We start from the raw sequence: 68,293 nt of genomic DNA, 5'->3' as shown, positions 1-68,293 counted from the left end.
GATGTGTTTTTTCTTCACCTACCTCTACATGTGTTGTTTCTTTCCTCTCTTTATACACATGTTTCTTTACCTCTATGCAATCTTTTATTTCTGTCTCACACTAAGATGCCTTGATGAGTTTTATTTAAAATGTTTCAGAAATACAGGTTGTCAAAGTCTTCTTGCCATGAACTCTCTTTTTGCAAAAAATTTCAAGAATTTGTATTAAAATAGATTTTACTGTACTTAACAAGTGAGTATGAGTTGAGTGATTTATGACTTCTCTCATATGTTAATTTGTTTGTTGTGGTTTTGTCACGGATTATCAAAGGGGGAGATTGTTAGGACATATGTGATTCATGTTAGGAACATATGTCAACATTTTATGTAATTGGCTAATCCTTTGACAAAACACATTTTACTTGTAATTTGGTAGATCTAGGATGGTTTAGTAATTCAAGAAACATGTTGTTCAAGTCTAGTATTAAAACCATGAAGATTGGACCAAGAAACAAGTGAAGAGAAGTTGTTCATTAAAGCTGGACAGATAGCTCGACAGCTGCCGATAGATAGCTATCTATCGAGGTTTAATGAGTCTCAACAGCTGTCAATAGATAGCTATCTATCGAGGTCTCAACAGCTGTAGACAAATAGCTATCTATCGAGAATTACAAAATTAGAATTTTCAGATCTGATTTCAGCCCATGCTGACATGTATGTGTAGGGTTTCTTTTCTCACAACCCTAGACATATATAAGATTTTTTTTAAAGGCTGTCACATAAAAGAATATAAGGAGAACACATGAAAAAGGTGACCAATGCCTTGTTCTCTCTGAAGAAGCTACTGCGTCTTTGCGCCTTAGGATTTTGTAACCAAGTGCTTCTTGATCTTCATTATTAATGAAGTAAAGAACTTTGCAGCCAACATTCTTCTTCCTCAAGTTGGTGAGTGAGTCACATACTAGGATTCGTGAAAAGAAGTTAGTCATGTACTAGGATCCATGCATCAAAGGGTAGCGTATTGAAGAGTTCAAAGGTTCTGAAGCGGTAAAAGGTTTCCGCTATAAGTTCATCTATGAAAATTATAGAGTCTCTAGGGACAAAGGTTTTGTACTAGATTTGAAACCTCTCTTTACTATAGTGAATTACTTTTCGGGAAGGTTTCCCCCCACGTTTTTTACTGTGAAACTAGTTTGTTTCATTGGTTTTCCTAGGTCATCATATCTTGTCTTATTTACTTTTCCGCTGCACTTATTTTTGACAATATTGATATTTGTTTGTTTTAACAAGTTTTATTCATAATAAATCTAATTAACAACTTGGGTTTAAAACTTGTTAATTCTATCAACTGGGGTCTAAATTCCCAACCCAACCTACTACATCCGCTTCTAATAATTATGTTCTTTATCATTAGACCAAGACAAATCAGTTTTTGGTATAGGCAAGGATTGAACCCCAAATCTCTTATTCAATTACCAAAGACTTTATCAAATGAGCTAACTGAAACCCACTATCTTTTACCTTTTATTTATAGTACTTTCCACAAAAGCTAGATAAATTGTTCTCAAATGGACACTATCATTTCCTTTACGTCATTGTGCTTAATAGGGTTTGGCCATGTGCTCTAACATACAAAATCACAATAGGTCTAACTAATCCATTTCCTTGATTAGCTAAGTATTTCAACAAAATGACAATATTTTTTACTTTCTTTGTGTACTTTTTTCTACTAATGGAAAACGACCATATCTCTTTTCAAGAATCAAGCATCACTCATATAAACATTAGATAAATTTCTTTTGAAAGTTATACATGAAGTAGTAATACTTTTTTGGCCAAAATGAAAAACTCACCTTTTAAGTTTCACAATTTTTCATTTCAGTCCTCTTATTTTGGGTTTTGTCATTTCAGTTCTCTAAATTTCATTCATTCCCAATTGATTCCTCTGTTAGTACTCTGTTAGTTGTTGCCATCAACTTACCAAAACAACGTCGTCTTGGACTTTAGTTAATATTTATTTTTTATTTATTTCTTAATTTTAGAAAAACAAAAACTAAATTAGAGGGGAACGACATCATTCCCTCCCCTATGCCTAAACAATAAAATTAATCCCCACCCACTGATACCCTAGCTCGATACTGATTACTGAGAGATTGAAGGAGAAAGAGGGGCAAAGAGAGAGAAAGAAAGATCAAAAAGGGCAACAGAGACTGAGAGGGGGAAAGAGGGAGAAGAGAGACAGAGAGACTGGTGTTTACGGCAGCTCTATATAGGGATACTCGATGGCTCTGCTCCGGTCCAGGAGGTGTACTAGGCAGCGTCGCTCCAGTAGGTGTACTCGACGGCTATGAAACCGTTTGGGTAATTTGAGATAGATTTTCAATTTCTATTCTTGTGGGTATTAGCTTAATTGTGGGAGCGTTTCTTATTTTCAAGCACATATTCTAAGAAAGATTTTTCTCTCTTAAAATGATTTAGACATAACCCACTGTATTGTATTGTACGTTTTTAGACCCCCTAAGAACCAGTTGTTTAACCTTGTTATTTAGTCAAATGATTACTTAGGTAAATTATTCAAATCTTGGTTAATACAAGTAAATCATATCAAGTAAACAATGCGGAAAATAAATAACACAACGATATAATAACCCAGGAAAACTAAATCGGTAAAAAACCTGGGGAGGATTTAACCTAACTATCCTTAAGATAAAACAAGATCCACTATAAAAGAATTGAAGTTTTACAATAGCGACTTAGACCACTAACATCCTATTGCTACCTCAAGCAAAAAACTTACTACCATGATCACGTGACAGCTCCGAGTCCACGGACTACTTCTTTCTCAGATCCACAGCATCCATAAGTACACCCACTTGTGTTTCTCTTTAAATTCTTGAAACAGCAACTAAAGCAATCATCAAGCTCTTGACATCAATCTTGATCTTGATAACTCTAAGTGTGTATGAAGGTAAACACCTCTAGATCTCACAAGAGATTCACACACACAACATATCAACAACATCTAGAACGTGGCTAGGGTTTTTCTATTTATATGAGACATAAAACATAAAACCCTACACATCAAACGAGCTTGGGCTGAGTTGGAAAATTCTACAGAAAAAACAATCTGCACGAGCTTCAATCGATCGAGTCTAATTTTCGATCGATCGAGCCTTGCAGAAATTGAATAGTAATTTCTGCAATTACTCGATTCCAACTTTACACAAACACATCCTTTGAGCAGCGTAAATCTAGACTAAACGTTTTGATCATGGTTTGCCAACATATACATATTGAAATTCTAATAAATTAGTTCCTAATTTCTTAGAACCCAACATATATGTCTTAGATGTCTTAGATCAGTGAGCCATTGATTACTGTCATTAATTTAGACATAACCCACTCTTGTTGTAGTACCTAGGCTAGATCTGCTTAACTCTGCATAGTCTTACCTTGGTGTATTGCTTACCAAAGTCCTATCTTACCATGCTTCTAACAATTTCTCTAGCTCTATATGCCTTGGACAAGGCAAGCTATACTTGTGCATCCCTCACCACTGCAACTAACAATTCTTTAGCTATGTAATCAATATTAGCCAGAAATTGGTCAACATACTTTTCTGCCATCCAATTTTCAGAAACCTGCTTGCTATAGAAAGACCTACTACATGTATGAGTATCATATATGCACTAATCCAAAAGTTTGCATCCTTATCAATACCTTCAGACACCTTCCAAGGACAACCTTCAACACATTTATACCTCACCCTAGACTTCTCATTTTTGGACAACAATTTGCCATATCCATGCTTTAACTTGTAAGCTCGCGTAAACTCTTTGAACTGCTTGTTGTGCCTAAAGGACATCCCCAACACAAATTCAAGATCATTTAAGTATTCAGACTTGAATTAAGGTAATTTTTTTTTTCTTTTGCTCACCATCAGAATTGTTAGGAGAATGCAACTAGTCTAAGGATGCATAGTCAGATCCACTTGATATTTCATCCAATGGCCAATTAAAAAGATTGGAACTAGATCTAGGTGTAATAATGACTGGTTTTCAATACTAGGTGGGTGTGACAATGGATGGTTGGCAATATTAGGAGTAGGTTCTTGTGAGCTTGACCATTATGTGGGTTGATAGGCTGTCCTTTATGTGGGCTAGTAGGCTAACTAGCATTGCCATCAATTTAATTCACAATAATTTCATATAAATTTTCATTGGCTAGGTCTAGACATGGCAAAATGGGTCAGAATTTGCTGACCCAACCCAACCCGAAAAATACCTAACCCAAACCTAGATTTTTGACCCGAAGCAAAAAAAGATTGACCCATGACTCAACCCATTTTTTCGACCCAACCCGTGACCCAAACCATTTTTTATAACATTTTTTGGTAAAAAAATAATAAAATTAAGACAATATTGGTTTAATTGTTTGTTGTGAGCTCTAAAGAAACAATTAAAACATTAACATAACTACATGCAAATGAATTGAAAGATGAATGGTTGAGGCATTCTGTAATGAGTAAAGATTGTTAGATATCAAATAACAAAGTACATGCCAAGATAATCTGATTACAATAGAGTTAAAAACATAAATTTAAAATTATAGACATGTATGAGAAATATTCATAAGTGTGAAAAAAGTAAAGTAAAGTAAAAATATCAATGAAATTAGCATAAATTATGAATGCTTAGGCCTATTTTTAATAATTCATGTCCAAAATAAACTGTTTTTCAAAATAAATTATGATAGTTTCTGAAGTGTGCGTTGCTTAATTAACAATGACATGATATTCATAAAAGAGACCATACATAAATAAGCAAACAATCAAACTTTAATGTATATTCTCAAATTAAAAGAGTGCCAACAACAATTGATAATAGATTATATAATTAGTTTTCAAGATTATAAATTTCTTATATGTTTTTATTCTTTGTCAAATTAGTTATCCAATAAGGCATTTGTAATTTTGTTTTATGTTTTGGGATGTTGATGTTGTGTAGAAATGAAACTTGTGTATTTATTTTACTTATCATTAGTGTTATTTTGTTTTGCTTAGTAATGCTAGGATTTGTATAAAAATTATTGAACAAGTATTAATTTTTTTAACTGAGCCCATTCTTGATATGTGTGGTAAATTCAAAGAAATACATTTTACATCAAGTAATTTGTTGCATGACTTTCTAAATGGCAAATACATGTTGTTTTCTTAAACATTTTTTTTTTATAATTCCATGTGAAAAATACGGGTCAACCCGACCTAAAACCCAATTAACCCAACCCATTTCTAACCGCTTAAAATGACCCATTTTTTACCTCGCAACACGATTGACCCGTAACCCAATTGACCCAACCCAACCCAACCCACTCTTCTGCCACGTCTAGCTGGATCATCATAGTCAGTGTTATACCAGTCATAAGTCACATCCCCCACGTCACCATTCCCATCATGACCCCCAACATCATTCCCTTCATCCACCAAATTACCACCCTCCTCAAACTCTTCATCAGCAAGAGCCTTATCCCCATCCTCTAAATCAACATCATTATCATCATCAAAGTCATTAACATCCACATCCACATCCTCCACACCAACACCATAACCAACAAATCAGAAGCATCAACAACACTGATATCCCTGATTAACAATTTTTTCTAAACAGGGGTTGCATGGTCAACATAAATGTCTATTCTAAGATCAATGGGGTCTAGACACTTAAATAGTTCCTAAGTATCAGCATCATTGGAAAAATATCTTAGGTCATTGTGAAGATCCAACCCAAGCACAACAAAATAAAACTGGCCATAAGCTGATACCCCCAATTTCGCACAATAATGCTTTACCTCTGGTACATAAAAGCAATTTGAATCCACATTATCATAAACTTTCACCTTACCACCTATATACTTCCTCTTACCCAAGTGGTGCAATACTCCATTGTAATGAATAAACAATGTAAAATTCTGACCAAGAATCTTTCCTGTGAAAGTTTTCAATTAAAAAGGAAACACACAACACAACACCAACATATTAGCGAACAAATACAGTGTTAAGTATCCCACACAAAGCAAACAACTCCGAGTGGGGACCAAGTTGTTCCAAAATAATAAAACAACATGTGAAAATGTTCAAAAAACAGACAAATAAAGTAGATCATCCACACAAAAAAACAAAACAAAACAACAAAAAACATACAAATAAAGTAGATTATCCACACACACACACACAAACAAAAGCCGCCGAGAACACGCACCTCCCTCTTGGTCCCTCCCTCTCTTTCTCCCTCACGATCTCCCTTTCTCCCTCTCAATCTCTCTCTTTCCCCCTTTCTCCCTCTCATTCTTGGTTTCTTAGATATCAGGTGGGTGGGGTGGGAATTAATTTTGTTCTTCAGGCATGGGGGAGGGAATGATGTCGTTCCCCTCAAATTTAGTTTTTTTTTTTTAATTAACATTTTTCTAAAATTAAGAAAGAAAGAAAAATAAATATTAACTAAAGTCCAAAACGGCGTCGTTTTGGTAAGTTGACGGCTACAACTAACAGAATACTAACGGAGGACTCTATTGTGAATGAATGAAAGTTAGAGTATTGAAATGACAAAACCCAAACTTAGAGGACTGAAATGAAAAATTGTGAAACTTAGAGGGTGAGTTTTGCATTTTGCCCTTCTTCTTTTTTTCTTTTTCTTCTTTCCCTTAGTAGGAATCAATCATAGCACTTGTCAATTTTGTTTAGAGAAAAGTAATTTAAATATTCACTACCAAATGTTTCTTTATTTACTGAAACAAAGAAAAGTTCTAGATGTCTTCTATTGTGTATACTGTATACAATTTTATTGTGACTGCACATATACTAGTAGAGAATAATCCATTAAATAAATTTTGAAGTGCTTGATTAAACTCCTCTAGCACTAAAAGGACGGGTGCAGATTCTTTTATGTCAAACTACTAATTTTTACAAAAACTTAAATCCTTAAAAAAATTGTGAATTTAATAATTATTTTAATATTCTCCCCCACATGGGTTCAGTTTCCTCCTTAATAAGTGAAACTTAATTAACGTGTGATATTTTTAAATGGAAGGTAGAAAGATAACGTCATAGATTATAAGAAAATTTCCCCCAATTCCCTCCTAGTTTTAGTTAGATTGTAGTGATACATGTCATTTATATAATTTTGTATGGTTTACATGGAGATTTTATGACCAATGAAGTTTATTTTATAAATTAAAAATAAATAAATTTAAAAAAAAAAAAAAAGATCATTGGATTTAATCTCTCGTTTGAGTTAAATTTGGAGGGAATGAGAGGATAGTCTCCCATAAGGTAGTAAAAGTACTACTTATTGTTCCAAATGTATAAATTGTTAAATTAGTAGTAAAAGTACTACTAATTTATTCATAATTCTAACATTTTCCAACGCCAAAAAAATTTATTTTATGCATGAATAGAAGGGATGAACTCTGATGTTTAGTCAATGAAAGCCATGTTGGCTCTCATGAAACAAAAGGAATGTTACAATGAGTCAAAAATATAAAGAGTCTGTAGCCAATTTCACCAATGGAAAAATACATAGCATAAGCTCCAAACAAAGGCCTCCTTTTTTATGTAGAAAATTCAAGTGAAAAGGTGGGAAATTTTGGGTAGCCATTGTTAGTAATACGATAAAAGATAAAATATGCATCTTTTTTAGCTTCTTTTTTTTCTAGGAAATGTAACAATATGAATAAGGTGACAATGCTTATCTCCAAGCCAATTCCAAGTGAAGGGTTTGCCATATTACTTTTAATCATTAAGCTGAACAATACTAGGTTATGGTTAAGATCCTTCTTCGTATAAGGTCTCATATATTGAAATGTGAAGTTTAAAAATCAACTCGTTTGAAGTAGTTTTATATATGTATATATTATTTTAAATTTTATAATTGGGAGAGAGGGTATGTAAACCCTGGAGCCTGGATGTCTCTTTTGGGAAACATCAGAAAGTATTAGTTTTAGCTACAAAGCTCTTGGCAATGAGTTTTAATATTTGATATAAACTTTTTATTTTTATCACCATATTCTAAGCAGCTTTGAATAATTTATAAAATCAAATAAAACTTGGGTTAATTGAGTTATTGCACATTTGACCTACTAATAAAACTAAGTAAATACTTTTTTTATTTTATAATTCATACAACTTACAAGAAGGGATTAAGAATTTGAACTCTTCATGTTTTCTTTGGAAATATCAGAAGATATCAATAAGTTGAGCTACAAGTCTGTAAGGCTCTTGGCATAAAAGAATTTTAAATAACAAAATTTGACATGTAATCTAGGTGTTGACATAAGAAAATTTGAAGGGCCCTATCGTAAAAAAAACATTATCATGTCTTCATTGTCTTGTCATTTCTTTTTTTTCTTTTTTTTTGAAATCAAAACCAAGCACGTCATTCATTCATTATATTGCAGCTGTCAACATACAAAGCTTCAAGAGCAGGAGGTGGGGATTCTTCCAACCATATCCTCTCACTAGTTAAATGTTTGGCGAATCTTGCCAAAGAGTGTGCCACCGAGTTGGCTGTCCTCTTAACATAACTGACAGAAAAATCTCTAAGTCCCTGCCCTATACAACAAATGTCTTCATAAACAAATCCCAATCTAGACCTGTTGGTGCTTGGAGCCATAATGGTTTTCATGACAGTAGCATTATCTCCTTCTAAGATTATCTCCATAAAGCCTGCTTCCATAGCAAACTCCACAGCTCTTCTACACGCCAAAACTTCTGCTTATTCGCTATCCTGTATAGAGGGTACCCTTGCCGACAAAGCCGCCATAACTTCTCCCTTATCATTACGAACCACAACACCAAATCCTGACACATTAAGCTCACTGAACACAGCTGCATCAACATTTCATATTTAAAACTTTGCTATTTTAATTTTTTTTTAAGTGAGTATTTTTTTATATAAAAAATTTAGAAAAAATTATCTTTTGTTAAATTATTATTTGTTTTGGGCGTTGGTTAAGTGTAGTTGATAAAGTTTAGTTTTATAAAGCAAAATTTTTAACAACCCGCATCATGCGTCAAGTGCAGCCGATGGCGTGACCCATGCAACTGAAATTCTGAATCTTCTAAATATCTCACTAGTTATTAGTTATTACTAATTATCGCTTTCAATGTTTCATAACAAAAATTAAGAATGGACTCCAAAACCTATTCCTTTTTTGTTAGCCAATTGAACTCTAGTTTATCATATTCAAATCCCATTTATTTTGAACACTGAACACTCTTTTAGCATTACTTAGATAGAAGAACCCCAAAAAAAATTAGAATAATCAGTCTTTGATTGTTTAAACTTCAAACTCTCCATGTCATATACATTCCATACCTTTGATGGTGGGCTCAATGGTCTTGATTTGAGTTATAAAGAATTCTTAATGGTGACACAGCAAGTGCCTCTGAAATGCTTGTGCCTCAAAGTGACAGACATGCAGCTAGCACATGCTTAATTTTGTCCATTTTTATAGAGTTGAATTATGTATGCAACAAAATTAATCATATAGTTTATGAATGAAAATTCCCAAACAAAGTTTAGGATAAGATTGACACGAAGGAACATATAATAGATTTATGAGTAGCTATGGTGTCAATTAGCCATTCCAGGAGGTTATACAGACATCAGCACAAGTTGACTGAAGAAAAGCATGATAACGAGCTATCTTGTTATATATTGATAATTTTCTAGTTTACTTCTACATCAAAATAATAATCTTTGGCTTTTAAAGGAAATAATTTTGACAAAGTAAACCATACTTTTTGCCGTTGCTTGCTAGACATATATTGACACATGCACTCCTGCATACACACACGCACGCTGTGTGTAATATTATATACACATACTTCCTTATTATAGAAATAAAAAAATAAAATAAAATTTTAAAAAAAGGTAATCTTCTTGGCTTGCCTTTATTTTATAGGATTAAGAAGAAAAACAATTTCCCTTAGTAAAGGTTTTAGCAACATAAAACGCCAAAAATGTAATAAAGAAAAAAAAACAAAAACAAAAAAATCTTTAAAAAAATTAAGTTAAAATGTGTTTTAAGAGGAGGATCACAAGCTATAGCCTAACTAACCATTTCAACCCAAAAAAAAAAATCTTTTTTAGACACATTGAGACTAACTGAATTTTTGAGGGACCAAATATAAAATATTCATTTAAATATAATTGTGGGGTCATGGATTTTAGGTTTTGGCCGAGAGCATGTGGTTTTGGCCGAGAAGCATGGGTGGTCTGAGTCCAAGGAGTACTATCTTCTCGGATAAAGCTAAACGCAAATCTGGTATAGATCTTAATGATCAAGGATGACCTTTCAAGAAGTTCTAATGATAGCAACGAGCATCATGAACGTTCAAGAGGGATAAGGACTCAAAAATATTTAAGGGAAAGCTGCTACCACCTCATTAATGAGGAAGTGACCTCTGAACAGTATTATGGCAACCTTATAGCCACCCCAGAAGACTTTTAGAGGGGGCTGATAGGACAAGTATCAGCATAAACCATCAACTATCCACATGTAGTCCACGTGTAGGGTAAGGATGAAGGGAGAGATGTAATATAAATAAGGGTAGAGATCCCAGAAAAAGGGGGGGTGAAAAAAGGAGAAGAGAAAGCACTATAGCAATCTCAATAACTCCTGTAACCATTCTCATCCAATATATACTAGAACAGAGCTCCTCGGACTGTGCCGAGGACAAACTTTCTCACACAAACCGAGTTCAATTCTTGTTGGCTCATCATCCACAACTATATTAACTGTTATCCATGCACTAAAGCCTAGCTCTTTGACCCACTTTCTACAAATTTATTGTTCTAGGTTCACTAGGCCAAGATCCCTTACATTTTGGGCTTAATCTGAAAATCGTGTCCCTACAATTGGCGCCGTCTGTGGGGAGAGCTTGTGTGATAGTGAGTGCAACGGTTAGATATGATAGGATTATGCCCCCATCAGTAAGAGTCCTTGGGGAAAGCCATTATGGTGGCCTGTTTACTATGTGAGCAAGTCACTACATGAGGCACACAATTGTTGTCCTAACTTAACTTTTGCTCTGGTCTATACTACAAAATGCGGATTATACGGGGAGGATTGCTGAATGGGGCACAGTTCTAGGGGCTTCTGACATCAAGTACATGTCTCGTACCTCTATCAAGGGCCAGGTCCTCGCAAATTTGGTGACCGAGTTTGCTGAACCTCCATTAGAGGAAGTGGCAGCAATATATGAGCAATTCAAAGGGGCCTTGCGGCGGGGCTAGTTCTTGAAGGTATATATTGATATCTTCTAATCTATTGAAGTGGTTAAACAGAACCTTAGCTATGCCGGGTCCTCGGACCTCCTGCTTTGGGAAAATTAACACACACTAGCATCTTTAGAAGTGGTTAAACATAACCTTAGCTATGCCAGGTCCTCGGACCTCCTGCTTTGGAAAAATTAACACACACTGGCATCTCTAGAAGTGGTTAAACAGAACCTTAGCTATACCAGGTCCTCGGACCTCCTACTTTGGAAAAATTAACACACACTGACATCTCTAGAAGTGGTTAAACAGAGCCTTAGCTATGCCGGGTCCTCGGACCTCCTGCTTTGGGAAAATTAACACACACTGGCATCTTTAGAAATGGTTAAACAAAACCTTAGCTATGCCGGGTCCTCAGACCTCCTGCTTTGGAAAAATTAACACACACTGACATCTCTAGAAGTGGTTAAACAGAACCTTAGCTATGCCGGGTCTTCAGACCTCCTGCTTTGGAAAAATTAACACACACTGGCATCTCTAGAAGTGGTTAAACAGGACCTTAGCTATGCCGGGTCCTCAGACCTCCTGCTTTGGGAAAATTAACACACACTAACATCTTTAGAAGTGGTTAAACAGAACCTTAGCTATGCCGGGTCCTCGGACCTCCTGCTTTGGGAAAATTAACACACACTGACATGTCTAGAAGTGGTTAAACAGAACCTTAGCTATGCCGGGTCTTCAGACCTCCTGCTTTGGGAAAATTAACACACACTGGCATCTCTAGAAGTGGTTAAACAGAACCTTAGCTATGCCGGGTCCTCAGACCTCCTGCTTTGGGAAAATTAACACACACTGGCATCTTTAGAAGTGGTTAAACAGAACCTTAGCTATGCCGGGTCCTCGGACCTCCTGCTTTGGGAAAATTAACACACACTAACATCTCTAGAAGTGGTTAAACAGAACCTTAGCTATGCCGGGTCCTCAGACCTCTTGCTTTGGGAAAATTAACACACACTGGCATCTTTAGAAGTGGTTAAATATAACCTTAGCTACGCCGGGTCCTCGGACCTCCTGCTTCGGGGAAATTAACACACACTGACATCTTTAGAAGTGATTAAAAAGAAACTTAGCTATGTCGAGTCCTCGGACCTCCTGCTTTGGGGAAATTAACACACACTGACATCTATTGAAGTGTTAAAAAGAGTCTTAGCTATGGCGGATCCTTGGACCTCCTGCTAAGAAAAATCTTAGCTATGCCGGGTCCTCGGACCTCCTGCTAAGAAGAGCCTTGGCTACGTCGGGTCCCACAGACCTCCTACTAAGTGTTAAAAAGAGTCTTAGCTATGCCAGGTCCTCGAACCTCCTGCTAAGTGTTAAGAAGAGCCTTAACTAAGTCGGGTCCCACAGACCTCCTGCTAAGTGTTAAAAAGAGTCTTAGCTATGCCGGGTCCTCGGACCTCCTGCTAAGAAGAACCTTAGCTTTGCCGGGTCCTCAGACCTCCTGCTTTGGGGAAATTAACACATAATGGCATCTCTCTTCAAAGTTTTTAAACTATAAACTTGATCATGCTTCAGTCCTCGGACTCAATCATGCCTCGGTCCTCGGACCAGATGATGTGAGAAAATTAACACTTTATGACATCTCTCTTCAAGTGTCAAGACAAGCCCAAGATTATAACCAAATCCTCAAATCGGTAGCTCTGAAAGGAGCAATTCACAATATAAATATAGGGCGCGTGAAATGACACTCCCACAGGTGTAAATAAAAGGATCAAATCAGAATCAACTCTTAAGAATTCAAAACCCCACTTTTCTCCTCGGATGCGAGGAGAAAACCGGAGTTTTAAGGGGCTATTGTGGGGTCATGGATTTTAGGTTTTGGCCGAGAGCATGTGGTTTTGGCCGAGAAGCATGGGTGGTCTGAGTCCGAGGAGTACTATCTCCTCGGATAAAGCTAAACGCAAATCTGGTATAGATCTTAATGATCAAGGATGACCTTTCAAGAAGTTCTAATGATAGCAACGAGCATCATGAACGTTCAAAAGGGATAAGAACTCAAAAATATCTAAGAGAAAGCTGCTACCACCGCATTAATGAGGAAGTGACCTCTGAACAGTATTATGGCAGCCTTACAGCCACCCCAGAAGACTTTTAGAGGGGCCTGATAGGACAAGTATCAGCATAAACCATCAACTATCCACATGTAGTCCACGTGTAGGGTAAGGATGAAGGGAGAGATGTAATATAAATAAGGGTAGAGATCCCAGAAAAAGGGGGGGTGAAAAAAGGAGAAGAGAAAGCACTATAGCAATCTCAATAACTCCTGTAACCATTCTCATCCAATATATACTAGAACAGAGCTCCTCGGACTGTGCCGAGGACAAACTTTCTCACACAAACCGAGTTCAATTCTTGTTGGCTCATCATCCACAACCATATTAACTGTTATCCATGCACTAAAGCCTAGCTCTTTGACCCACTCTCTACAAATTTATTGTTCTAGGTTCACTAGGCCAAGATTCCTTACATTTTGGGCTTAGTCTGAAAATCGTGTCCCTACAATAATTATTATAAAAAGAATAATTTTGGGAGAGAAAAGAGGGGTGGAGTTAGGGCCAGAGACTATCTCCCTTTGGTCTCAACATGAGTTTGTCTCTAACCTTAGAAAGGTATGCGTTGTCAACTTTATCCAATTTTTCTTAGTTTATGCAAATCATTTCTTGTTATTTTGGTTTCCTTCTCTTGTTTATGTTGTGGATGGGTGCGTATTTGGGTTTTAATTTCTTATTGGTAATCTACACATGCACTCAATAGAACCCAAGACCTCACCTCCATCCCATTATTATGGGAGAAGGAAGTGTTAATCGATTAATCTCATGCATATGCATGGACATACTTAAAAGATATACATTAAGGCTCTGTTTGGGTGTAGGGGTGGAAAAGTATGAGAATAGAAAATGGTGGAAAAATGGAAAAGTGGGAGGATAGAAAAGATTTTAATTTCCCTCATTTTTGTTTGGTTGGGAGTGGAAAAGTGGAGGAATGAAAAAAATGAGTTTGTATAAATTTACTCTTATACCCTTGTTAAAAAATGATGACTAATTAAAACCAACAAAGAGATTTAAAAAAAATAGTCACCTAAATTTATTAAAAAATAAAAATCATGTTAAAAAAAATCACATCTAAACAGAAAAGTACAAAAACAAAAACAAAACAAAACAAAAACACACACACACACAGGCACAAAAGAAAGCAAAAAAAGAATATGGGTAACGTACACCTGTCGAGTAAATCAAAAGAAGGAAAAAAAAAAAAAAGTGAAGAGCAACGTAAGGATGAAGCCCATGTGCAACTACACATGGGCATTTTCGTCCATTAAGCAACCTCATTTTCTCTCTTCAGTTTTCTCTCCATTTTTGGAAGAAAACTTTTTAGAGGGCCCGAGAAGAAAACACCTGGGCCTTACCATTTATTTTTCTTCCTTTCCACCCAACCAAACACACTCTAAAAAAGTTTTACTTCCCATCTTCTCTCCAAAGTTTTTCATCCACCCTATTTCACCTCTAAACAAACACACCCTAAGATACATAGCATAATTCTCACATATATAATTTAAATATTATCGATAGTCATTCTTATATTTTTTTAACTCTTTAAAAAGTCTTGTAAAAATATTATTAGGTAGATAATGTAAATTGTCCATTTTTTTAATTCTTATAATATTCATTAATTCTAGAATATTTGGTCTTTGTACGCAATAACTCATTTGAATGGATATTTATGATATGGTTCCAAATTTGACTCCAAAATTAAAAAAATAAAACTCTCTCTAAAAATAAATAATTTAGGACACATGACACAAAACTTGACTTTCATTGTAGAATCCAATTGAATTTTTTCTAAGCTTTGCCTCTATATGCATATAGATTGGTAAGCTATTCAATAGTTCTTGAATACATAATTACCTCACCCTCCATCTCATTGTTGTTGGAGAAAGAAGTATTGATTGAATAATAGTTGATTTACAGGTGTTTATCTACGTATTAACCTACATTTGCATAGAGGGATACAATTTTTATTACCAAAATCTTTAATTTGGGAATTTCCAACTCGGAAAATTTTAAGTACACACACTTTACTACAACTTGAACATATGTCCATCGGTGATTGGATTACATTTTTCATCAAGTACCTGTGGTGTGGTTCCATGTGTAAGTGATAATCCAATCATAAGTTGACATGTATGAATTGTGATAAAGTGTGTGGTCCTAGACTAATTCTAGACTAATGATAGTACATAAAAAAAAATTGACAACTTTTTTTCACACTTGTTGAATTGGCCAGCTTTTACTGATTTAATTTAAGCCCACCACTGACATCACTTCTTAAACTACCACTAACAACTTGTCACATCAGAAGACGTCAAATTCTTTTTGTCTCTAGACTTTCTCCTAATTATTTCCAACTCGCCATGAACAACTCAAAGTTGATCAAACCTTTTAAAACCATGTTCGCCTAGCCCTAGCTGATCGCAAAGAAATTGAAGATCGCTGCTTCGTTAGTTTTTGGTATATATGTCTGATCCGGGCCTTAGAAACAAGTATTTGGGCCCGTCATCAACCTTGGAGAGAGAGGGAACCAAACAACAACTTACGAAAATTACTTCAATACTTGTAGCCCACAGCATTATGTCAATAGTGCATTGGGCTACACGGTACTCATGGATTATTTGTTTATTTGTGGTTTTCACTTTTCAATCCAAGTAAATTCTTGCCTACACCAAAATATAAAAAATATAAAAAATTAAGAAGACTATTTTTGTTGAAGTAGTTTACAATTCAAATTGGGCCTTCAAATGACCCAAAAATAAAATAATGCTACAACTATATGACCATCCACGTCTTATCATTTTGCAGCACAAAACGACCTTCTAATCTAGGGCCCGTTTTGGTATTTGATTGCAAGCAATAGTTTTCAAAATTATGTGAAAATTATGGTTTGAAAAATTTTGTGAAAACACGTATTTAAACTTTAAAATATTCATAATGCAAAAAATGCGTTTAATACCGTATTTCCAATAATATATTTTCAAAAGCGAAAAAATATAAATTATATGTTTGTTATGTATGTGTTTTTTTTTTTTTTTATGTGACGAATCATCTAACATTTACAGTATAATTATTAATGGGAGTGTGAGGATGAAGCACAAATTCACTATACTCCGGAAGTACTTAAGAATTTCCCGGAAAGAAAGAGGAGAACCATGAAAGAAAGAAAAAAAGGGTCCCACCAACTTTTCAGTTAGTGTTTAGTCAAATCAAGTGGGTGCCATCATTTTCGATATATTTACAACAATGTCACTCAGAAATATTACTCAAAAATTAAAAATTTATCTAAATGTGTTCTCAAAATACATTATTTAAACACCTTAAATTGAAAACCGTGACTCAAACCCTCTTTAAATCTTAATCAAATACCCTTACTAAACACTTTTTTTTGGGCCCACAATATTCAAAAAATATTATTTAAAATCACGTACCAAACAACCCCTAGACTCTTACATTTTGTAATTTTCCTATAAAGGACTCATGGTTTTCTTCTTTCTTTCTTCCATATTCTCGACAACATGCAACGCCAGTATTGGGCTTGTTCGTGGGCCAGATTTCCAAAAGATTGCATGTTGGTGATTTCTTAACTGCTGCATAGTGTAACTCCCTTCTCTCATTATTATTACACTACAAGCCAACTTAGGGCCTATTTGGTAAGAGACTTCTAGTAACGTTGTTTGTATTTTTTGAAAATACATGTAAGTAAAAAAATGTGTGAAAATACGTGTAATGTTGTTTAAACAACAATAAAAAACGGGCCTACCTCTTTTGAAAATTACTCCATAACTTCAAATTACTTGTTTCAAGAGAATGCCAATGACAATTCTTGAAATAGTCTAAACCACCCCCATCTTTTTTTCTTTTCTTTTTTCCTTCTCAATAATTAAGAATTTATAAGTGTCCAAGCTAACTTGGATGTTCTTGGTGGACTCGAGGCTTACATCTTAAAACCCTCATCTACTCATCTCTTTCTTCTTAATAACTTAGCTAAATCATCCCATTTAAACTATTCAAGAGAACTGGCTTTTAAGTAAATAAAAACAAATAAATAAATAAATTTACCTATGTTGGTTTTGAGAGGACAGCTTCATTCCACCCTTATGGCGTAAGTTACTATTCATAATGATACTTGAGCTGGGGCAACTCACACTCCTATAGGAAGAACTAAGGAACATATGGCATACATACTCAGCATCTAGAACGACTACTAACTAGTGCCAAAAAGAAAGGGGGGGGGGGGGGCCAGGACTTCCATATGTGATATTTCATCTTGAGCCGGTTTGGATAGGCGTTCTTACGGAGGAAAACGCGCATTAACGATCTAAACACACAAAAAAAAAAAAAAAAAAAAAAAAAAAAAAAAAAAAAAAGAGAAAGAAATCACTTGGTAGCGCGATTTGAGCTGAATTGCATTTACAAATCACACCTTATCTGCGGTTTTAAAAAAGCAAATTTTCAAAGCTTTTGCAATTCACATGATTCAATCAACAAAATATTGATTATTGACAGCGCTTTTTTTCATCAAAAAATCTATTTTGCCCCCCAAATACTAGTATATATTCCGGCTCTATGTTCTCTCTCAACAATCCTTCTTCACCAATTTCTCACGTATTACCTCTAGCTTTGGTCCTCTGCTCCTCTGCTTCAATTTTTGCTTCTCTTTGTTGCTAGGTCTAAGTGGCAAAAATTGAAGCAGAGGAGTAGAGGACCAAAGCCAAATGTGATACATGGGAAATCAGTTGTGAAGAAATGAAACTTGTGTATTTGTTTTACTTATCCTTTGTGCTATTTTGTTTTGGTTAGTAATGTTGGGATTTGTATCATTTTAAAATTATTGAACACGTATTAGTTTGTTTAGCTGAGCTCATTCTTGATATAAGTTATGAATTCAAAGTAATACATTTTACGTCAAATAATTTGTTGTGTGACTTTCTAAATAGCAAATACATGTTTTCTTTATAAAAAAAAAATTCATGTGAAAATACAAGTCACCCCAACCTGAACTAAAACACAATTGACCCAACCGTTTCTAACCCACTTAAAATGACCTATTTTTGACCTACAACCCGATTGACCCAACCTATTTCTTAACTTTCTTTTATCTATAGGCTCTCTGTGTAATCCAGTTATTGATGGAAATGATAAGAATGGACTTAAAACAAGAGAAAAGACGAGAGAATCAATGCACAAAATTTTCCTTTTTTCTGATGACTGAATCGATGCACAGAAACATACTTGAGTAATTTTTACCACCAAAGCTTGCTGGGAATGGATCCACATTATAAGGATGTCCATAGACGTCTTGAAGCAACCATAAATGTACATATTTTATCAGAGACAGTTGTGCATAATGCTCACTAAATTAAAGCTCTTTTAGGTGTTGGAGTCCACATAAACAACCCTGTAAATTGGCTAGTTTACAAAAGCATCTAATCTGCAGATAAACTGAAAGGAGTATTCTTTATATTATTGAGTTTGTGACACCAAGAAAAAATGCAACATTCCAAAATCTAAAGAACAAAAGAAATAAATAAGGGCGTTTAAGCTCTTTTAACTTCATACAAACTGCCCTTTGGCAGCACTCATCTGGGAAGGGCTCCTGGCTACCTTGTCTCCGTGAGGCAGAACAAACTTGGTCCTGATATGACGTAAGGCCACAGAGCGACAAGAAATGAGCTTCTTCTCTACCACTTCCTAATAAATGTAAAATTCATGGTCAGACAAGTGAAATCACAAATTCTCTACACTGCAAAGACTGCTCCAATCTCTTACAACAGACACATTTTAATAACAATCGACACACATCCTCATCATGCATACACCAGCATTAGATAAGCCAAATGCCACCACCCTAGAATGAAAATAGTGTACTATCATCTAACATTGGGCATGGATATCTAAAAACCCACTAAACCATTTTGTAATCCAATGACAATACTTACCCAAAATGGAACAACGGTAATGCAAATACGATAAGTATCATGTTAGATTATGTGGGAGTCATGACAATGCTATCTTTTCATTTGCATTCATCAAATAGTGAGAATATGTTAAGTTGAAAGAATTGTGGAATGGACAGAACACTATATAACGCAATATGTCATGAACTCAAAATACAAGGAATTGATAGGCATCAGTGAAAAGTAAAAATAATATGCCTAAAATTTGATGTAGATAGACAATATAGAAATTTGAGTAAACAGAAAGTTATAATCCAGACCAAACAAATATAATGTAACTATACGAATTCTCACCAGAAAAATGCCAAAATGCCCACCAAAGTTCTTCTTGTTCTACAAAAATCTTTACATAGGACCACAACCATTTCTCCTCCATGTCATGCTTCAACCGCACTAAGATATCCTTAGCGGGTCATAATTGGCTTACCTTCATTACTTGCCTATATCTCTTTTCTATACCGTCTTTTATTCTCCTATGCAGTTCTTCATCAAGCAAGTTGGTCTTCTCCCCACAGTTCAAAGTATCACAGACTAGTTTATAAGTATATTCTCTAGGTATCGAACCTCCATCAACCAACTCAACAAGAAAATTCCGTGCCTCCAAAATCCTTCCTGCTTCACAGAGAGCATGTATAATTGGGGTATATGAACTTGAAGTAGGCATTCCATGATTCATTTCTAGCAGCTTCCTTAACATCTCAACAGCCTTATCAATTTCATTTACTGCACTATAGTATCTAATAAAAGAATTATAAGTAACCTGGTTGGGAATACAACCCCTTTCATTTATATCTTGAAACAACTCCAAAGCCCTCTCGATCCAGTAAGTTTTACAACAACCATTAATCAAAGAATTGTACGTCACAACATCAGGAACAAATCCCTTAAAAAGCATAATCCCAAACAAATGGTTTGCTTCCCACATCCTTTTCCTAATAGCCTTCCTACACCCAGTTTGCAAGCTATACTTACAATACGAACTAATCAATATCGTGTACATATATCTACCGGGTGGGCATCTCAACTCCGCAATTCCATCTGCTCCATTCTCCAACAAAAACCGTGCCTTCCCCTACTCTACAAAGAGCATAAATAATCGTGTTATATGCATATACATCTGGTTTACAATGTAACTGCTTCATCCTATAAAATGCAGCCAACGCTTCATTGACCAACCCTTCCTCTCCTAGAACTTTTATCAAACAGGTAACAGTAGCAGTGGTCACAAGCCCACCATTCCCTCTCCTTGACATTGCATTCAAAAATTCCCAAAGAGCTTTCAATCTATTCCCTTTGACCAACACACAGGCCATCTCTTTACAAGTAATCTCGTTGTGGGCAAACCCAAAATGGTTCTCAACCCAGTAGTAGAACTCCATTGCTTTGTCCAATCCTAAGTTGACCTTCTGGGGCTCTCTGTGAGCAGCAGGGCCAAGAAAAAGAACATTGTTGTGTTGTTTATAGGATTCTTCTTTGAGTTTACGTTGTTTCAAAGGAGCATGGTGTCGGAAACCTGTTTGGCGACCAATGGAGCGAGGGGATTGGAAGAGGAACCTTGGTATAGACCTTAGGACTTGGGAAACTAATTCCACGGTCCATGGTTGGGTGTTGGTTGAGGCAGCGAGTTGGGCATCAAGGGGTCGGTTTTTTATAATAGCAGCAACTACTTGGTTTACTACAGAATTGTGGTTCTGACATAGTGGCCTTGACGTGATCATGTTTTGAGGCCCTTAATAAAGAATACAAGAAAAAAATTCTCAAGATGAATCAAATCAAAGAAATCAATAAGTCCAGAGTTACAACATACAATATAGTGGATAATAAAGTAGTATCACAGAATCATTAATAAAAAATAATAATTCAAACCTTCATTTATTACTACTTATTAGGGTGTTGAATTCCACCCATTAGAGCAATGGCAGCCGTGGAGCTAAATAGTTATATAGCTATTTTAGCTCCACTCAAACACAAAAAATCTTCCTGTAGCAGCGGAGGTAAAGCAAAAAAATTTAGCTAAAGTGCTACAGTGCTCATGTATCAATACATGAGCACTGTAGCTGAGAGCTATAAAAAAAAATATATTTTTTATTTACCTTTCCAATTAAATTGTGGTTGAATATTTTTTAGGTAGTGAGATATATTATTTTATTGTAGTAGATATATTATTATATTGTGATATTTATATTATTTTATTGTGTTGAAAGCTAAAATAGATCCACTGCTGCAGCATATTTTATAAAATGAGTAGGTAAAATAGATAAAGTAAATTTTTATAGAGCTAAATTGCTAAAATTTTAGTTCCACTGCTATACTCTTACGTTCATTGTCAGATCAATATTAAGTCTTACGTGAAAAAAAGTTGTAGAGCTACTACAACTTGTAGTAGCTCTACTAACGTCACTTTTATTTTTCAACCCAAGTTGACATGCTACTTCAACTCAAGTCGTGGAAAAAGTTGCATACATGTTAACAACGGGTATGGAATATAGTTGACAACAATGTACCTGTAAGGACGACACTGTGACACAGATTGTTTACTGCTGTTGAGGACACTGTAGCAGGTGAGCGAATCAAGTGGAGAACCTTGGAATGCGACTGGGAATCAGTCTCTATGGTTGGGGGTGTGGTGTGGTGTCCACTCATGCATTTTCTCAAACATGTGGGGAGCAATTCATTATGCCCGTTTTGCTAGTGAAGCAGTAGATCATGTTTTATTTTTTAATGTAATTTCGGTGTGGGAGCTGTGGATTTGAATTCGCAAACATTTGCAGCAGCCCCAGTCACCGGAAGTTTGGTTTATATGTAATTTGGGAGTGGGAGCACAGTCTAGTAGACTTGTTTATTTGTCGATGTCAAAGAAGAACAGCTACGAGGCTTTAGCCTTGAAAAAGTGATGGGTTTGGGCTAGGACTGGAATGGGCTGCATTCCAGTCCTAGACACTAGCCCAAATTATTGCCCCTTTTATTCATGCATAATGCCTTTTAACTCTTTGTAAACTTTGTGGCAAAAAAAAAAACTCTAACAGTAAAAGTTTTTTTTTTTTTTTTAATGACGTAAAAGAACTTCACTCATATTAGTTATACATTGCAAAGCATACTATACAACAATCCTCACTATTAATTAAACTCCTAGAGGCAACTAACTCTATCCGCTGGAACCAGTTACCAGGTAATCCATGAGTTTTTCACCCTTGACGGGCTAAGCAGTTTACCCTCTGATTTACAAAACTTACAATCCATTTTAGAGATTGATAAAGGTTTCTTTTTTCTTTAAAATAATTTGATAATTGAGAGACTTGAACCTTAGATGTTGTCATTGAAAACACTAAAAGGTATTAATTGAACTACAAAGCTTTTGGCTGTAAATGATTAACATTGAATGGAATGAGCTTTTTTTTAAAGAAATGAAGAGGAATAAAGTATTCATCTTTATTGTTTGAACATTTTAAAATAAATAAAAGCAATCTTATTTTAGAGTAACATAAGAAGATATATATCCTTTTATAACAGAGTATTTACTACTATGAAAAACTATCCTGTGAAAAAGCAAATCATGTTAAGCATGGAAAATAATCAATTATTCTTAACTAACCTAATCCTAAAGATTCACAAGTCGGCTTCAGAAAAAGAAAATTCACGAGTCAAATTAAATCATAGCATATATTAAAATAATCAAATCGAGCAAACTAGGCAATTTAATCAAAACATGACTTTGACCTTTGTGGGAATAGATACATATGCAAGCTATAAGTATGTGTAGGCCTAATTTATTTTCCAAATTCTTCTACTCAATTAATGAATCTTTGATATGATATTTCATATATACATGATTATTTCTTGTAGAAAAAATAACTAAGCTCTAACCATGGCTGTGCATACCGAACTTCTACTTAATGGACCGGACTTAGAATTGGGCTTACAACTTATTTGTATGGTGGGTTTAGAATTTCCTACTGACGGTAGTTCTTTACCAAGTATCCTAATTACACCTCTCAACTCTCACGAGCTTCCCTTCTCCTCTTTTTAAGTTCCTCCCTTTAGATAGTACCCTCTCTCTTTTTCTCACTCTCTATTTCTTACCCCGCATCAACAACCCCTTCTTCTTACTCCCTTCTTCCATTTATAGCTTGAGGTTGGTGGGGTGCCTATGATTAGCTTCTGGTCTCACTCGTGTGGGTGGAGTCCAAGTTGATTATTCTTGATAAGGAATGTGCTCTATTGGAAATAGTGATAATTTGGAACTCAATCCTGCCTCCGAAAGATTGCTCGGCAACAATACTCCCCAAGGCAATACAGACCTGCCAAGGGCATGGGCTGTTCCCAGCAAACACATCCCCGATCAAGTCATAATTGATTGGTATGGGCTTGTCTATCATGCGTTCAAAATGAAATGGACTTACTATGAGGCTTGGGCCCAATTTTGATCCTAGAGAATGTTCGAGCCAAGGCCCAAGGCCCGATGGGCCTGGGATCATACCCCGTACAATGGAAATTCATGAAATACTAGAAAAAAATCATTTAGGAGAGAGAGAGAGAGAGAGAGAGATAGATCATAAAGTAAAATTTGTCTTGCTTAAAGATTCTATGGGTTTCTTGTACTAGCCCCTCATCGTCAACAATCATGCTTAGCGTGTTGGTGTAAAGAGAATTTAAAGAAAAATAGAGTTTTGACAAAGGTAGAAGCCAAAATGCCATTCTCTTTAGAAATTGGTTTGAAAATTGAGGTATAAGGTGGGTATTTAATATTTATAGGTGAAAACTAGGGTTTAGGAGTGTTCCCAAATAATTTAGATTTTATATTCTCCTAGACAACTAGATGAGGCCTAGCAAAGAGATTAAATTATTAATATGCACCATAGGCTTTTCAATTTTCTTATGCATCCTTAATAGATGCATATACACCTTGCGGCACGTAGATAGCATTGTTGCTCTAACTTTAAACAAATATATCTCGCTTATTTTAAATCCAAATTGGATTAAATTTGTGTCATTTTTTAAATCACAGCTATCTATTTTTCTATGAAACAAATCTCACTAAAAAAAAAACTTCTGATTGAAAATATATGAGCAAATGAGTGATCATAGCCATTTTTCAACAGCGCTTTAAGCAATTTCAAACACTTTTGAATTGCAATTACTTTAGAACTAATAAAATACCTCAATTATTCGTGGTTGACATTTGTCAAGATCTTCATTCAGGCTAGGGAATTAATTTAGTTCACTAGATGATACAAAATAAGGTGTTTACATTTGTAAATGAATTGCCTGAGGTTTTTAGATGAATGCTCTTCTACATCTTGTGAGTTTATAGTTGAATTTTTTAAGCGAATAGATGCTTTTTTTTTTTTTGTTGGAAACAACGTTGTAAGTTCTTAAGCTTCATGATTATTAATAACTAGTCGCTAACCCATGCGATGCACGGAAAGGTATTGGGTACGAAGGTTTAACATTCTCAATTATTTCACAAATGTATGAAAGATAAATTTAAAGTACAAATTATTCAATATTTCTAATTAATCAAGATGAACCACAACAATAGCAAATATGTTAACAAAATAAGGTTGAGAAGACAAAAGAACGAAAGGAAAAAAGAAACAAAGCAACAATTAAGAAAGGAGCTTGAGCAAAAAAGAAAGAAAGGAGTCTTGGCAAATGGGATGAAGAAGATGGAGGTGACAGCAGCTATCTGGTATCAACTTCCATTTTTCTCTATGTTTTTTTTTTTTTTTGTGGATAATATTTAAATGATCTGAGTTTTGGGTTTTGGGAGAAGGAGATTGTAGCGTGAGAATGTTAAAAGAACAATTCAGATGTTAAAATATTGAGGTTTCTATTGCTTTTATAGTGTTTATGATTAACTTCATAAATTTAGAGATAAATTATTAACGTTTATGTGGGGAGTAAAAGGGCCCAAATGGGCATATGGGCCTTTGGGCTGTAACATGGAGGGCCGACCTGCTCTAGGATTAAACTCTATGAGTCGGCCCATACGCCGAGGGTCAGAGGATACAGCCGAGGACGAGCTTCTCCTCGGAAAAGCCCTAGAGAATTCAAAGTTTCATTATGACAAAGCACAACTCTGGAAAGACCAGTGGTTAAAAGGGGACATCCTGAATCTTCTAGATGCACCAGTATTAAAGAAAATATCAAGAATAAAGGCTGCCACCTCCGCATTAAAGGCTCTGCACCTACCTCCCTGGCCGCATTAATGGGGAGGTGACCCCTGAACAGTGAGGTGGAAACTTCTAGTCACTGTTCAAAAAGTATCAGGGAAGGAAGTATAAAAGGGGGGTAAAGGCCAAAGAAAAGGGGGATTGGAAAACTAAGAAAGAAATTAAGAACTTGTAATCTTGAAGGAAGAAAGAGAAATAATAAAGAAGTAGTCCTCGGCTCAAGTCCGAGGAGATCCATTTGTCATTATCGTTCGTTATTTACTTGTGTTTGCTTATAAAAGCCTGTTATCAAGCTCCCAGTACTTCTAACCTAGGTTTCAAGCCCACACTCTACAAATTTTATTATTTAAGGCTCATTGGGCCTGAGCCCGTGATTGTCTTTGGGTCCAAGTGCAATTGTGCACTTACAATTGGCGCCGTCTGTGGGAAACCTGGTCTAGAAAAGGTTGGGATATCATGGCAGGCCTAGGTTCTCACCATGCAGAGTCACAGGGATCACAACCGGAGGATCGTTTCGAGCGCCTTGAGCGTCAAAGGGATCGTGAGGGAAGTGTCCATACAGAATACCCTGGCGCTAGCCATACTCATGGTGGGGGTAGCACCACCCACGAGGAGGGTTCTAAATTCATGCAGAAGGAAATCAATCGTTTGAAGAGAAAGTTACGTCGTGCTAAACGTAGGTTTTCACCGTCCTCATCTAATCCTTCCTCAGAGGAGGATAGGGGAGGTGGCTACAGCTCGAGGTCGCGCTCCCCCACCAGTGCAACGTCCTCCGGTGAAGAGGACGACCAGCCAACTCGCAGACGTAAGAAGCTTCATTCTAGGGGCTTAGGCAACGATGCTATGAGTAGGGCGTTGCACCAACTCTCCAAATCTCCATTTACACGGAGGATTGAGAAAGGAAGGCTTCTCAAGAGGTTTACCCAGCCCACTTTTACCATCTATAATGGCCGGACTGATCCGGTGGAGCACATGAGTCACTTTAACCAGAGGATGGCGGTGCACTCTCACAACGAGACCCTGATGTGTAAAATTTTCCCCTCTAGCCTGGGACCTGTTGCTATGAGGTGGTTCAACGGCCTTAAGTCGGGGTCTATAGGTTCGTTTGGGGAGCTTACTAGAGCATTCGCTTCGCGGTTCATTACGTGTAGCAGAATCTCTCGGCCATTGGACTCGTTGTTATCCATGACTATAAGGGAGGGGGAGACGTTGAAAGCATACTCCGACCGTTATTGGGAGATGTTTAATGAAATAGATGGCGACTTTGATGAGGTGGCGCTTAATACCTTTAAGGTAGGCCTTCCTACTGATCACGACCTGAGAAAGTCTTTGACTAAAAAGCCCGTCCGCAGTGTACATCGCCTCATGGACCGTATTGACGAGTATAAGAGAGTGGAGGAAGACCAACAGCAAGGAAAGGGTAAGGAAAAGGTTATCCCATAGGAGAGAAGGGATTTCAGGTCGGACAGATACCACAATAACAGGCCGAGGAGAGATTACGTTGGACAGTCCGCCTCGGCAGCACCTCAGGCCGTGAATACTATATTCCGAGAACTAGTACATCAGCTGCTGGAGAAAGTTCGTAAAGAACCCTTCTTCAAATGGCCTGATAAGATGGCAGGAGACCCTACGAAGAGGAATCAGAACCTCTTTTGCCAGTACCACCAGGATGTGGGCCATACTACTGAGAACTGTCGGACCCTTTGGAACCACTTGGAGCAGCTTGTCAGTGAAGGAAAACTGAAGCAGCACCTGTGCCAACCTAGCGGGCAGGGCAGTCAATCTGGTTCAAACAATCAGATGAATAATTCATCTCGGCCGGCTTTAGGAACAATTAATGTTATTTTTGCTGCACCTGGCAGGACCGGTTCGGCTCCCACTAGGGTGATGGCAGTTTCTCATTCTCAGGCCGAGGATACAGGCTGCAGGCCGAAGAGGTTGAAGCTCAATTTGACCGTCTTGGGATTTTCTGAGGAGGATAAAGTAGGGACTATCCAACCCCATGACGATACTCTTGTAGTTACGCTCAGGATAGGGAACTATGATGTGAGGAGGGTGATGATAGATCAGGACAACGGTGCAGATATCATGTACCCTGATCTATTTAAGGGGTTAAGATTGAAGCTGGAAGATCTTACTCCTTATGACTCGCCACTTATAAGCTTCGAAGGGAGGTCCGTTGTGCCGAAGGGACAGATTCGTTTACCCGTTCAATCCGGCTCAGAAACGGTTGAAGTGGACTTCATCGTGGTTGATGCGTACTCTCCATACACGGCCATCCTCGCCAGGCCTTGGCTGCACGCTCTGGGAGCTGTCTCCTCTACTTTGCATGTTAAAGTTAAATTCCCCTCGGGGGAATATGTTGAGGAAGTTCTCGGCAGCCAATCGGTGGCCAGGCAATGCATATCGGTTGCAGTACTGCATCAGACAGAAGCCGAGTCTTCGGCTTTAATCACCAAATACTTATAGCAGTTAACAGCTCCTGGTTCATCTGGGATGGTGACAGGAGAGGAGACACATTGTGAGGAGTTAGAGAAGTTTCCAGTAGCCGATAACCCAAAGAGGTTCTTCCAAGTCGGCATACTTTTGCCACACCAAGAGAAGATCGAATTGTTAGAATTTCTGAAGGACAATATTGATGTTTTTGCGTGGGATCCTTACGAAGCTCCAGGCGTCGATCCGAGCTTCATTTGTCATCATTTAAATGTCAACCCAGCTATTGTTCTGAGAAGGCAGCCACCTCGGCGCTCTTCCAGAGAACATTCCGAGGCTGTGAAGGAAGAGGTGCTTAAACTCAAGAGGGCTGGGGCTATCAAAGAAGTTTTCTACCCCGAGTGGTTGGCCCATACAGTTGTTGTTAAAAAGAAGAATGGAACGTGGAGGGTATGTGTGGACTTTACTGATTTGAACAAGGCATGTCCCAAAGATTCGTTCCCAATGCCGCGTATTGATCAACTGGTGGATGCCACTGTCGGACATCCTCAGATGAGTTTTTTGGACGCTTTCCAAGGTTACCACCAGATTCCCTTGGCATTGGAAGACCAAGAGAAGACTGCCTTTATTACTCCGATGGAGAATTATCATTATAAGGTCATGCCATTTGGTTTGAAAAATGCTGGGGCTACTTACCAAAGAATGATGACCAGGATGTTCGAACAGCAGTTGGGGAAGACTATTGAGGTGTATGTAGATGATATGGTGGTAAAGAGCAAAACGATACCTTCACACGTGAAAGACCTGGCTGACACCTTTCAGGTGTTAAGAAAGTACAAGCTGCGCCTTAATGCCTCAAAATGCTCTTTTGGCGTTGGGTTTGGAAAGTTTTTGGGGTACATGATCACTCATAGAGGCATAGAGGTAAACCCAGCACAGGTGAAGGCTATTCAGGACTTGCAGCCTCCTCGCAACCCAAAGGAAATCCAGAAATTGACCGGGATGATTGCCGCATTGAATAGGTTTATCTCTCGGTCAGCTGACCGATGCCGTCCCTTCTTCCAATTGTTGAATAAATGAAAAGGGTTTCAATGGACCAAGGACTGCGTGTTAGCTTTCCAGCAGCTTAAACAATATCTTTCTCGGCCACCCATTTTGTCTCGCCCCGAGGCGGACGAGGTCTTGTTTGCTTATCTGGCAGTGGCCGTACACGCGGTCAGCCTGGTCCTTATCAGGAATGAAAGTGGGATGCAAAGACCGGTCTACTACGTTAGTAAGTCTTTGAATGAGGCCGAGGTGCGCTACTTGCTCTTGGAGAAAGTGCTTCTGGCCATAGTTCATGCCATGCGGAAGCTCCCTCATTATTTTCAGTCTCATACTGTGGTGGTTCTGACCCAATTACCTCTCAAGGTAGTGTTACGCAGCGCCGACTACACTGGTAGGGTGGCAAAGTGGGGAACCATATTAGGAGCTTTTGACGTTAAATACAAACCTCGCACCTCGGTGAAGGGCCAGGTCCTCGCTGACTTGGTGGCAGAGTTTACTGAACCATTGCCAGAAGAGACTCTAAAAGAAGCATGCATGGATGGAAAATCAGTTGGTGTGATCACGGCCGCAGGGCCTTCGCCTTGGAAAATGTATGTGGATGGGGCAGCTAATCAGAGAGGGTCTGGTGTGGGACTTGTTCTGATATCCCCAGAGGGAATTATCTTTGAAAAATCTCTAAGGCTATCATTCTCGGCTACTAATAATGAAGCCGAATACGAAGCAGTTCTGGTAGGCATGAACATGTTACATAAGATGGGTGGAAAGGAAGTCCATGCGTTCTCGGACTCTCAATTAGTGGTCGGCCAGGTCATGGGGACCATGAAGGCCAGGGACACAAGAATGCAAGAATATCTGGCCCAGGTCAAGCGTCAGCAAGCAAAATTTGACTCCTTTGTCTTGGCTCACATCTCTAGGAGTGGGAACACTCATGCCGATTCCTTGGCTACGTTAGCAACGTCCTCGGCTCAGGACTTGCCCAGGATTATCCTTGTGGAGGATTTGCTGGAGCCAACTCTTATCCCCGCCAGGGCGGCTCGCGTCCATCTAATAAGGCTTGGACCTAGTTGGATGGACCCAGTCGTATCTTTTCTTAAGAACGACATCCTTCCTGAGGACAAGTCTGAAGCAGAGAAGGTGCGTCGGAAGGAGCCACGTTTTTGGCTATCCGAGGATCAGAAGCTGTATAAACGATCCTTTTCAGGACCGTACTTGTTGTGTGTGCACCCTGAATCAACGGAAGCATTACTGGAGGAACTGCATGAGGGAATTTGTGGGAGCCACACTAGGGGAAGGTCCTTAGCCCATAGAGCTCTAACTCAGGGTTATTGGTGGCCCAACATGCAGAGAGAGGCTCAGGACTATGCTAGAAAATGTGATCAATGCCAGAGGTTCGCCCCTAATATTCATCAACCTGGTGGGGTTCTTAACCCTCTCTCCAGTTCTTGGCCTTTTGCGCAGTGGGGATTGGACATAGTGGGGCCATTTCCGAGAGCAGCAGGAAATAAAAGATGGCTTCTTGTGGGAACAGACTATTTCACTAAATGGGTTGAGGCCGAGCCCTTAGCAAATATCAGAGATATTGATTCCAAGAAGTTTGTCTGAAAAAATATTGTCACTAGATTCGGTATACCATACACACTTATCTCCGACAATGGCGTTCAATTTGACAGCAAGGCCTTTAGGCAATATTGTGGTGACATGGGTATCATAAACAGATACTCCACCCCAGCTTATCCTCAGGGAAATGGGCAAGCCGAGGCCGTTAACAAGGTCATAGTCAGTGGGCTTAAGAAAAGGTTGGACGATGCGAAAGGCAGATGGGTAGAAGAGCTCCCTCATGTTCTATGGACGTATCAGACCACACCGCGCAGGTCCATGGGAGAAACGCCATTCTCTATGACTTATGGAGCCGAGGCGGTGATACCTCTGGAATCTGGTTTTCCCACCCTAAAAACAAGTTCTTTTAGCCCGGAGAATAACAATGGACTCCTGGAGAAAGGTCTTGATTTACTCGAGGAACGACACGAGGCAGCCATGGTCCAAATGGCTTATTATCAACAGAAGCTAAAACGGGGATATGATGCCCACGTGAAGCTAAGGCCACTTGCACCTGGTGATCTTGTACTAAGGAAAGTTGTAGGCACTTTTAAGAACCCAGCTTGGGGTAAGCTAGGACCCAACTGGGAAGGCCCCTATCGTATTATTTCAGTAGCAGGCATAGGGTCATATCGGCTAGCTGACCTAGATGAAAGAATTGTACCACGTCTGTGGAATGTAAATAATCTTAGAATGTATTATTATTAATAAAATGGGTTTTTGTCAGTCAATATTTCAAAGTTATGAGTACCTCTGACACCTGCAACTACTGTTCTTAAGAATCAAACAGAAACTTGGTTAAGTGCAGTCTTCGGACCACAAACCTTGTGGAAATTGATGTCTTGTCATTTGTTAAACAGAACCTTAGTTATGCCGGGTCCTCGGACCTCCTACTTTGGGGAAATTAACATTTGAAGCTACTGTTCTTAAGAATCAAACAGAAACTTGGTTAAGTGCAGTCCTCGGACCACAAACCTTGTGGAAATTGATGTCTTGTCATTTGTTAAACAGAACCTTAGTTATGCCGGGTCCTCGGACCTCCTGCTTTGGGAAAATTAACATTTGAAGCTACTGTTCTTAAGATTCAAATAGAAACTTGGTTAAGTGCAGTCCTCGGACCACAAACCTTGTGGAAATTGATGTCTTGTCATTTGTTAAACAGAACCTTAGTTATGCCGGGTCCTCGTACCTCCTACTTTGGGGAAATTAACATTTGAAGCTACTGTTCTTAAGAATCAAACAGAAACTTGGTTAAGTGCAGTCCTCGGACCACAAACCTTGTGGAAATTGATGTCTTGTCATTTGTTAAACAGAACCTTAGTTATGCCGGGTCCTCGGACCTCCTACTTTGGGGAAATTAACATTTGAAACTACTGTTCTTAAGAATCAAACAGAAACTTGGTTAAGTGCAGTCCTCGGACCACAAACCTTGTGAAAATTGATGTCTTGTCATTTGTTAAACAGAACATTAGTTATGCCGGGTCCTCGGACCTCCTACTTTGGGGAAATTAACATTTGAAGCTACTGTTCTTAAAAATCAAATAGGAACTTGGTTAAGTATAGTCCTCGGACCAAACCTTGTCACTATTCTTAATATTTTGTCACTGTTCTTATTCTTATCATCCGTTTTATGGGAATCATTATCTCACCATTTATTAATTTGGATCTCAAGCTCTTCATTTTTAAGTGTTAAGCAAAATTTTTGTAAGGAATGGTCCTTGGACCTTGCATCCTACTGAAAGCAATATTTTAGATTACAAAGGTTTAACTGTCATATGAGTTGTCTAAACTTAGACATTATTTGATGTCTAAATTAAGTTATGCGGCATTCTTGAAGTCATAGTTATTTGCATAGTGGAATTATACTTATTTATGCTGTTTTCCCTTTAACTGTTTGATATTGAAAGCTCTCATGGCAAGCACAAAAAGAATAAAGTAAAACAAAGGCAACAATATTGAAAGCCAAATAAAAATGTTTTTCATTAATTACATACAAGGAAGGGGAGTACAAAAAAATTCCTAGACTAGGCCCTAAATTAGAGCAGGGGGGTCTTGAAGGGAGCTGCTGCCAGCCTCAATACTCTTCAGTTCTAGCTCAAAGGTGGACAAGGCTTGTTTCCCTTTGTCTATTGAAGGAATGAGGGGCTCCATGCTCTGGATCTGCTCCTTCTCGGCACCAACGCAATCGTCCTTCTCTTTATGGGAACCTTCAGGTTCTGTAGGAACAGGAACGAGCTCTTCCACCACAGGAGGAAGGGCATGAGAGGCAGCAACAGGAGGGTCTTCAATTTCTTGTATGTCTAGGGGAAGCCAGATGTTCTCGGGCTTCCTCAGCTCGGAAGCTTGAGGAACCCCTACTGCATTCATGGCCTCTCCCCAGACCTGCTGACAGTACTCTCGGCACAAGGCAGCAAAGGCCTCTGTCAGCTCTTCTTCCGTTTTAGCCACCCCCTCCTGATAACTGGCCTTCTTCGCAGCCTCTAGTGCGTGCTGATGGGCGCGAGCCTCCTCCTTAGCCCGCGTAAGCTCCTTTTCCAAGTCAGAGCGTGCCTGTTGGACTTGGGCGAGCTCGTCATCCTTTTGACGAAGGAGCTTACGATGCCCCTCCACTTGGGTTGTCATCGTCTTCAAGCTGGCCTTGTCACCATCTCTTTCTCTTTTCAAGTCGGCCAGCTCTGACGTGATCTTCCCGTTCTCTGCTAAGGCCTGGCCTAGGGATCTTTCTGTCTCCTGTCTTAGCTCTTGCTCCATCCCAGCGCGCTTCCGAGAATCCTCCACGAACTTCTCGGCCGCGAAAACCTCTTGGATGGACTGCAAATATGCTAGGAGGTTAAAAACAGTGAAGTTGCTTACAAATAAATATAAAATATAAATGTAAGGTGGAACTTACCAGAGCTAAGCCCCTTTTTAAAGAGAGGAACAGCTGCGGTTGGCCCATCTTTTCCAAGGACTCCATGTCCCTCGGCAGCAGAAGAGGGCGCTCCAACACCTCGGCTAAGTGGTGAGCGTGGCCTTGTTGGACCGCCCTAATACTGGAGTGGCAGGGAATGGGAGCGCCGTCCAGTCTCAAGTCAGGAGACCAGGTAGTTGGTGCTCGGCGAACCTCGGCCACTTCTCTGACCTCCCCACTTTCAACTGAGCGGGCGCGCCCTTTGCCCTTGTCCAACTTCTGCTGCTGGGCCGGCGCGGGCTGTTTCATCTTCTTTTGCTTTTCTCCTCCAGCCCCCTCAACCTCCGCTTTCCTTTTCTTCTTGGGATTTTCAACTGGAGGCTTAGGGTCAGCTGGAGGAGGAGGAGGTAGTGGCAAAGCAGGGTGAGCTTGGGCCCCTTTTGCTCCTTTCTTTGCCACTCGGGCACCTCTGTCGGTCATGAGATCCTTAAGCTTGTCCATTTCTTCTTCGATTGAACTGTCGTCTGGACGCGCTATCACTAGACCCGCGATCCTAGAGGCCTCGGCTTCTTCTTCCTCCTCGTCGGAGAGGATAACAAATGGATTTCCGCGAGGTCGTGGAGAGTCCTCGAGCTGGAAGTGTTCTATCTCCTCGTCCAAAGTGTTTGAAGAAGACACTTGCTCCTCTGGGACAACAGTTGCCTGGGAGTGTGTAGCTAGAGGGACCGCAGCAATCGGTTGTAGGTACAGTATGGTGTTAGGGGCGTCAGGGAGGTCGTTGTCGGCCAGGAAGTGTGGTCTGGCTACGTGAATCTTCCTACGCCGCCGGTCACCGGCAATAATGGCGTTATCTATTGCCTGGAAGTCCGAGGATATGGGATCGTACCCCAGAATCAGATGAGCTGCCCTGAGTTGTAGGTCCGCGCTGACAAACACCTCGGAGCGCAGTACTCGGTTCAGATCTGCAACGTTGCAGTGGCTTAAGCGCGGGCGTACGTGTTGCTTATCTGCAAAGAAAGACATCAAAGCAAACAAACATGGTCAGATTCACACAACATATAATAAACTTAAATAAACATGAATACATGTGAATACGCATTTTTGCGAGTGTTAGTGGAAGTTGTGCGGTGGGGAGGTTAATCCTAAGGTGTCGCACCTGGATCTCCCCACTCAACTGGGCAGTGGAGGCCGTCGTGCCAGTTCCCAGAAACGATCAGGTAGTCATCCTTCATGCCTTTGTTGGACTTGGGCAGACAAGAGATTAGCCTAACGACGCTGGAGTGGGATTTAATGTAGTAACCTACATTGGTGAGTTTATGGCACTCGTACAGAAAGACGACATCGTGCCAGGTGAGGTTTAGACCCATTTGCTCGTTTAGAGCATCGACGCTACCCAAAACTCTAAAAACGTTTGAGGTGCACTGATCGGGACACAACCGGTGGTTGCGGAGGTACTCCCTAGTTACAGGCTTCATTCGGAGGGTCATCACACCCTCTACAAAGGCTACCATTGGGATGATAACCTCTCCTTCCTTTCTAGAGCCGACCACGGCTTCCACCGGGCAATATTTTAAACCTACATCGCCGGGAATGTGATACTTGGCTCTGAAGCCTTCCATTCCAGCGGCGGTATCAACTAGACACTTAAATTTTCCCATCAGGGAGGGACGAAAGACTAAACTCTAAAAGGAAAAATGTTTACAAGGATAGCCGAGGACAAGATCCGAGGAGAAAAGGTTAAGAAAAGAAGAATCAAAAACTTATGAATCTCAAGTTGTGCAAATTTCCACGGTTTTCTATGGGTAAAGTATGTTTACTGATGTTTTGATGGGATTAGTCCCTGATGAATTAAATGAAGGCGCAGGTTCCCGCCCAAATTTTCGTGAAATAATGAGGACCGTTGGATGCCCATCTCACCGTTGAACGTGGGGGGACAAGGTGTAACTTATAGTAATAAATGCGCGCGTTTTTGAAAATAAAACCGCCAAGTGTCACCCTCCGGAACGCGGAACGGTTTTCACACGTTTGGTTATTTACAGAAAGTGTGGAGGAAGTGTTCATTGGATCAAAACCCTATTTTTCTCCTCGGATGATGAAAAATAGAGTTTTGAGGGGCTATTGTGGGGAGTAAAAGGGCCCAAATGGGCATATGGGTCTTTGGGCTGTAACATGGAGGGCCGACACTCTATGAGTCGGCCCATACACCGAGGGTCAGAGGATACAGCCGAAGACGAGCTTCTCCTCGGAAAAGCCCTAGAGAATTCAAAGTTTCATTATGAAGGTCAAAGCACAACTCTGGAAAGACCAATGGTTAAAAGGGGACATCCTGAATCTTCTAGATGCACCAGTATTAAAGAAAATATCAAGAATAAAGGCTGCCACCTCCGCATTAAAGGCTCTGCACCTACCTCCCTGGCCGCATTAATGGGGAGGTGACCCCTGAACAGTGAGGTGGAAACTTCTAGTCACTGTCCAAAAAGTATCAGGGAATGAAGTATAAAAGGGGGGTAAAGGCCAAAGAAAAGGGGGATCGGAAAACTAAGAAAGAAATTAAGAACTTGTAATCTTGAAGGAAGAAAGAGAAATAATAAAGAAGTAGTCCTCGGCTCGAGTCCGAGGAGATCCATTTGTCATTATCGTTTGGTATTTACTTGTGTTTGCTTATAAAAGCCTGTTATCAAGCTCCCAGTACTTCTAACCTAGGTTTCAAGCCCACACTCTACAAATTTTATTGTTTAAAGCTCATTGGGCCTGAGCCCGTGATTGTCTTTGAGTCCAGGTGCAATTGTGCACTTACAGTTTATGTTTGAGTTTAAGTTGGACTTGTTAGAGAGATAGAGTTTCACTCCTTATTAATAAATATTACTCCTATTAATTATAATATTTATTTAAATAATGCTAATGTGAAAAATTGTAGAGAGGTCAGAAGCTTCGGTTTTATATATATATATTAGGTTTTCTTCTTATTTTGAGCCGTTAGGTATAATGCAAAACTTTGTTTTTAATAAATAATTTTGTAATTCAAATTTACACATGTAAATCTTACAATACTCGATTTGTGAGCTCCTCCACCAATCATGCGCAAAAATTTGATTTTAACAATTGTGCACATCCCGCATGGAGTGATGGGTGCTAAGACTTTTTATATACACCAAAAGATTGCATATACCTAAAAAGTCAAAAACGATAAATAAAAAGTTTTTGGTTTTGGACAAAAGTTTTCCACGGTTTACTTGCAAGAAAATCATATCCTTGAATCTTTATTTTAAATTTACAAGAAAGGCTCCTCCTCCTAATATAAAATTCAAAAATCAAAAGTACATATATTATGAGCTCTTTGACTACTACAAACTCCCATGTGACATAAAAGTAAGTTGTCCAAGACAATCAAAAATGTGACAACTTCCCTCCAAAGCTACAATAATATTATTAAGGTAGTACAAATTTTACCATATAAAATTTACAAATTAACGTAACAATAAATATAATTAATATAAGCATTTGAAACCTATTAATTACATTTATTATCACTCTAATTTATAAGATTTATGCCGCAAAAGTTATATCAACCTTAATATTTTTCGAAGTTTGCAATTAAAGCCTGTAGGCAAGCAATAGGCTCCTTCAAAAGAGTCCGAACCCGGCCCACTCGGCATCATTCACGGGTCGGGGCGACGACTGGTACGACGAGAACGACGAAGACATTGGTGAATTACGGAACGGCGAGAGCGACCTCCGGCTTGAAACAGACCACCTAGACAAGACCTCAAGATCCGAACTATAATCGGGTTCGGACTCGGGTCCGGGTTTCTGGAGCCTACTCTTCACCGACTTCCTCTTCAGGAAAGAAGACAAGAAACACCCAGGTGCAACAACCTCGGGCCTAACAAAGCTGGCGGGTCGGTCAAACCGCCAGCGCTCGGATCGGGTCCTGGAAGACGAGCGAAAAGAGCGGGTTCGGGGCTCCATTGGAGGCACGAAGGGAGACCTGGATGGTGGAGGCCTAAGCTTTTGTGGTGAGACCGAAGGTGGGGTTGGTAATGGTGAAATTTTACGATGATTGTAGTCACGAGGTTTTGGTAGCTCTGGTGGTGAGTGCTGTTTTTTATATTGTTGTTGAACATGTTGTTGAAGATGATGTTGTTTTGGAACACCAGGTTTGATCTCCCACTTGAATGGGATAGCACCTGGTTTTGTACACGATTCATCTATCGCCATTCTTTTCTTTCTAACTCTCCAGTTTCATTTTTTTTTTTGGTTGTAAACTACTACAATTTATAATAAGAGTTGGGACTTGGGTTGGCTCTTTATATAGTAAGTGAAAGTGAGGAAATCGAAAGTCGGATTCGGCGAGATTGGAGGCAAGAAGTGGGCGGTTTGGTGGGCCAACGTAGAGAGGGAGTGACTTTGGTTTATATAATGACAAAGAATTGTAATCATGCTATAGGAGAAAGTTAAAGAAAGAACTTAATTTGGTTTAAGTGTTAGATTCAAAGGTGGGGATGGGTAATGGGATGTGTCATGAAGGTAGTGTGACTTTTTGTAGAAAGTTTAGAGAGAAATTCTTCACATTTTTTCTATATTTTTTATGGGATATGAATTTTGAAAATATAAAATGTTGGTTTACATGGTGGGTTCTAGCTAACTCAATTAGTAAAGTCTTTGATGGTTGAATAAAAGATCTGGGGTTCAATCTCCACCTACACCAAAAACTAATTGGTGTCTTAATCTGATAATAAAGAGCTATCATCAGGAGCGGACGCCATAGGTTGAAACTCTCTCTCAAAAAAAAAATGTTGGTTTACATGTTTTTATTATATCTTTCATGTTCGCAAAATTTCAAAAAAATCAAAGATTAATAGCTATATCATCAATCAAATATTTAAATTTCAAGTTTTTGTGGTCTAAATTATACATGAAAAATAAGTTTATTGATTGAATAGTAAATAATATCCAATTTGAACAAAATTTTACACGTATGGTAAGAACATAAAAAACATGCAATCCGACGGTTAAATTTACATTAATCACATTCAATAAAGATATATAAGAGGAATTCGAAGGGTTTCCTTTTTCATATTTTTTTAGGAAAAAAATCATAGATAAACTCCATACTTTTAGTTTCTCAAAAAAATAATAATAATAATAATAATAAATAAAAACTCTATGCTTTTTAAATAAGACATTTTATACCCTAGAATTTTATAGATGTAAATTTCATGTGTAAGGTTGGGATTTTTTGGGATTTTTTTTGGGTACATTTATAAAAGTGTCAAGGTTTAAAGTGTCTCATTTTCAGTCCAAAAAAAAGTGTCTCATTTAAAAATAAAGTCTTTTAATGTTTTCTAATGATAAAACTATATTTGTTTTTGGTATTTTCCCCTAATATTTTCATTATCAATTTATTTATAATTTTTTAAAATCTCATTTTTGTGATTTACCTATAATTTATTACATTTTAAAGTTTAAACAGAAAAAGAAATAAAACATCAAAATAAACTCATAAACCACTTTCTAAACTTCTTGGACTAGTAGCATGCGAATGCCAATACTAGGTGGGAATTTATTTCCAAGTTCTATTGCCATTGTATTTGTGAATAGGTCATCCATTACTAGATCAAATAAAAGAGTTCATGATTCTATAAAAATAAATAAAAAGAATAATTCTTGATTTGCCTCATATTATGCGCATGAGATTAAGATCATGTCCAATAGTTTATACTTTTATATATTTTTAACATTTATTTCTTATATCAACAAAATTAATGTACGGTATGATAATTGTATTGAATTCAAATCTCTATTCATAAGTGTGCATGTCAATTAATCCACTAGAATATTGTTGATATGACAAGCTTCTAGTTCAGTGTAATTTTCAATACAAGTGTTATTATTATTATTAATTATTGTAAGAACACAATTTGCACCTGGACCTAACCGTGTGAAGGGTGCAGGCTCAAAAAGTCTTATACAGTGAAATTTGTAGAGCGTGAGCTTGAAATCTAGGTTTTATGGATATTGGATAACAGGTATGATGGGCTAAATTGTCAATACATGTGCAATGAAATGATTATATGACAGAAACTCTCTTCGGACATAAGCCGAGGATGACTTGTATTGCTCTTTCTTCCTTCAACTAATAGATTATAGTTGAAGGTGGTGTGTACAGTGTTTTCTCTTTCTTTTCTCTATCCCCCTTGTTGAATGCCTTTTTTTTCCTTTTATATCACCTTCCTTCTTCCCACCATCTTCCACGTATGGACCAGATCACCTATCCAGATACTTGTCTCATCCACCGCCTTCTTGAAGTCCTCAAACAATAGCTGTAACACTGATCACTACTGTTCAAATGTCATTTTCCCATTAATGCGGCCAAAGAGGTAGGTGCAGAGTCTTTAATACGGTGGTAACAGCTTTTTCTAAGATATTTCTCATTCGTTCTTTCTCTCTATGCCCTGATGGAACACAACTTCATCCACCAGACCTTCCAAAATTTCCTTCCATACATCATGGCGTATCATATGACCTTCACTTGACTTAACCGAGGATACGCCACTCCTTGGACCATTCCTCATCAACCTTATTAATAACAGTGGGTCTGTGGGTTTTTAAGTTCGACATATTTATTCCCTTTAAACCCTTCTCGGACAAATTAATACCTACAAATCTAGTTCAAGGCCCAAAAACATATTCGACCCTTCTGCCCTACAATTATCATATATATTTAATATATGTATTCTTTTTTTCTTATAATATGTCGATTCTAGAGTTGTTTAGGACCCACGTTCTGTGGAAAACATATCTGTGTGTGTTATATTTTTTTCATGACAGCCATGAAAGTCTTTTTTGGGTAACTAACTTGAAGATCAGATTAGGCTTCATGGTCAAATTGATGGGAATAGAAAAACTTTCCGTAACAAAGTGAAAGAGATCGAACATGATATGTTCTATTTATGGAACAATTTGAAACCACAGGTGTAGGTGGTTTTCTGTTTGGTTTAAATATAACAATATTACATGACATCAAATAGTAATGTCACGTGCGACATTAATTGCATTACATTTGTTGGTAACTTCTGTCACTTTTCTTTTTTTTGGTACAAGGTCCTCATCAAGTCACATTACATAGAAACAATCTCACATGTTAGAGTAACTGCGTCACATTTGTTGGTAATTTTATGTTATATTCTTTTTAATTCCTTTTTTTTGTTTAAATTCATTATTATATAGTCACATTCATAGTAATAAAATTTGCAGATCAAAAACGATAGTAATAATTTGATATTGGATAGTAACGTCACTTCACATTTCTTTTTCTTCTTCTCCTTTTTTTATCGTTTAAATTTCTTATGTAGTCAAATATATCTTGTTTTCTAAAGGTCTCTTTAATTTGTATATTAAAGACAAATTGTTAGGAATTTTAGTATATATATAGTTTTTGTATATTAAAGACAATTTCTTATGTAGTCATATATAGTTGTTGGAAATTAATAGAATGTCAAATTCCATATTTTTAAATGATTGATTAGAAATGTAGATAGATACAATTAATTTGTGTCTTTTTTTATTCAAATTATTTTAATACTTGTTTTATTTTGCATAATTTGAAATCTGAGTACATTTGTTATTTTTAAGTTTGACGCAATTTTTTATTCATACTTTAGTCCCCAAATCAAAAACTTTTGGTTTTGTATATATGAAATATGATATATATGCGATGGAGGAAAGTAAAGGTAACCACTTGTGTTTTTACTAAGGGTGCGTTTGTTTCAACAGTAAAGCAATTCTGGAAAATGTTTTCAGGAAAATAAAATATTTTCGGGAAAAGAAAATATTTTTAGGTGTTTGGTAACATTTTAAAAAATATTTTGGAAAATATTTTCTGGTGTTTGGTTGTCATCTTGAAAATATTATAGAAAATGCATTTTGTATTTGTTGCTCACATTTTCTCGGCTTCCAAACAAATATCATGAACAACAAAACCCAAAACAAAAAAAAACTCATCAAATTCTTACGATACAGCTCAACAAAACCCAAAAATAAAAAAATCTCATCATCAATTTTTCTCTAACAAATCAACAAAACCCAAATCGGTGATCTACGAAGAACGAAGACAGAGAGAGAGAGAGGCGACTGGCGATGGCGAAGGGGAGATCGTGCCGGCGCGGCGCGGCGAAGGCGAAGGCGAAGGCGAAGGCGAAGGCGAGATCGTGATCGGCGAAGGCGAAGGCGAGATCGTGATTGGCGATGGCGACTGGGTTCGACGAAGAGAAAGGCGAAGGCGCGATCTCGCCGGGACTGGGTTCGACGAAGAGAGAAGCGACGGCGCGACTCGCCGGCGCGGGTTGGGGCGCGACTCGCCGGCGCGGGTTGGGGCGTGACTCGCTCTCTCTACTCTCTCTTCGTGCTCTCTCTCTCTCTCTCTCTCTTCGTGCTCTCTCTCTCTCTCTCTCTCTTCGTGCTCTGTCTCTCAATTTTCTGGAAAATTCCCATTTGAAGGTAAAATACAAGTGGAAACGAATTTCCGGGTCAGAGGCCTAAGTTTTACAGTCAACAGAAAATATTTTCCGTTTGACCATATTTTCAGCACCTGCCAAACACCCGAAAACGCGGAAAACCATTTCCTGAAACCATTTACCGTCGAAACAAACGCAGCCTAAATAACATTCCATTACTAAATTTATCTATACTTTTTTTTTAATCAAAATTCTGTTTTCGTGCTTTTCATATAATTTTTATTTTAAACAAAAATAAACCTACCAAAATAAATTCTTCCATCAAACACTCTATTTCTTGATTCTTGGAGCAGTAATCCAAAAGCTGATCATATGTTGAAATGTATTTCTAACACCATTGTGAATACAGTATGTACATTATTAGGCGAAGGTATTTGGTATCACAGGTATATATCAGACCCTCTCACTCCTATTTAAAAAGAATTTCAAATAAGATATATTACACTAACATAAAATAAAAATGTTTTGATCTTAATGTCACACATAGATTAAGTATAAATTTAACCATGCATATATAAAATTTTAAGTACCCTCCTCTTGCAAGCCGATTTTTAAGGATGAGTTCTACCTATAGGTGTGTATAAAAAAACTACCATTACTCAATGAAATAGAAGAATGCCTAGGCAATTGTGAGTTAAATGATGCAAATATAAAATGTAAGAATAAGTTCTCCATGGGGACCCTTTTGAAACTTGGAAGTCCTTTTTCAATAAAAGTAACTTGAATATCATAATAGCTTCAAGGTCAAAATACTCAACTTATTGTGAAAGACAAGGAACATGATCTCATTGATATGGATTTTTTTTTATGTACAAGATAGAAATTCTACTCTATTTTAATCTAAGTGTATATCTATGTAAAACTCTTTTTCGGAGACTTGAACTCTAGCTCTTATCTCTCACACCTCACAAACACTTATATTATGAAGTGACCGTCACACCAAGAGTGCACAATGATGAGATGGAATAATTTTAAACCTTAGTTGTGAATGGCCGTAGATAAAAAATTTTAAATCAATTTCAGCTCATAACGAAGTTAAATTCAATTTGTGCTTTTCTTTCTTTCTCATTTTCAAATCAAGTCCGCAATCGTAGGATCAATATTTGAATCAATTTTGTGGGCTCATGATGTTGACGTGAAAGACTCGAATTATTGACTATAAACATATATCATTGTCTTACTATCAAGATTGCGGCAAGAGTGTTAGACTTCATAGTTTTTTCCACTAACTACTTGTAATAACTAATAACTAGTCATAAGTTTCAGCGTGACGCTGAATGCTATTTATTTTCAGTTTCCTGTATGCCTAACAGAAAACAAACATGGTGAGCTCGTGCTTCTTTAATAATCAATTACCCACTCTTCCATCCAAGGCACCGACTTTGAGAGGATTTCCATGTGTAGCCAAAAACATGTTACTGAGGACAAGTACAGTGGCACACAGCCATCATCAAATATGTATATATACTATTTAGTTTTAGACATGTTTTCAAAAATCGAATCAAACCAATCAGTTTAACCAGAAACCGTACCCTAAATTGATCAAGCAAAAATGGCCTCAACCGATAAAAATTGAGAACCGACCCTTTTTTTATTGGTTCTTTGACCATTTTGTTCTTAAAACCATGGTTTTAGGTGAAGTGTCTAGCTCCCTAACTTCCAAAATTTCCAAAATTATTCTATACTTCAGAAGGAATATTCTCTTTTCAAATGAAAGCTAGGCCTCCCATGAAATTATCAAGAAAACTTACTATTATATACAAGAGAGCAGCATTACTTCCTAAGTACTATGTAAGGGTTTTTTTTCTTTTTCTTTTCTTGGTAAAAAGATTTGCCAAGTACTTTTAATTCTTGAAGGGCATGTTTAGAGTCTTTAGACACGTCTTGAACTCTTAGGTTGAGACTTAACTTGTATTGAACTCACATTACATCAGGCATAAGAAATTGTTACAAGGAAAGAAAACATTAGAAGGAACAATCCCTCTGTGGATGCCAAGTTTCCTTCCAGCATGTGGCTACTAAAAGATTTTTTAGTTTGACAGATTTAACAGCTCCCAAAGTTGAATAAACTGTCTCTACATGAACTGACAACAAGCTGTATTGAAGTTAAAGTTGCCAAACTACCTAGCACTCATAAGAGAATTCTTGTGGCATGTTACAAAGAGCTCTCATTGTATTGCCAGCTACATCAAGCAGCTGGAGGTACTCGTCCGCACCATCAACAAGACACTGCAGATTCACAAAAGGAAAAAGTAAGAACTGTTAAATCTCTTTGAGCAAAGTGAGCAAACAGAAATACTAATCTCAAAAATTAACCATCAACATTAAAACCATATTACATAGATAACTTCTTTTTTTAAGCCAAGTAATACATGGATAACTGGATCATCTTACAAGTTCCTCTAAAAAAATAAGAAAAAGATCCAATTACAATAAGTTTTCAGGAGCAGATTTCAAAACAGCAATACTAGGTCAATTAATTGAGAAAGGTGATAAATAGGCCCTAGGCCATTCAGAGAGAAAGCAGAGGTTCTAGGATGCAAACTAGAAGTTAAAGCTTCTGAAGAGTATTTCATCCTTTTGGATTATGTTTTGCCTTCAGAAAACATCAAAAATTCAAAAATATAAGAGCTAATTGTATATGATATGCACAACTTCTTGACTAGGAAGCCACCAACATTATGACAAAGCTCAATTCATTTTAAACCAAAATGACGTCAAATTCAAACTCAATAATTCAGAACCCTTGGCAAACTATGAAGTAAAAATAGCAACCTTATCTGCTTCGCCCAATTTCTTGCAAATTCTGGCCTTCTGTTCATCTGATATGTCATCTGCCTCAACAACCACCTCAAGTAACTGGGAAAAAGAATTCTATTAATGGTATCTTTATCTAGCAACTGACAATAGTAAAGAACCACCAGTAGAAGTAGAATCATGAGACCTGAGAAAGCATCTGAGAGACCGGATATCCCTCTGCAATTACATTATTGACTTCCTTGTTTGCCAAATCAAAGTCACCACTTTTGCATGCTATAAGAAATGCCTCAACGACCTCTTGTGGTACCACCTAATACATTGAGATTTTACGTCAGCACATAGCAGGACTTCTAAAACTGATGGAAAAAGTCAAAGATCAGAAAAAGTGCTTACTATTTTTATCACTTGCAGGTAAGTTACACCAAAACAAATAAAAGAAATCAAATGTTCCTATGATGCAACAACTTGCACTGATTCATTTTCACATCAATAAATCATGGAACTGGCTCCATGGTGTTGGCATGACAGAAATCATGCAAGCGTGAAATGCAGTGATGCAACTTCAAACATATTGCACCCAGCCTAAAACATCATATTCATTTTGTTGCAACCTAAGAAGCATGATCACCGACACAACACAGGACATGGTGATTTTTTTTTTTTTTTGATAGGTACATGGCAGTTAATTAATTTATATTTTTAAGCATATCTTATGTTAAAGAGAGATAAAAATTAAAAACATTGCAACTAAACTTTGTAATAATAATCAGTGATAATAATTACAACTTTAACTTTTACGTTTCATTTGGTTGGGGAATGTAAAAGATTTAGTTTTCCCTCATATGTGTTTGGTTGGGTGTGGAAAAGTAGAGGGATGGAAAGCTCTTTTGTTTGATTGAGTTGAAAAATAAGATAGAAAATGTAGTTTGTATAAATTTACCCTCATGCCCCTATTAAATTAAAATAAAATAAACATTATGTTTTTATTAAAAAATTGTGTATGGGTGGACACTTCATTATTAAAAATAAATAAAGAAACAAGGAACAAAAAAAAAAAAAAGAAGAGAGAAATAACAGAAGACAATGACAAAAACCAAAAGAAAAGAACGTTGCGTAGTTTTTGTTCCCCTTTTCTCTCCCATTTTCCGCCCTCAACCAAACACCCTCCCATACCATTTTCTCCCCACTTTTCTCTCTCTCTTTTCCATCCCCCATTTTTCACCCTAACCAAACACACTCTTAAGTGCTTAACACTATTCCCTAAAGCCATTCAGCTTTGTTTTAACCAAGAGAAATAGAAACAAGAAGCATTAACTCAATTCGGTCAACCCAGCCCTTGAAAAAATATTATGCAAAGCTTCAACAAGCATTAACTCAATTTGATGAAGCCTCTAGCTCTTGAACCTTTCCTAAACAAAAGCAAATTAAAAAAGAAATAAGAAAAAGACAACAGATGGAGGATGACAACAAACAGTGAGAGCCGATGGGCTAAGGCCAGCACTGATGCTGCGAGAGCAATGCTGATGTGCCAAGACGAGTGTCAATGGGAACAGTTCCTATGTGTTGAGACCAACAACAATGAGCTTCGCCAGAGTGCAGTTGTAGAACTACAGCAACTTGGTCAAAAATCCCACTTTTTTTCTTTCTTCTTTTAAAAAAAGATAAAATAAATAAAATAAATACATAGCCATGTCACAACTGTGTCCCATATGTGTCTTAGACAGTGTCCAGTATAAATATATTGCCCGACACCACACACACTTGTCAGACAGGGACACTGAGCTTTTTGTCATTTCCATGCTTCCTAGGTTGCAACTTCACAAACTAGCATGCTCAAGCACAAGGCTCTTTGACCTAAATAACAGTTTTGATATGCCTTACCAAAAGTTACAAAAGATAATCCCCTAAAAGCCTAAAGCAGCCACAAGGCCCACAATTTTATCTACTCTTGAGCCTTTCAGGTACATTTTCCTTTAATAGACACATTATGTATGCATGCATGCATATGTATTTAAACATTTCTATATGTACTAAGACAAGCAGAACCTTTTAAAACTTCATCATAGCTTACCCCAGACACACTAATCAGGTCCTTGGAAGAAATGGATGATCCAAATAATCGCGCAGCAGACTGAAATTTGCCAAGACACAATAAAATAAATTAATTAATCATATACCACAAATTAAAGCTCCAACTCAGTGTCCAAGGGACAAGTAGCAAAATAATTAGATGAAGAGGAAAAAATGTTATAATTTCAATACTATGGTATAAACAATTGAGACACGGCTTTGCCAGGTCTGCCTTCACTATGGCATATATATGATCCAGGATAAAATTCTTATTCTCACATTAAAACAATATTGGACAGCACTATTCATAAGAGAAAGATTTGTTTCTCCAAGATCTGATGTACTTTAATCCGACTTTTCTCATTCAAGTTCCATTTAAGAGCCCAAGATGCTACACAAAACCAAAGTGAAGTCCTCCCTTTATTAATTGTCCCTTAATGGACCAACATCCAAATAAAACACAAATTTGATAGATATGAATCCAGTGATCATGCTTACAGTATACATTGTATCCTTCAAAGAAACTTTAAAGGTTCATGCTTCAAATCAATCAGTTATGGTAACCAAAAGATCTTAGTCTCTAAAAATTGGTACAGTCCCCTATAAGAGTATCTAGGTTGGTCATTTAGAGAAAATGTAGTCGACTGAGTCTTCCAGGTAAACTTTGTCTCTTAGCCACTTAAGAATTTAGGATTTAGAAATTCCATATATATACCAGTATTTTGACAAGAACTATTGATGCAGGTAGGGCAAAGAAATATTTATTTTAATTTAGTTTTATTCAATTTTGGAAGTCAATTGTATTTTATTTTGGGTCCTTGTAGTTAATTAGGTAATTAGTAATTTTATTTTATATCCTAGCAGTTATTTTGTAATTCAATCATTTGGTTTTCCCAAGTCCATTAGAATTAGGATTTTTCAAGTCAAGTAGAATTATGTTTAGTAGTCTATATAAGTATAGTATTGTAATCCTGTAGAGAAAATTTTACAGTTTGATTGATTAATAAAATTTCTCTCAGACTTTTCCAATGGTTTGGTGCTGACTACAACCCACCCTTGGTGTTGACTCCTAGGGGTTTGTACTCTTGCTTTGTGCTAACTCCAAGCAAGCTTAGGTGTTGTCTTCTAGGTTGCCTATCCTTTATTTTTTTGCTCTTCATTTACTGTTGCATCATTTTGGTTTGTCCTGCATCATCTACACTTTTTATCCTCCATACAGAAAATTTTACATTGATAATTACTAGTGGTTTAATTCATTATTATCAATTAAATAAGTTTATGCAATGTCATCCCGAACACACACCAAAAATTCTTTTAATTAATGTAAAGCATTGAAGAAAAAGCTCACAATATTGGAGACACAACAGTAAATCATGATGTGAGGGTGCTGAAAATGCACAAGGTAAATCAATATTTTAAGCCAGAGGGTTTCAAAAGTAAATATTGAAGAATTATCTGCTTCACAGGTTGGGATTGCTTCATTGATGAAGCATAAAGCCTAAACAAAAAGGCTGGAGCACCAGTACATCAAGAATAGACCATTTAAGATGTCAAGTGATAGAAAAGTGAGGAATTTGGCTCTTTCTAATGTAAAAACTTTTTGCACGAGCACATAGAACAAATCATAATATTCATGTAATTAAACACATAAAATACCACTTCTCACCTGCAAGTATGTAATAGCCCGACGAAGATCACCCTGTGAAATAGAACTTAAGGTTGAAAGAGCCTACAATTACGCATCATACTGATGAAGTTAGAAAACTTAACACCAGTGCACTAATGAAATCTACACTGGAAACCATTTCAAAATACAAACTCTAAGACATCATGTTTACACCTCAGCATCCAGATTGAGGCCTTCTTCATTGCATATATGCAATATACGAGTAGTCATTATTTCTTCTGAAAGTGGCTTGAACCTGAACTTTGCACACCTTGAAGCAAGTGGTTCTATGATCCTACAAAAAAGACAATCATGTAAATCATAAAGTTCATGGCTCACCTTCAATCATAAAGATATCAATGTAAATTTTAAAATAAAGACTTCTCCATATTCAGTTAGGTTCATGGTCCTTTTGAATTGAATAAGAGAAACTTCCAGATTTATAAGAACTTGTTTAAGTCCTCATCAATCACCACTGACTTTAGCTCTACTTAGTTTGACTGAAGTTCACACAAAAAATTCTTATGCAGCTCTTTAATGATATGAGTTTCTTTATTCTCTTTTCCAGGATTAAAACGTAATTTAAGATAAAGAAAAAATTGTCAAAGATAAAATCATGAGTAATTTATTAAGAAAAAAAAATATGAAAAACATTTTGTGGGTTCATATTTTTCATTACAATCAAGTCACCACCTGATCCTTATCTTTTGCTCTCAGTTAATTTAAAAGGAAAGCAAGTGAAGACATACATGAGTCATTCATTTTCAGTTATGATATTATTTTTTCTATAGTTTGGCATGCAACAAATAAATGAACAGGAATCAATGAAATATCTCACTGATGATAATGAAGATTCTAAAATATCCTAAGACTTATGAAGCAGAGTATACATAAACTGAACCTCTAGCACAACTACAAGTTGTATTAGGAATTCTATGATACACAAGTCATTACATTAGAAAACTGTGGCTGTCATTCCTATTATTATATATAAAGATTATAATTCTAATTACAATCTATGGTGATACCATATTACATAGATCCTTTAATCTTGGACATATCCAAGTGCTCTCTCACATCACTTTTTATTGGATAAACAGGACATAAAACAGATCAAGTTGTAAAATAAAGCTCACCTGCTGATGTAATTACATATAAAAAAGAATCTTGTAACTTTGGAGTAAGTTTCCATAGTACGCCTCAGGGCATTCTGTAAAGTAGAATATCAGTTGTGTGGCACCCAAAATACTTTTTACTAGAAAAAACAAAATGCATAGGAAGCATGCCTGAGCATCTTCAGTCATTGAATCTGCCTCATCTAGAATTATAATCTTGTATGGTGGACATGGATAACCCCTAATGTATTGTACCAAAAAAGAAATAAAAACTTGTTAAAACGAAGCAGAAAAAAATGTAACCTGAAATGGGAATATAACAATTGTTACAAGTTATGAGTATACACCCTTGACGCTGACCAGAACCTACAGCCACAGCAGCAAAACCCTTGATCTTTGTCCGAACAACGTTGATGCCACGGTCATCACTTGCATTCAACTCCAGCACCCTGGACTTGTAGAGCTCAGGGCTGCAATACATAGTGGTTTTATTACATAGGGAAGACCAACAAATTGAGGCTAGCAAGTCCACTAAGATGATGGTATTATGCTGTCAAGATGATAGCAAACATGCTTTAAAAAAGCACTAACAGATCAGAGTTCCAGATAATAAGACAGGTATTTTAGATTTTATTATGTCAATAATCTAGAAAAAAAAATATATTGATCTGCAGAGGGGTAAATATTCAACAATGCAAATTGTCATACCAAGGCTGAGTGATGAGAAGAAATACAACAGATCAACTGATTCATCGTGCCAACTCCCAAACTATAGATGGTATAGGTTTTATGATTTTTTTTTCAAAATGAGACAGAAGGTCTATCATATTCCAATTTTTTTTCCATTACTAAGTACCAGTAAATATTTTCCAGAAATAAGTTTTGCCTATAATGCTTCATGTCTCTCAATGGAATTTTTTTTTTCATGAAGCCCCATAAAAATATTTTGATGTTTCTTCCGTCTGCTTTAGTTGCACATAAATAACCCCAAAAAAAAATTCTTGTATGGAAAATTTTCCATTGAAACAAACAGATAAATGCTGTACTTTTAAGCAAAAGTGGGGCTTATACAAACAGTTGGGAACAACCAGAAACCTACTCTCCTAATATTCCCCAGTCAATATTTCATATATCACTCCTTTGAATGGGATAGCCAAATGAAAATGTTGATACGCTTGAACAGCTTGATGGGGGTGTGCTTCATTGTCAGGGATCTAAAGCCAATGGTAACATGTGTGTTCAATTTTTATTCCAACAGTATATAATCTTAACTTAGAAGCAGCATCATTGATCTTGATCTAGAATTGGAACTTAAATAATAAAAAATAAAAATTGCTGTGGCCACCAAAACCATAAGATAGTAGCACCTTTTCCATACCCAAATTGGCTAGTTACTACACAATGCCGCACATGCTTGCCATGAAATCTCTACTTCCATGCTTGATAAGATTCCCTTTAGTCATCCAAGTCAATTAATATACCATAAACTTTGTTTTAAAACTTTGACAAAGCCCATTAACATAGCCAAAACTCAAAGCTCAACCACTTTCTCAGCCACATTCAATCTCTTAGAAATTTTTTTCTTTTTTAATTAACAAGATCCCACACCATAAAACCACATCTAGAGTAACCAAAACACATTATACCAACAAAACCCTCAAAGCAATTGTAATAATGTTCAAATTAAATAAATGAAACTGAAATTAAAATTAAAATTGAATTAGAAGCAATGGGTGGAAGTGAATAATAACCCGAAGAGCTGGTGGGCGATGGCGAGTGCGGTGGTGGTCTTGCCCGTGCCGGGCGGTCCATAGAAAAGCATGTGAGGGCACTACATGTAAATACATTATTGAAAAATAAGTAAATAAATAAATAACACAAATTTGAGAAAAAAAAATAGGTACGAGGTTAATTAAGAAATGGGGTTTTAGGAAAATTGAAAGATTGAAGAGTGAAAGTAAGGGAAGGGAAGAGTAGTAAGTAACATTTGTGGTCTCGAGAGTGTTGGTGAGAACACGGACCACCTCGTCCTGGTGTGCTACATCTTTCACTTGCTTTGGCCGACTGAACAACAATAATAAAAATTATTGTTCTTATTATTATGAAATGAAATACTAAAAACAGTGAATAGAGAAGAGAGAGAGAAGGTACTATTTTTCGACCCATGGCTGAGAGCTCTGCAAAAGTGGCGCCATTTTTCAGTGTGTAAAATTCCTGTATCGCTCTCTCTCTTTATATTATAGGGCTTTGGCGGATCTATATCGCCCCCAAATGTTTTGAAATTTTTTTACTTATATTTGGTAATATATTCATATTTATAAATTTATATTTTTTTGGAAAAAAAAAAAAAAAAAAAAAGCTCTTGACCTCTCTATATTTTTTTTAAAAGTATATCTATAAACAGTAAACTAGCATAAGAGTTAGAGGGATAAAATTGGATACGACCCGCGATCCTGACACAACACGACATGAAATTATCAAGTTGTAAGTTGAAACTTAATAGGTTCGTGTCATATTTGGGTTGACATAACTGATCCGTTCAATAAATAGATTAGGTTAGTGTTCAAAATATGGAACTCATTTAACCCGTTTAATTAAATAACATTTTACTAATATACCCTTCAACCTTAGGTATATAAACTTATTAGTTATTGTGGTTTATTTTTTTTAGCATATTGTGATTGATTATTCATGATATTGAGACATGCTTTAATTTTGAATGATTATTTGTGATGCAATTACTCATTAGTTTTGAATTTCATATTAAAAATATTTATTTATTTGTTTTTTCATAAATATTTTTTTTCATTTTGATAAAATTTGATAAACAAGTCGACACAACTGATGCGTTTAATAAATGAGTCGTGTTAGAGTTGAGCAAATCTTGACCTATTTAATAAATATGTTGGGTTAGTGTTGACCCATATAGTCGGATACTCATGAGTTGATACGACACGTGAACACAAATTGGCACCCCTACTCAAAGTAGAGCGCATTTAGGGTAAATTATAAAATTGATCCGTATCCTTTACATCATATCTTAATTTAGTCATTAACCTTTCAATTGTGTCAATCTAGTCCTATTCTTTTAAATGTTGTGTCTATTTAGTTATTGTTGTTATCTCTTAGGCGAAAATTATTGACGTGGCAAATGGTCTAAACAAAAAATTATTTTTTTGCCCCCATCAACAGACATCTGTATTGCCATGTCAGATTAAAAAAATAAAACAAATTAAAATCTGTACACGTGAGATCGCATTAAACTAAAGAAGAGCATAAACTATTTTCTCAGCCCCACTCATCAACTATTTTCTAGGTAACCAAACTGAAAACAAGTAACCCATCACAATAAATGAAAGTGGAAGCAATTTTGAGATTGATTTTTGCAGCTCATCTATTTCCCCTCTCCGTCGATCGTGAGTTTAGAGAGTGAAGGAGTAGTTTGGGGCGCACTTCCTAGAACTTGTAGAGTCTCTGCTCAATCATTGCATCTATATCTCAAATTTGTAATTTCCACTTTTCACACGCACACCCTTCTCTTTTATTCCTCTAAGTTCTTGTTCCCTTCTGGACACATGTCGGTATATTCATTTAAATTTTTCAAGAATAGATCACTCCTCTGCAAACCTTATATTAAATTCCTTTTTTTCTTGTTTCTTTTTACAGTCTAATTCTTGTTTTAAGTGTAATTCTCAGTAGACAAGTTTAAAAAGAGTTTCGCCCCAGATCATCTCCGAATCTCAAAGCGCTTTCCAATCGGATAAAGCCATATCGGATAATATCTTGGTGGCTTTTGAGACTCTTCACCATATGAAGCTGAAGAAGGCGGGCAAAGTGGGACAAGTGGCTCTGAAATTAGATATGAGTAAGGCGTATGACAGATTGGAGTAGGAGTTCTTGAAGAAGATCATGGAAAAAATGGGTTTTCATCCCACTTGGGTAGGGTGGATAATGGAGTGTATCAAATCAGTTACCTATTCTATTTTGGTAAATGGTGAACCTAAAGGCCACATCATTCCATCTAGAGGTATTCGTCAAGGGGATCCCTTGTCTCCATATCTCTTTTTACTAGTTTCAGAGGGTTTGAATGGGCTTATTCAACATGCGGTAGAGGGGGGTCAAATTGAGGGGTTTTCTCTTTGTCACTCCGGTCTGAAGATTTCGCACTTATTCTTTGCAGATGATAGCCTCCTATTTTGCCGAGCTCGGGTAGAGGATGTGCTAGCCATCCAAGCTCTTTTGGGTCTTTATGAGAAGGCTTCGGGTCAAATGATAAATTCTAGAGAAAAAAAAATTACTACCATTTTCTTTAGCAAAAATGTCTTGGAAGCCTCAAAAGAGTCTATTAAGAATCTTTTGGGAGTAACTGAAATCAAAGAATACGAGAAGTATCTGGGTTTGCCAGTGGTCGTGAGAAGAAACAAGAAGGCGAGCTTGAACTATATCAAAGATAGGGTGTGGGGAAAACTCCAAGGGTGGAAGGAAAAGCTACTCTCCCAAGCGGGCAAAGAAGTGTTGTTGAAAGTAGCAGTACAAGCCATCCCCACTTTTGCCATGAGCTGCTTTCGTCTTCCGGTGGGTCTTTGCCAAGACATTGAGATGCTCATCCAAAATTCTAGTGGGGTCAAAGGGGAGATAAAAGAAAAATTCATTGCAAGAAATGGGAGGTTTTGTGCAAGCCAAAATAGAGGGTGGTTTGGGGTTTAAGGATCTTTGCAAGTTTAACGAAGCCATGCAAGCAAAACAAATATGGAGACTGACTTACGACACGGATTCCCTTTTCTATAAAGTGTTCAAGGCCAAGTATTTTCCTAATGGTAACGTGTTTGAAGCAAGATCAGCCACGGGGTCTTTTGCATGGAAAATTATTCTCCGCTCCGAAAACTTAATCGAAAGAAATGCCTGTTGGAGGATAGGGGATGGTAAAAGCATTCGGATCTTCCAAGATGCCTGGTTACCAAACTTCAATGAAGGTTCACAAAGATGTTCTTGCCACAATTGATATGCTCATAGACCCCCATTCGGGGTGGTGGAATATAAATCTGATTGAAGAATGTTTTTTCCCCCCTGATGCTAAGTTTATTAAGTCCCTGCCCCTATGTATTACATCCCAGCCCGATGCCTTGGTTTGGCCAGCTGAAAGGAGTGGTCAGTTTTTTGTTAAGATGGGATATAAGAGTCTTTGCAAAAACCCTCAAGCAAGGGAATCTGATTCAGAGTCTGCGGAGGTACAGAGGAGTATGTGGAAGGGTATTTGGAGGCTAAATGTCCCGGGTAAGATAAAACATTTCCTCTGAAAATCTTGCACAAATTCGCTCCCCAAGAAGGAAAACCTACTAAAGAAAACCATTATTTCAGAGAATGTTTGCCATCTCTGCTCTGAGCATCCAGAGGATGTCATGCATGCTATGTGGGGTTGTACGAAGGTCCGTCAGGTGTGGCAAAGGAGTTTTGGTTGGCTGGATCACAACTAGATTATAGAGGGATCCCTCCCTGATCTGGTACACCTAATGCAGACAAAACCGAGTGTGTTTCCTCTGTTTGCAGTCACGGCATGGGCTGTGTGGCATCACCGTAATAAATCCCGGCTTCAAGCAGCCACCATTCCTCTTAATCAACTTGCAGTGTTTGTAGAAAACTATCTACAAAATTATGCAGTAGGTCTCGGACAGAGGCTACCACTTGCTAGAAGCGCTGTAGGTGCAGTCAAATGGAGGCCGTCGAGTGAGAATGTGGTGAAGATAAATTTTGATGGTGCATTTTTTGGGGAGTCGGATTGTGTGGGGCTCGGTGTAGTGATTCGCAACTCAGAGGGCTTGGTATTGGCTGCCCTCTCTGAAAAAATCTTGAAACCTCAAACAGCGGAATTGGTGGAGATTCTGGCTGCACAGTGTGCGGTGCTATTTTCCATTGAAACGGGCTTCCATAATTCTGTCTTTGAGGGAGACTCAACTTTGGTAATCAAGCATCTACAGGATAGGAGGGTGTCACATTTCCAGGGAGGGCATATCTTAAAAGACATAGTGTCTCATTTAAACTCTTTTCAGAGTTGTTCTTTCTCTCATGTTGGTAGGCAAGGCAATGCGGTCGCGCATGCTTTAGCTCAAAGAGCTCGATTATCTTTTCCTTTAGAGGTATGGACGGAGTCTGTTCCTCCTGCCATTTCTTCCTTTGTACTGTCCGACCTTCGAGTCTAGTTTTTAATGATGAATTACTTTCCTTCTAAAAAAAAGTGTAATTCTCAGTATGAATAACTGTTTTGTTGGTTCAAGATTGGGAAAAGGACACTGTAGCAGCTTTGCTAGGAACCTGATGGTTCTTGTAACCAAGGGAAGCACCTTTCCATTTGGAGGCAGAGAGGAAACAAATGGGTTTGCAAAAATTAACCTCAAAATTGCTTCTATGTTTATTGTTGATGGGTTTTTTTTTTTTTTTACTTGTTTTTTGTTTGTTAACCTAGAAAATAGTTGCTTAGAAGGGCTGAGAAAATAGTCTATGCTCTTCTTTAATTTAATTTTTTATTCCATAGGTAGTACATGTTTAATCTGATGTGGCATAATTTTTTTTTTTTTGCAGTTAGCTACATCAGCATTTTCCATCCATTACTTAATTGTAGTAACAATTCTAACACATTACCAAAAGGTTAGGGACCAAATTGATATAGTTGAAACATTAGGGACCAAATTGACATATAATGTAAAGGTTAGAGACAAAATACGTAATTTACCTAGGCGTTTATCATAATTCAAATTGCTATATTTTTCAATCATAAAAATTTACTAGGCTCATCACACTCGCTTCGCACATGCGATAAGACTTTTTTTTTTTAACGTGACGTGGGTAGTTTTTTTTTTTTTTTTTTTTTTTTAAGTTATAAGATCATGGAGTAGTGGAAGTAGGAAGAAACTTTTTAATAGGATTTTTTTTTTTAATTTCATATAGGAGTAAGGACGTGGGGTAGTTTTTCTTTTATAGGAATATTTTTTTTAATTTTTTTTCAATTTACTATTTTAACCCATGGAATAATAATAAGTTAATTAAATTAGGGGTATTTTTTATAGTGACAAAAAAAACAATAACTCTTAATATATAAAAAGAGATAAGGGGTGTTCAACTCTATCAAAAATAAACCCAAGTTAATATAATTTTTAAGAAAAAAAAGTTTTTTTTTTTGATAAACAAACACACACACAAAAAAGGGAGAGGGAAAGTAATTCTAATATAAAGGCACACCACAACTCCACTCAAAAGTCATGGTAACTCTTAAGGGAGAGTGGGACAAGTTAGAAAGTGAAAAGAGAGGTGGTGCCTAATTTTATGAGATATGGAAATAAGTTGAGGGAAAAGATACTATTTTTTAAAATTTATCTAAAATTTAGGAGTTTTATTTAGAGTCCATGAGTTAAATGGTTTGGAAACCCCTTAAATTAATAGTATAAATATAAATATAGATAAATAATGTAACTCTTAACTCTCTCAATATATATTTCATGAATAAAATATAAATATAGTTATTATTATTATTATTAGGCAAAAATGCAAAACTAACTCTCTAACTTTCCCTCTTTTTCATTTCAGTCCTCTAACTTTCAGATTTGTCAATTCAGTCCTCTAACTTTCAATTTTTGTCAATGCAGGATTCTGTTAAACCCAATTATGGGCTGCCGTTAACTTTCAGTTTTTTTTTTTAATTTGGAATTAAAAGAAAAAAAAATCTGTAAAAAAAAAAAAAATTTAAGGGGGAGGTACCACTTAACCAGCACAGCCATCTACTGCACGTGTTCTATTCCCATTTCCCAACACCACTCCCAACTTCTGGAAGCACAATTGGAGAAAAGAATGAAAGTTTGGATGTTGCAGAAACAGAAGAGGATGAGATGGAGGAGGAGGCTCCTAAAACAAGTAACACAGCAGAACTTAGTTTGGGAAGCCTTGGTGCATTTGGTATTGGCTCAACCCCTACCACAACTGCTTCAAAATCAAATCCATTTGGTGGTCCATTTGGTAATGCAGCATCAAGTCCGATGAGCTCAGCATCAAGTCTGACAAGCCTTTCCCCTTAAATGTTTTTCTTTTTTTTTACTGATTTTTCTTTTTTTCTTTTAATTCCAAAATTATAAATAAAATAAAATAAAAACTGAAAGTTAACGGCAGCCCATAACTGGGTTTAACGGAATCCTGAATTGACAAAAATTGAAAGTTAGAAGACTGAATTGACAAAACTGAAAGTTAGGGGACTGAAATGAAAAAGAGTGAAAGTTAGAGGGTCAGTTTTGTATTTTTGCCTTATTATTATTATTATTATTATTATTATTATTATTATATGAATGAGTATAATTGCTTTTGTACAAAAATGTAAAAATGCTTCTCCTACTTAGTACTTTCATTCATTTTTTATTATTCTGTTTTGTGTTCAATAGTTGTGATAATGATATTAATTTTTCTCTTTGGCTCACACCACATACATATTTATTGGTTTATAAATCAGGTGAATTCCATGACAACATTCCAAAAGTAATGGACACAAATTATGTGATTAAAGCATAAAATCTTTGATATATATATATATATATATATATATATATATATATATATATAGAGAGAGAGAGAGAGAGAGAGAGAGAGAGAGAGAGAATGATTTCGATAATAGTAAAATTGAACGAAGTGCAATTAAAAAATAATCAAAATTTAATGGGTATGAGTGAATTTATTTCTTTTATTTATTATAATCATTTAAATATTATAGTTAAAATAACTTTACTAAGAATGAGAATATACTTTGTAAAAATGTTAGTAATGCAATATATCATAGTTTGATATAGTTATTTTTAAAAAAATTAACTTTATTTTGGTGTATCAAAAAATAAATTAACTTTATTCTTCCATCCATATTGTTTTTCCATCTCCCAATTAATAATTTTCAAAATCCTAAATTCCCTCAATACATCTCACACATTTAACCCCACTATGTCACATTTAGGGTTGTCCACGGGTCGGGTCGGCCCGAGTTTGGGCCTAACCCGCACTCAACCCAATTGGATTAGGTCACTGGAAAATTGACCCGTACTCACCTGAAATACGGGTCGGACCCACCAAGTCGGGTCATCAGTTGGGGCAGGTCAAATTCAACGGTTTGGCGGGTTTGGACCACATTGAGCCAAATTTGTAGATTTTCATGGATTTAATTTTTTTGGGCCTTTTTGGCCAATATTATTGGGCTTTCTAAATTTTGTCATATTAGATTGGGCCTCTTTTTTACATCATTTCTTTTAGAATGGGCCAATACCCTTTAAAATGGGCCTTCAAGCTCTACTTGAAGCAATATCAATCCAAATTTATACTTCCCAGAGCCCACATATAGAATTTGGGATAAAAAAAAATACAAAGTAAAACCTGGGCACAATAGCAAACAAATAAAAACACACAAAATACCTTTTTTTTTACCACATGTTAAACACCAATAGCATGTAAAATCTAGGCATTAATCAAACAAATAAAAACGCACAAAATACCAATTTTTTACCACCTGTTAATCATTCACTCATTACAACAAATATTTTCCAAATTGCCTAAGCCTAAAGGCCTGGGCATTGGGCAGTACCTAAAATTGCCTCAAGAAAACTCAAGCATATAAAAGTCAATCTAAACACATTAAACTTGCCAACCATTCCACACATCAAGTAATATTCCAGAACTACACCACAGCAAGCATTGCTACAAATACTAAAGCATCTTCATAATTTCATAGATACAGCGAAGAAGGCAGTTACTGCATAAGTTTGTAAGGCAGTAGGCAATATTCCCAATAGTATATATAATTAGTTACACTTATAAAATACTATAAGTATTTTCAAAAAACAGCTTTCCTAAAGCAGTAAAGAACTACTCTATTTTCTATAGTGAACAAGTCCATAACTTATAGAAAGGAAAGCCTACATAGATGCTAAGTTTTCCTTCCTACAAGCAAGAGTTCATTTATAGTTAGAAAAGCTATACATATGTCCAATAAAGCTTCCAAAATATATCCAAAAAACTACCTCTTATACAAAATGTGACCTTCCTTCCTCCTACAATACAAGGGGAAAAAATATGTATCAATAATATATAAAGATAAAGAACAAAAACTACAAAATGACCAAAAGAGAAGTAACCAATATCAACAAAAATTACAAGGGCAGAAACATACTTGGTCAGTGATCATTCATCAATACTAACTGTGGTACGGGTACCACCTTTGCTTGAGCAAGAACTAGAACTTGCTACTGTTGTTGCTTGATTCAAAACTAGAAAAAAAAAAATTGAGGCAATAGATTAAATTTTGCTCAAGTATATGACACATTGAATAACACTTAATAGACAAGAAGTTTGGAAGTTAAACATATTACCTAAGTCATGAAATTCATCCTCTAAGGCCTCCATCTAGTCCTTTGACTTGCAAAAAGAAATTGGGACATGGGCTTGCAGCCAGTTTTGAGCACAAACAAGATTTTGAACCATGAGAGGAGAGAGTGAACTTTGAAATGGATCAAGTATGCGACCTCCGTACTAAATGCCGATCCAGAAGCAACTATAGAAACAGGTACAACCAACACATCCTTGGCCATTTTGGACAACACTTGGTACCTATCTGAATTGGCTTTCTACCACCCCAAAATCTCAAATTTCACATCCCTTCTACTCTCACAATTTTCAGCCAAATATTTTTCAATCTCATTGCTACACCTTATAGACTTCTCAGCCTCTAAGAAACACTCATATCGAGAATTAACCATCGTATATGGATCAATACAACCAATTGTATCACCTTCTATGTATGTCCTTTCACTCTCACTTGGTATTGCCACATTTGGTGAATCAACACGAGTAATAATCATACAATCTACCCATGGTCTTCCTCACCAAACCAACTATCTCATCAGCCACTTCATTCCCATAAATTTCAGGAAAAAAAAAAAAAAAAACTTCAAAAGCTCATTTTCTTTCTTGGGTCAAGAACCACAGCTACATACAAAAGTTGATTAATTTTACCCCATTTTCCCCCAATACTTTTCAAATTTTGCTTCCATTTTAGTTGCCATATTTTTCAAGAGATAATTTTGAGATTTAATTAAATGAGCAATATTCTCTTGAATCACAAACATCTCATCAAAGAAGGTATTTGAAGTAACACACAAAGAATCAGAGAACTTCTTTGTTGCATTGTAAAAAAGTTTCAAGAAACCCACAAACGTCCTACAATTTTGAAAATCAACCCCACAAGGAGATCCCAAACCACCACTATTTTCCTTGTTCATAAAGTATGAAGAATAGCAATCATCCTTAAAGTCCATTCCTAGGAACACTTTCTCAAAATTTTCAGCAGTATCTAACATGAGATAGGTAGAGTTCCACCTTGTAGGTACGTCTAGACTTAGTAAACACTTGGATTCAATACCTATTCTCTCCATAAAACTCCTAAAAGTTTGATATTTATTTGGTGAGGATTTCACATACCTCACTGCTTCATGCACCCTAGCAATGAACGCATCAATTTCTTTTAAACCATCCCCCACAATCAGATTCAAGATATGTGCACAACACCTCATGTGCAAGAACTCATGTTCTAAAACAGTCCCCTTCCAATCTTTAGTTACTGTTTGTAAAAATTTAATGGTAGCACCATTAGAGGAAGCATTATCCACTGTCAAGGTGAATATGCCATCAAAACCCCACTCACGCAAACGCATCTCAATCTTTCTACCTATAATTTCCCCTTTATGGTCTTCAACTTGACAAAAATTCAGAATTCTCTTATGCAAGTTCCAATCATCATTAATAAAACGACATGTGAGGGACATATAATTCAAATTTTGAATACTAGTCCTTATGTCTGTAGTAAGGCACACCCTACAACCTTTCAAGGCTTCCCTTAGTTTCTCTCTCTCAACACCATAAATGCCAATCACATCCCTAGCTACAATTTAATGATATGGGATGTCCCTAATTTGCAACTTAGGTTGTAAGGTAGTTGAATATCTTTAAAACCCATACCCTTCAACAAACCTAAAAGGCATCCCATCTATTATAATCATTTCAGCGAGTGCTTTCCTAGAAGCCTTAACAATAACGGCTGTTGGTAAAAGCTGAAACCCTTCCTCCCAATTCATTTTGGGTTCAAATGCTAAGGTTTGTTGCCCTTTAAGTGCATCTCTATTAGGGTTCTTAACACAATTTGACACATGATTCAATAAATTAGTAGTATTATGCCCCTTACTATAAGCACGATAAGTTTTTTTGGCAATAATGGCAAACAGCCTTAAATTGACTCTTACCAATCTTTATTTTTTCAAAATGAACCCAAGCAGTAAAATTTTTCCTATTATTACCACAATCAGCAGCTATCTCACTCACCTTGGCTTTACCATTAGATTTAGGTGGAAGTGCGTCAACATTAGTTGGAGTGGCAGTAGGTTCAGTTTGGGTAGCGGGTGTTGTTTGGGAAGGAGGTGCATCACTAAAGGGTTCCATAACCTAAAGACATCAATTTTAAGCATTAGCAAACTACCATAACAATGATACTACTAACCCAGTAACAAGAACACACACAAGTGACACATCAACAACAACAGGTCAAAGCGACAACAAAAACAACGATAAAAGTAACACACAAACAATAACAATAAGTTAAAAGAGAAACAATAGAAGAGAAATGATACCTTAGAGAACTCTTAGCTGTTAGGGATTCAACTTTGAAAAGGAAGCAAAAAGCCTACTTGAACAACTTTCAACCCTTGTATAAAATTAGGATTTCAAAATTTTAAGTTAGGAAAGCAAAATGAATTAAACAAATGAGCAATAAAATACAATCAGATAAGAAAATAAGAATGTGTTTGGATTTCATCTTTTTAAAATAGGGGTTCATCTTCTTCTTCTTTTTACTGTGAAGATACAAGTATATTGATCATAGAAAAAAAACAAAACAAAACAAGGAATAAAACAAGCAGATAAGAAAATAAAAATGTGTTTGGATTTCATCTTTTTAAAATAGGGGTTTATCTTCTTTCTTTCTTTTTTTACAGTGAAGATACAAGTATATTGATCATAGGAAAAAAAAAACAAAACAAGGAATAAAACAGGCAGATAAGAAAATAAAAATGTGTTTGGATTTCATCTTTTTAAAATAGGGGTTCATTTTTTTTTTTTTTTACAGTGAAGATACAAGTATATTGATCATAAAAATAAAAAATAAAAAAAACAAAACAAGGAATAAAACAGGCAAATAAGAAAATAAAAATGTGTTTGGATTTCATCTTTTTAAAATAGGGGTTACTGTTCTTTTTTTATAGTGAAGATACAAGTATATTGATCATAAAAAAAAATTAAAAAAAAACAAGGAATAAAACAGGGCAGATACAAATCACACTCAGAGCACACTAAAATAATGAATCAAACTAATTATAATGTCTGTCTGTAAAGAGTAAACACGAAAATAAACGCAAAGCACACTCAGAAAAGTGATAACTCAAGTCTTTGAAAAATGATAACACAAACAAACATACTCAAATTATGGGTTTTATCTTTGAAAAGTGATAAATCAAGTCTTTGACCCAACAAATCAAATCAAAAAAATTAGGGTTTCATCTTTGAATCCAATCTCTAAGTCAGTTTTGGTCCATGATCTTTAAGTTTCTTTTCATATGATTCTTATTACTTATCAAAAAAAAAAATCATTTGAACAAAATGATAAACCCATATCACAAACACAAAATACAGAAAAAGAGGGATGAAAAAGGAAGAAAATTTACTTGATTTGAGACTAGGCAGCCGAGACTGAGAGGCTGAGAAGACCCATGGTGGAAACAAAGTGTGGCGGCAGTGTCAGGTGGGGTGTGAGGCGGCGGCGTCAGGTGGGGTGTGAGGTGGCAGCAAAAGCAACCAACAATCCAGTGGAGTGAAGAAAGATTTTGATGTAAAGGAGTAAAGGACTTCGTTTGTTTCAAAATAAAAAAAGAGATTTTGAAATCAACGCTTGAGACTAGAGAGCAGAGAAAACGAAGAGAACTCAGATAAGACCGATTTATAAGAGAGAGAGAGATGAGGGTTGAGAGTCTTGAAACCTTGAGGCTGAGCTGAGTAAGGAGTAAGGAGGACTCATCATGGCCATGGGCATGGGGAAGTGAAAATCTGATTTTGATTTGAAGTGTAGCCGACTAGCTGTTCTAAATCTTCTGATGAAGATTTTCTTTTGTGTGGAAACTATGTAATATTAGTGCTTTTAGCCTTTTAGTCCCATCACTCTTAGCAACTCAAGGATTTTGATTTGAAACTTAGCGTGTAGCACTAAACAACTCAGTGCTTTTAGTCCAATCAGTACTCTTCTCTATTCAAAATTAATGTGTTCTAGAAATAACCAATATATATATATATATATATATATATATATATATATATATTTTATCTGAAACCATCGGTTGGGTTGGGTAATACAGGTTTTTAATTCCTTAACCCGCTACTCGACCCGAATCATCAGTTTTTTTAAGAGACAGACCTGAATCTGACCGACCATGGGTTTCAAATTGACTCGTTGGGCTTCAGGTCTGGCGGACCCGGTTAATTTAGGTAGGTCAGTAAACCTCTGGACAGCCCTAGTCACATTTTACCATTTCATTCATAAATTTTCAAATTTTAATTGCTCTTAAACTTTAACAGCTCTTATTAACTTCCTATTCTTATTACTCTATTTCTTTTGGATTTTTTTTTTTTTACTAGCACTTTTTGAATAACTCGTGCTTCATAATTTTTTGGACTTCAACTCCAATATAAGACCAACTAGGTAGGCTCTCTCTTTCTCTTCTTTATTTGATTTCAAAAAAATGATAATGAAATTGGTATATTGCTATTTTCTTTCGTGATGTTTCTCCAAAAAAAAGTTGAGAGAAAGGCAATGAGAATTTTGGAAGGTTACCAGAGCTACGTTCCACAATTCATTTAAAGTCATTTTCAATCAATTTTTTGTTTGCAAATTTATTATATTCAATTCTATCAGTTAGTTTGTAAATGGTAGAGGACCTTTTCTCTCTAACCAAGAATATGCTCCAAAAGTTTTCAAAGGATGATAGATATATTGGTTGTTACAATGGAACACCTTTAACCTCTTCATCCATGATGGAATTTAAAAACAGCTTGCACAATTATTAAAGGAAGCAGTAGGACTATTGAGAGACTTCCACCAAATAGGCTGTCTAGGCAACCTAGAGACTCGAAAAAACCAACCAACCTGATCGGAACCAACCCCTCACAGCCGAGTCAGAGACCTCCGGCCATCAATGACAGGTCTCAACCCTTAGAAACTAACTATAGCTGGTTGAGTGGCAGGTTTCATCCTTTAAAACCTGAGCCACTCGCCCCTATCGACAAACGCTAAAAATAAGGCTAAAATTACCTAGATCCGACAATGATCTGGTGCTCCACAGCTCCGATCTGGCCACATTTGGCCTTCCATCACTTAAATCCACTCAAATACGGCTAAGATCTACTCTCCTCCTCGCTCAGATTTCCTTAAACCTAGCAATATTTGGTTGGATCTAGCTCAGATCTACTTAAATCCGGTGATACTTGGCTTGATTCAACTCTGATCTACTCAAATCCGATGATATTTAATGAAATCCAGCTCAGCCTCTACTCAGATCAGCAGGAAATTAATCCAATCAGAGTGTACCCGCTCTGATACCACTTGTTGGGAAATTTAGACTTCGGTTGATAAAATTAACAAGTTTTAAACCCAAGTTGTTAATTAGATTTATTATGGATAAACTTGTTAAAACAAACAAACATCAATATCATGTCACAAATAATATGCAGCGGAAAAATAAATAAGACAAGATATGATGACCTAGGAAAACCAATGAAACCAACCAGTTTCACAGTAAAAAGCTGGGGGGAAACCGTCCTGAAAAGTAATCCACTATAGTAAAGAGAAGTTTCAGATCTAGTACAAAACATTTGTCCCTAGACTTTACAATCCCCGTAGATGAACTTATAGCACAAACCTTCTACCGCATCAGAACCTTTGAACTCTTCAATATATGAACGCTACCTTTTGATGCACAGATCCCAGTACGTGACTAACTCCTTTGGAATCCCAATACGTGACTAAATGGGTAGAAGCCGAGCCTTTGGCTAATATTTGAGACCAGGACGCAAGGAGATTCATGTGGAAAAACATTGTCACATGGTTAGACATACTTTATGCCCTCATATATGACAACGGATCACAGTTTGACAGCAAGGCTTTCAGGAGATATTGTAGTGAACTTGGAATCAGGAACAACTACTCTACCCCTGCATACCCACAAGGAAACGGGCAGGCCAAGGCCACCAACAAGGTGATCCTTGATGGATTGAAGAAAATACTATACGAGGCAAAAGGGAAATGGGTAGATGAGTTGCCCCATGTACTATGGTCATACAGAACTACCCCGAGAAGATCAACCAGGGAAACCCCCTTCTCCATGACGTATAGGGTGGAAGCAGTTATACTCGTGGAAACGAAATTCCCGACGATGAGAACAAATCAATTTGAAGAGCATAACAATGATAGTTAACTGTGTGCAAGTTTAGATTGGGCCGAGGAAAAAAGATGACAACAATAAAACTGGCCCACTACTAATACAAGCTGAGGCCGGGTTACAATAAAAAGGTGAAGTCATGGCCACTCGTGCTAGGGGATGTTGTCCTTAGGAAAATGGTTGGCAATATGAAAAACCCCTCTTGAGCCAAATTGGGAAGGCCCTTATCGCGTCACCTCAGTAGCGGGCATAGGTGCATTTAGACTAGATGATCTGGATGGAAACACTGTACTACGACCCTAGAATGTAAGTAACTTGAAAAGATATTATTATTAATACAAGTACATCACATTTGTTATTCCTGTGTCATTGTAGCTAAGGGTTAAACAAAACCTCGGCCATGTCTGGTCCCTTAGATCCATGCCTTGGGTAAATTAATGCCCCAACATATCTCTAAGGGTTAAAGGGTTAAACAGAACTTCGGCCATGCCTGGTCCCTCGAACCCATGCCTTGAGTAAATTAACGTCCCAATAATCTCTAAGGGTTAAACAGAACCTCGTACATGCTTGGTCTCGGACCCATGCCTTGGGTAAATTAACACCCCAACATATCTTTAAGGGTTAAACAGAACATCGGCCATACTTGGTCCCTTGGACCCATGCCTTAGGTAATTTAATGCCTCACAACCTCACTAAGGGTTAAATAGAATCTCGGCCATGCCTGGTCCCTCAAACCCATGCCTTGGGTAACTTAACGCCTCACAACCTTACTAAGGGTTAAACAGAACCTCAGCCATGCCTGGTCCCTCAGATGACAAGCCTTGGGTAAATTAATGCCTTAACGAACTCTCTGAGGGTTAAACAGAACCTTGGTCATGCCTGGTCTCTTTGACACAAGCCTTGGGTAACTTAACGCCTCACAATTTCACCAAGGATAGGACCTCAACATATGCATCATCAAGGGAAAACAAGGACTCATGTGGCAACACCTAAATGGAGAAGTCACCCTGGGTTTTACTTAAAGGTTCTGAAGGTACGTTCATGAGGTACTTTAGAAATAAGAGATCTCAAACACCTTTTTCTACTAAGTGTTTCATTCGTCTCTGAGGACTAAAACAGTTCTACCAATTATACAATTTCTAGTACTAACACATAGTCATTTTTCCCACTATTTACGTGGGCTTAATTTACTTGGATTAACAACAATTCATTACCGATTAGCTTTTTGTTATAGTATGGGTTTTCACCCTTAGAAGCATTATTAGTCTAAAATTTCGACAACCATCGAGATAGATATTGTAGGGAAAATGAAAGTTCACTTGTCATAAAGCAAAAGTTAACATCTTTTCATTAATCAAAAAGGAAAGGTACATCGTAAACCATGGCAAACTGCCACAACAAAAGAAAAATACATAAGATGAAAAGAAAGATCCTAGCTAAGTCTGGGCTGGAGGAGAAGGATCTTCTTTGCTGGCTTTCTTTCCCTAGGGAATAAGAGGATCAGTAACCTTTTTCGGGGTGGCCTTCTTTCCCTGGGCTATAGCTTGAGGCTTGACCGGCTCGAACTCCTTTGTCTTGGAAACAATTTCCTTGCCTTGGTTAGCCCCTGGGCTTTTGGTTTCTGGCAGAGGTTTAGCTTGGGAGACCTCTTTGCCTTGACCAACTCCTTTGCCTTTAGCCTCTAGCCCAGTTCTACCTTGGGCAGCCTCTTTGCCCTTGGCCACCTCCACCCCCTAGCCTTGGTCGCCAGCCTTGCCAGGTCCTTTGGAGGTCTCCGAGGGGGGAAGAGAGGCCTGGGTAATTGGAAGTTGCTTTAGTGTAGTTGTTGTAAGGGCAGCATCTATCTCAAGGCTCGAAGGTGCTTTAGGAGCTTCTCGGAGGTCTTATAAATAGTAAAAATTCTCAGCTTTCCTCCACTTTGAGGTAGTAGGAACTTTAGTCAGGTTCAATGCCTCGGTCCACACCTCGAGGCAATAGTCCCTACAGACCTTAGCCAAGTCATCAACCAGGTGGACCTCGGTCTCCTTCGCTCCAAGGTCATAGAATTTCTATTCTGAAGCCTCCGCAGCCACCTGAACCGCCTAAGCAGCCTTTTTAGCTTTCTCCAGCTCTGCCATCAAATCCTTAACTTGCTGGTTGGAAATGGCTAGCTGTATC

At 37.1% G+C, this 68,293-nt stretch overlaps 2 protein-coding genes and 1 pseudogene across 2 annotated transcripts; all 3 read right to left on the bottom strand.

The window, feature by feature from the left end:
* Window positions 1-18,798: 18,798 nt before the first annotated feature.
* On the bottom strand, window positions 18,799-22,176 carry LOC142620948 (pentatricopeptide repeat-containing protein At1g77405-like; annotated as a pseudogene).
* A 14,910-nt stretch (window positions 22,177-37,086) lies between these two features.
* Window positions 37,087-37,680, bottom strand: LOC142620483 (uncharacterized). Its single transcript, XM_075793847.1, has one exon. The coding sequence runs from the start codon at window positions 37,678-37,680 to the stop codon at window positions 37,087-37,089; it is 594 nt and encodes a 197-aa protein (XP_075649962.1).
* Window positions 37,681-43,875: 6,195 nt separating this feature from the next.
* Window positions 43,876-51,866, bottom strand: LOC142618542 (replication factor C subunit 2). The gene is made up of 12 exons (XM_075791492.1): window positions 51,741-51,866; window positions 51,575-51,653; window positions 51,341-51,420; window positions 49,937-50,059; window positions 49,761-49,830; window positions 49,611-49,684; window positions 48,649-48,769; window positions 48,475-48,537; window positions 46,810-46,869; window positions 44,923-45,048; window positions 44,754-44,837; window positions 43,876-44,207 (listed from the first exon to the last, which is right to left on the bottom strand). Exons 1-12 carry the CDS (start codon window positions 51,782-51,784, stop codon window positions 44,103-44,105), a joined length of 1,029 nt encoding a protein of 342 aa, XP_075647607.1. The 5' UTR covers window positions 51,785-51,866; the 3' UTR covers window positions 43,876-44,102.
* Between the last annotated feature and the right edge of the window lie 16,427 nt (window positions 51,867-68,293).

The sequence above is a fragment of the Castanea sativa genome, chromosome 12, assembly GCF_040712315.1.
Source record: "Castanea sativa cultivar Marrone di Chiusa Pesio chromosome 12, ASM4071231v1".
Classification (NCBI taxonomy): Eukaryota; Viridiplantae; Streptophyta; class Magnoliopsida; order Fagales; family Fagaceae; genus Castanea; species Castanea sativa.
This window is presented reverse-complemented; position numbering and strand designations above follow the sequence as displayed.

Bases quoted from the DNA above. Each gene is read 5' to 3' on its own strand.
- LOC142620483 (XM_075793847.1), bottom strand. From the start codon at position 37,680: ATGGCGATAGATGAATCGTGTACAAAACCAGGTGCTATCCCATTCAAG.
- LOC142618542 (XM_075791492.1), bottom strand. From the start codon at position 51,784: ATGGCGCCACTTTTGCAGAGCTCTCAGCCATGGGTCGAAAAATA. The intron at 51,654-51,740 runs GTACCTTCTCTC...ATTGTTGTTCAG, and splicing joins CAGCCATGGGTCGAAAAATA to TCGGCCAAAGCAAGTGAAAG. The intron at 48,770-49,610 runs GTGAGCTTTATT...TCTTTTTTGTAG, and splicing joins ATATGTAATTACATCAGCAG to GATCATAGAACCACTTGCTT.